Raw genomic sequence first — 72,089 nt, forward strand, 5'->3', positions numbered from 1 at the left:
CGTAGGGTAATAATGCCTAACTGGACATGTCGGAGCTGACGGTTCGTCATCGCGACGAGCAGAACGAGAAATCGGCCACGCGACAACATTCCATTGAGTGAGACTGACGATTTTTTTGCCAACTGAAAAATTGCTGCCCTAATAAAACCGTAGGGCAACATGAAAAACCGAGATAGGCTTTTGTAGGGACCTCTCTCATGGCCCCGTAGGTTCAAACAAATCATTCGCAGGTACCATGGATTCCGAGTTAGGGCCCGTCAAAGTTTGACAATTTTGAGCACTTAGGGCGCTCAAGGGACGACGCCGGTAGGGTATGACCCCGAGCGTTCGATCGAGTGGGGGGGCAAAATAGGAGCATGCGTAGGGTAATAATGCCTAACTAGACATGTCGGAGCTGACGGTTCGTCATTGCGACGAGCTAAACGAGAAATCGACCATGCGACAACATTCCATTGAGTGAGACTGACGATTTTTTTGCCAACCGAAAAATTGCTGCCCTAATAAAACCATAGGGAAACTTGAAATACCGAGACAAGCTTTTGTAGGGACCCCACTTGTGGCCCCGTAGGTTTAAACAGATTGTTCATAGGTGCCACGGATTCCGAGTTAGGGCCCGTCAAAGTTTGACAATTTTGAGCACTTAAGGCGCTCAAGGGACGACGCCGGTAGGGTATGACCCCGAGCGTTCGATCGAGTGGGGGGGGAAAATAGGAGCATGCGTAAGGTATTGTTGATTAAATGAATTGTATTGTTCATTGAATGAATTGTATTGTATTGTTGATTAAATGAATTTTATTGTTCATTAAATAAATTGTATTGTATTGTTCATTAAATGAATTATATTGTTCATTATAAAAACAACACTTACGATGAAATGAAATGAATTGTATTGTTCATTAAATAGCCATTATTAGCCATTGTTAATTATTGGAATGAAGATTAAAGATTTCCATGATAACACCACACACAGATGAGCAACAATTTATATGATCGAATATCAACTTCTGTATATATAAAAATGTCGAATGATTACAAATGTATGTCCATATACAAATATGGCATAAACGCCAACTGAAACAAAATGTATGTCTAAATATGTGAATGTATGTCCATGTACAAAATATACATGCCAACTATACATGTAAGCATCCCAAAACTATCTATAACATCCTAAGTTGCTGATGGATCATCAAAATCGATCCTCTTTGCCACACTGCTCGGCTCTGAAGGATCCTGCACAAGAAAAACAAACCACGATTAATATTAGTTATATTATATAATTCACATTAAAAAAGTTAACATAAAAATGAACTATTTAATTGAACTATTCATGTTTACCTCATCTCCACGTTTTCTCTTCAGCTTTGTAGGACTCTTGATGTATGTCTTTGGTAGAGGAGGTATGTTTTGAATATTTTGATACACAACCTACATATGTTCAGAAACACGAGATTGATACAAGTTAGCATATAATTGTCACTGATAATAACAAATTATATCTACTAATCAAATAATAAAATAAACACACATCTACTCGAGGCATCTCTTCTTCTTCTTTAGGTATACTGGGTGTAGTCATCAAGGATGTGAAGCCAAGAGTTCTCTGTATATATACACAACAAGTATATGAAATTATAAATCTATGTCTAGACATGTATAATCACTATAAGTTATTTAAACTATTCATTCAATCATATTTGCATTCAATTACCTTTCCCTTGTCTCCAATTGCACTACCAGATCCTAGATCACACTGCACCGCACTCGTGCTGCTTGTCCCCTACAAGAGTAAAATAAGATATACATGCAAGTTACTACGTAATCTAATTAATACAAATATAAATGATGAGCATGTATGTACAATAAAATACAAACGACTAGGTGCAATAATATATGTACCGTCAAGCTATCGAGGCCAAATGAAATGACCGACAAGGTGCTCTCCTGAATCTGTCTCAACTCATCCTCGGTCATCAACTATTAGATAGACCATGTAAATAAAAATTAGTACTTAATATTATCTAATTTATAAATATTTAATTAACATATAACATGAACTGTGAAAACACAAATCTTACCAATACATCATCAATGTATGATGACGGTGCCTCCTCGCCTCTAGCATGTGAGGACTCCCCAGGGTATCCTCTAGTCTGTGTAATAACCTCTAGTGCATCACGCATCTCATGCACCTCGTAATCTGCACTGCCCACAACAGGATCAACGGGTTGTCCAACTGGACCCAAGCATACATGCCCACACATGACACAACTATGGGGCATACATATGTGTGGAGCTGAGGATGACATGTCACCGACACCGGATGCACCACTTCCATCAAGAGTAGGCTGAGCTACTGACGCAGCCTGAGAAACCAAAAGGCTACTCAAAGAGTGAATAGCCGATATGGTTTGTGAAGCCGCCTCACAAATGATATCAGGATGCTGAACTGCGGTTGGGGGATCAACAAGAGGAGGGGGGACATATGGGCCTTGGACTACTCTGACTGCCCCAGGTCTATTTTGGGGCATACCTAAACCTACACCCTGGAAAGGTTGGATGTCAAAGTAGTTCACATGTTTGTGTAAAACAAACTCAACATACAATTTTTTTATGAAATAGAAGGGGATATCAAGATTGTTGTTGGGTGGTTTGTCGAAAACCATCCACCAACAATCCCAAAAGTTTTTCACAATCCCATCATTTGTGCACCATTTGATAGAAAGTTTTGTTTTTTTGGGATCTACGGGCTGACCAGTACGGGGATTGACAAACAATGAGGCGATTTCGGCTTTGGATATCTCAAGATCATTGATATCCTTATATGACAAGCCATCTGCATATTTTTCCTTCATAGAATCTCGCCACAAAAGGGCGGCATCGTGCTCCTCAGTCATGGTTTCCATACTTTTTACGATCGATGTGAGAGGATCAAACAATGGGTTTAGACGAGGGATCCTACAATATACTTCTGCAATCCCCCTCAATTCATTCAAATTTTGTGCAATCAAATCTTGAATTGAGGGGGAGTTTGGCAAATGAGGGTTTGGTTGTTGCAGTTGTGGTTGGTCAGTGTTTTCATTGTTATCCCCCATTTTTAACCTAATTGAATGTAAACAGTTAAATTTAGTTAACAAATTTAAACAATTAGGTATTTGATTTTAAAAAAACCCAGTTTTCATGAAAAAAACCATATTTTCAATGAAAAATCAAATAAACATTCACAAAAAATACAAAAAATGAATGAAAATGATTCAAAACGACAAAATTCTTACCTCTAAATCTATTTTTTAGCAATTTTTTTGTCAAAACATCGAATATCGGATGGAGCGGATATCGGATTTTGACGAATTCGCGTGACCCATGAGTTAAAAATGACTCATGGGATTGTCACTGTCGAAATATAAAAGTCTCAAAAAATCGGATATCCGATTTCAACACTTAAATTATTTTTAAATAACATATATAATATAATAATATATTATATAATATAATAATATATTATATAATACGTATTGTATTATATTATATATATTATAATATATAATATAATATAATATTATATTATATTATATATAATATTATATTATATAATACGTATTATATTATATTATATTATATTATATTATATTATAATATATAATATAATACATTATATAATATATAATATAATACAATATTATATAATATATAATATAATACAATATTATATTATATATAATATAATATAATATTGTATTATATAATACGTAACATATAATATATTTTTTAAATTAAAATTACAAATAAAAATCGGATATCGGATATCCGATTTTATCCGATATCCGATTTGCATAGGTAATTACCAGGCTAAGGTGTACTAACACCCAGGCCAAGCAAAAAGTCAACACGGATTTTTGCGTTTTTAGGTGAGTGAGGAAGGCTATTTCACATCGCCACTTTTTGGCCCCCCTTGATCCTGCACTAACCCATGTAGGTGTTTGTTCTATTAGCATAACAACTAGCAATTGCACCTTGGTGTGCTGAAGAGGTGTAGAAAGTCAATTAGGAAAAAATGGTCTATTTTTTTCATAAATCTGTGTAATACATGAGTTCAATTTGTAAGCCATTTTGAAAGTGTTGTTTGTGCAAAAAGGTCTCAATAGAGAATTGATAGCTTCAAATCAACTATGCATCCACTTACAAGGATCCAGTCATAACTAAAACATAATCTTTATGTTAGAAAGATAATCATGTTTCATTACCAAGAGACTCATGTTTGCAATAGGGTGAGAGGGGGAGAGAGGTAGAGATATGGATAGAAATGAGAGATAAAGTATGGAAACGTGAGAGGGAGGGGTAAAGAGATAGATATATAGATAGAGATTGTAAGGTCCTCCATAATTACAAATAAACATAATACACAAAACAAGCATAATTTAATGATACATGTTCAGTATACAAGATCTGGGTCACAATATTTACTTAGAAACATGAATAATTATTACAATGAGCCATTAACAAGGCTGAATATAAGGTAACATAATTGTTTATAATAGACCATAAGGTCGAGTACGTATGAACAAAACATGAAGACTTTCTTGACAAAACTCTTGGAATCTATCTCCTTAAAGTACACCACGAGAAAAAACATTGTTGAAGTGCATTTCCACCCTACCACAAAGTTTTTACACTTTCCCATAATCTCATATAGATATTAACCCATTTTTGTTCCCCTTGGGCATATAGATTCTATACCATTTTAGCCCCTAAAGCTAGGTTCATAATGGCTAAACTGTCTTATGTCAATCGCCCCAACCTCCTTTGGTAAACATATGTTATCATTAGAGGATATTTATGCTAATCAACCACACCACTCCAAAATAATCTTCCCCTTATTTGGATAAGGATATCCTCAATTGAATTTAGGATTTCCATACATGACATAGAATATATTGGAATTGTTGACAAGACTGATTTAAGTATCAATATTCGCCCCACTGGTGTGGGTTATTTTCCCTTCCAAGTTCCCATCCTATTCTTAAAATTGTTAATCATTGTTTCCCAATAATATTTTTTGTTTACTCCAACAAATAGCTCGACATCCATAAAAAATATCCTTAGGAGTTTAGCAACACATAGTCCTAAAATGCTAGCAATATCCCTTTATAAACTAGCTTGTGTGTTGAGGAAAAAAATTGTTGATTTCCTCCAATTAATATTATGCCCTAAAGCATTACAATATGAATTCAATAAGGAATGAATCACCATGACCTACCTTCTACAAACCTGCCCTAATAGAATTGCATCTTCCGTAAATTGTTGATGAGTAACTATCTCAATACTAGGGCCATCTCCATACTAAGTCATTTCCCTTCTATTCTGAGATTACTTATGCTTCTTACTAAAGCTTCAACTATTATAATAAAAATAAAAGGTGAGATTGAGCCACCTTGTCATAAACCCTGGTAGCAGAAAAGAATCATTATAGGGCATCGTTTACTAGGACTAAGAATTTGGGGGTGGATACACATCTCTTTACCTATTGGATCTAATCAACCCCAAAACCCAACTTCCTCAAAACCTCCAGAAGGAATTGATGATCAACCATATCATATGCTTTCAAGATATCTAGTTTTATTATCATGCTCGTATTCCTAACCTTTCTTATCATATGGATGACTTTGTGAGCTACTTATAATACCTTTCACAATCGATCTTCTAATAGAAAAACCACTTTATTTAGTTGAAAAGACTTTCGACAATACCTCTTTCAATCTATTTGCCATGATTTTGGTGACAATCTTATATAGTATATTACAAAGAGATGTTTGTCTAAAATCATTCATCACCTAGGCATTTTTTGTTTTTGGAATTAAAGCTAAGAAAGTTCATTGTTTAGAGAACGAAAAATTGTAGTTTTCTTTCTAGATTCCTCCACAGCCCTATAAAGATCCTTCCCCAAAATATCCCAATATTTAAAAAAAACCTGCTGAAAATCGCCTAGGCTAGGGTGTCGAGGTTAAGCTGAAATGTGGCTTTCTGCACTTCATCCAAAGACTTTTTTAAACAACTTGATGTTGTGTTCTCAGCTATTCATTGAAGGAATGTAACTCAACATCTTCTCCATCTCATCTCTATTGTCTACGGTATCCCTATTCAATGATGTTTAAAAAAAGTTGACTGCTTCTTTGTTTACTTCATCTATCATTTGGGCCATCCCCCCATCCTTCATAATCTCCAAAACCCTATCCATGCTTCTATTTGCAACTAAATTCTTATGAAAAAATATGTATTTAAGTCCCCTTGTTGGAACCAAACTTCCTTGGACTTCTATTGCTAGTAACATTCTTCCCTAGCAAGTACTACTACCAGTACCATCTCTTATCATCTGATTTTCTATTTCAAAATCATTTGTACTCATACCTTTCTTGATCACTTATTCATTTAGCTTGGTTAGCTCCTTTTTCAATTTTCTCTTTTTTCTCAAAAATATTTTTAAAGTGAGTTTTATTCCATTCCTTCAATCTGTTATTTACATAACTTATCTTTTTTGCTCAATTGAAATAACCTAGAGTGATTACCTACATTGATTTCATTCCACCAATCCTCTAAGAGGTCCTTCGAATTTGCATCTCTCAACCACATATTTTCAAACTTAAAAAGGAATCTTTTCGGTGGTTTTTGAGGTATAATTGTAGTTGCACTAGGTAGTGGTTTAAACCCATGAAGGATAATATGATAGCATCATGGGCCACGGTTTGATTATACCATTCACCAACTAACAAAAAATGATCCAATCTTTTAGCTATGACTGTAAATCCTTTCCTTCTCTTCATCCAAGTATAGTTGCCATTCTTCGACTGAATGTCTCTCAACTAGTTCTTCTCTATAAAGCCCTAAAAAATCAAGTTGAACCAAGTATAACTGCATCATTCTTCCCTATTTTTCTGCATAACTCACTATGGCATTGAATTCACTAGCCATGACCACTCTTTCTCCTTTGAGGTTTTGAAGAGTATCCAAGATTTGAGTCCACACAAATCTTTTGTTGATTGTAGAAACATGCCCATAAACATTGAAGATGAAGAAACACTCATTTCCTTGTAGGATCTTCATTTTCACTAGCTACTAATTTTGACCGTCTCTGGCCAATTCCCCTACAAATTTAACAGTGTTCCATAACACTCCCAATCCTCTTGATGCACCATTCTCTCTAACAAAGACACCACTCCATTGTCTCCAATTCTTCATTGTTTTATCACTTTCCTCCCAGCTCCATTTTGTTTCTTTTAGTAACATAATATTTCCTTTAGCTTGGTCAATTTGGTGCTTGACCATATGCCACTCATTAGGGATTCCAATTTACTACCCTCATTTCTCTTTGAGAAGGATAATCTCTTTCTTGGATCTTAAAATCCTTCAACCCTTTACATTTGTTGCTATCTCAAGTTTTTCCTTGTTAGTTTTCAAACCCTGCTTCTTCTTCAACTGAGTTTTCTATATTGCCATTTGGAAGATTAAAGCCCTTGTTTAGGAGCTCTACCAGTTCCTTATCTTTGTCATCGCCTAACTTCTCACCCATATCTAAAATTTTGGCGCTTGCTAAGATATCCCCCCCTTGTGCTAATTTTGGTTCATTATTCTCCTTCTCCCCCTAATTTAGTTTCCGGTCATGCCCCATCAAATGAAAACTATAGAGGAACCCAACTTCGATTGTGCCCTCTAGCAAGTCTCCACTATTCTAGTTGTTCACTGGCTCTACACACCTATTATTGTCCCCAACTATTCCATGTGTAGCAACACTCACCTCCTCCTTGCTCTGATTAGGTCCCATCCTCTCCTTTTTTCACTCCCTCAATTTGGACTGGCTGACAGTGTTGGAGGTATTCCCTATTTTAGTTTTGCATCTCTTCCTATCCTAAGAGAGTGACACCTCCTAACCCTTCCCTCTGATCTCTTTGGAGCTTTTTGGTATCCAACATTATCATTTACCATGTCCTTTGGAGACACATTTGGAACACAAAATCAAACCATCTTCCCTTTCAATTTTTTGTCTCGATACCTCAAACTTAGATTGTAGTTCTACCTCATTCGGGAGTGAAGGGTAGGGCATAATTTTTACATAGATCCTTGTATGGGGCCCAAAGTGATTATCCATTAATTTGTCATTCATTTTAACAAAAGAGCCCAATTTTCCTCCAATCTCTTACAATAATTATTCTCCCCAATATTTCGAAGGTAGGTTGTAAAGCTGGATCCACACTAGGGTCACCTTAATCTCGTGTTTCCAAGGATCAAAGTTGGGCATACAATATTTCATGAAAATCCTAGTTCCATCCATCTTGTATGGGCCATGGTTCAAAATCCTCCATTTTATCAAATTCAGAGGGCATTCTACTAAAAATAACTAATTGGGTAGTGACTTCAATAGGATCGAAGATCCAAAATTCTTTTGGCACCATATACTCACTTTATTAAAAAACCTACATTCCTTAATTGCAACAACATTTTCTACCACATTATCTTCTAGTAATAAAGAGATACATTTACCTAGGGTTTTAGGGTTACCTTTGTTTACAATTCCCATTGTCTCAGGGGTTGAATCTATACATTTTTTATTCTTGCTCTTTCTTAAATGCTCTTTATTGCTTCTATCCTCCTTGCAGCTGCCTCATTGTTGATCAATATCTCTCCACCTGCTCTGGTTGTTAATTTTTTTTTACTCTATTACCATTGTTGACCATACTCATTATTGGCCTTTCCATTATACCTTCCCATGTTCCTTCTTCTAAAAAAAATTGTGATCCAGGGGACTTCTCTTGGGCAATCTTGCCATCTCCCTTCTTCCTCCTTGAATCATCCCTGGTTCGCCTCTTGAAAATATCCTCTTTGTTATTTTGAAAGCCGTATTGCTTGTGTCATGAGCCAAACCATTCCCAATCATGATTGCCCCTAACTTGCCTTGGAGGATTCAACGCTCTCCCTTCATTTTGACCGGATCTTTGATACATTTGAGCCTTTGGCTATGATAGATCCTCATCCACCTGGTCTGTCCATCACCCTTCTCTCCCACCTACATGAGCCATTTTTTAAAAATGTTTTAATTTTTTATCATAAAACATATTTTTTAATTAATATATGTGTATGCATGCAATTGAGATTAATGCCTTTGGCATAATAACATTCTTTGAATGATTAAACTCTTCAAATTTTTATTCCTAGCTTCAATGACAATTATTGTTGTATCTTAAAGTAACTCTTTGAGCTTTCAAGGTTAATTTAAATTTTTCTTTTTTGTAAATAGAAAAAAAAATGTTACTTTTCATTATAATGAAATGATAATTAAGAGGACAAATTTATATAGTTTTAGAAGATTGAATGAGGTTGAATGAGATTTGTTCATACATTAGAAGTTAAGAAGGAAATGTTGATTACTCAATTAAATTTATGAGAAAAATTGCTATTTTGACGATGATGTTAGCTCATGAGAAGATAATTTTAAATTTATTAATTTATTTAATAAGGAGATTGCTTCAAGAAATGAGAGGATAATGATTAGATTTATTTGTTTATTTGATGGATAACTAAGTCATATTAATTTAATAGATAAAAATATTTAGTATGAAGATTGAAAGATAAAGCTCATGTCCTTATCCATTGCAATCCACTTCTAATTATTATAATAATATAAGATGATAACAATAATTAAATAAAAATGAGTATAAGACAAGATAATAAGATGATAATATTATAATGAAAATATAATAATATATCAACAAAACTAATAGTGATAATGATAATATAATAACAAAAATATAATATCATAATAATAAAAAATATAATAATATAATAATAAAAAAAATGATATTAATATAATACTAAAAATGTTGGTATGAATGTTGTAATACTTAGTTTGTGGTGTCGTTTTTCTGTCATGAAGGTTCAAACCTGCTAGATATACCCTCTTAAATATAGTAATGAATAATATATTTTTTAATATTTCAACTGTAAAAAAGTATTTGGAACGTTAATTGCGAAATTTATGGGGGTGATTTAAAAGTCGATCCAATTGTGTAATTTCTTCTGCTTGTCTCCGCATTTTGCTGCGAAAATACGAAAGGGTTTTAGATCGCGAATTGTTGTGAAAAAAACCCTACCGCTTTAATAGAAGGGTTTTAGCTCTTATAAGTGTTTTTATTACTCTTTATAGTTTGCTTGTATTGAAATTGCAATGGCGAGGGATAGCTGCCTGGCTAGAGTGGCAACTGGTGCTGCAGTTGGAGGTGCTGTGGGTGGCGCTATCGGTAATTAAATAATTTTTTACTGCACACTTATTTTCATTATTGTTACACGGGGATTTTCTGTTAATGGATAGAATTTGTATACTATTGGAATTTGATATAGAACCCTAAGATGCTGATAGAAAATCGTTTGTGCATCAAAAACTTATTTTTTTAATATTCTGTGTGGACACCGAATCTGTTTTCAAATTAAACAAGCGTTTTATTTCTTGTTTAACCTGCGGCATTCTGTCGAAGGCAAACAGAAATATATTACATCTGTAAACATTAAACAGACCCTTTTTTGATTAAAACACCTACGGCTTTTATTTTATTCGTGCAATGTTTTTTTAGTGCTCTACTTCTCAAATGAAGCAGGTTAATATTGACTGATTTTATCTCTAAGATTGTTAATCGTCAGGTGGGGCGCAGGGTGAGGGACAATTCCATCTCTATCTCCTACCTTAATCAAATAATGATGTCTACATTTATTGGCCATAAGTTTTGCATGAAAATTTTCTTTACTATTTTTATAGCTTTGAAGCTTCAGGATATTTGTTTGAAAAATATTCTGTCATTTTTCTTGCTCTCTTCCTGATTCCATAGCTTGAACGCAATTTACATTTTTTGAATACGTACTTTTTAACGAAAATGGGTACCATGGTATATACGTCTATATATGTGTCTAAATGTATTGTGTATGTGCATGCATACATGTATACACCTATCCATTGTAGCAGGAGCATGCAAATGTTTATGTGGGTAGATATGTATGTATTACTATATTAACATGAAGTCTTCTAAATTGGAAAAGAAAACTTTTTCTATCTCTAACTTTTATCAAATTATATGCATACATGTATTTATATGTAATATGCATGTTCTATGTTTATGCGTATATGTGTAAGTTTATACAGGTATATGTTATATAATTCTATATGCATGTGCATATAGGTATGTAGATGTGTATACACATGCGTGTATATGTGTTTCTGTCAGCAGAAAATATTCAAATTGAAAAATACCACATTTTTTAATCACATCCTTAATCAAATTATATTACCCCTTAATTTTTTCAATGCTTCTTATAATTTGGGATATATACTTGATAACTATTCTACACATTGTTTCTTGTCCTATTTCTGATTTCTTCTGTGGGTACATAATCTATGTTTTGTTTGAGCATGTATTTATTGGGGCAATGCTGATATAAAAATAGGGGTGACTTGAAATCTTCAAGGCAAAATCTGCAATATAACATCTCTGTGAGTGCCCCATGAAGGGCCGACTAGTTTTCACGAAGTTAAAGGTAGCAATCAATATGTAATGGCATGTGCCATATAGTGAGTGACTCATTGGCATCCCTGACAGAGGTGGCGAAAGTCGTGGTTCTTTGATTGAACTAGTATATTTTCCTAAATCCAAGCTAAAGTATCACCCTGACGTGATCTTATTTGTCGCACTTATATATCCCTACTTCATACCTTTTGCCAACAAAACACTGAATACTGAACTCTTGTGGGCTGAAGCACGATTCACTCTTCAAGTTTGACATCTATGACCATAATTTTAACAATCTCATTCTTGCTTAAACCAAAACAACCTTTGACATCAATGGCAACATTTTCAACGAGGGACTGGACTATGCAAAGACTTTTGTTCCAATGACCAGATACATTTCCACTAGAACAATTATGTCTTTAGTTGCAATCATGGGCTGGAACATACATCAAGGATGTTAAGATGCCTTTTCTTAATAGTCTCATTGAAGAAGTGTATGTAGAGCAATCTCAAGGCTTTGAAATGAATGGGAAGGAATCCTGTGTTTGTAGGCTTTAGAAAGCCTTGTACAGACTCAAACACGCACCCAAGCCATGGTATTGTAGGATATATGAAAATCTGCTAAGTATGGACTTCAACGAAAGTGAAGTGATTCTAATCCTTATCTTCTGCAAACTCTAGCTTGCTAGTTTAAACCTTGGTTGCCAGTTTGTACTGCTCACAAACTCTAGTTCAGTTTTTTGCCTTGGTTTGATAAACCGTAGGTTGTGGGTTTAATCGCAGAAAAAATGACAGAGAATTTGTTGTTGCCCTTTGGTAAAAACTTGCATAAAATCTTGGCCATGAGCTTCACAAATTGTTGGTTGAGATTTTAACTTTGCCAAGGCTGCAATTTTTACATTAAAAAAGTGAGGCAAACTTTACAGCAAAATCCCTTTTGTGATTTTTTAAAAATTTGTGCATTGCCATTTCTATGTGTTGTCCCCTCCTCCCAGGTGTAACTTAATATCTTTTTATTGAATTAAAAAAAGTGTGTATAATCACTAAAATGATAATAATATATAAGAATAAAAAGTGTGTATAATCACTAAAATGATAATATAATAATATATAAGAATAATATTAATAATTGTAGTGTAATAAAATATTGCACATGTGGGCCAACTTGGTCCTAATTTTAAATAATAATAATAATTTTTGCAACTGTGGGCCGATTTATTTCTTTTCCAGCTTTTATAAACAAGTATAAAAGTGGGTGATTTTACAAACAAGTACAAAGTGGGTGATTTCATAAACAAGTATAAAAGTGGGTGAATTTGCTGGATCTGATCATCATCTTTTTGGAAGAAATTTTGAAGAGCAATTCACAATTCGCACTTTGGCACTGCTTGGGACAAAACCCTCAAAGTGGTGGCAATTGGTAGGATGAAACTCCTGCCATTGTTGTGTTTTTTCTGTGAAAAATCCAATCAGGTTTAGCATTTGGGGGTGACATTCACAAATTATTTCTCCATTTACAGGTGGCATTGCTATATAGAAGGGAAGTTTAGAGCTTCATCAGATTAGTACTCGTTCTCACCTCCCTTTGTGGCTTCTGGTTTGTTGAGCGGCCAACGACACCCTAAAGTGACATCACCAGCAACAAGTTAGATTTGGGGTGGTTTGTCTTTGCAAACCTGTAGATTACTTGCAGACGTGCCCTAGACCTCAACCTTTCTAATCTGGGATTTCCAAACTCTTAAAAGGAGTAACCATCTAAGGAACTAAGCACTGTCAGAGATTTTTATAGGTCTGGGTGAGTAAGTTTCTAGTATTCTGTTGCAGATCCAACATCAAAAACCCAACCTTTGAGACAACATCAGGTAGATAAGGAGTCATTATTACTCACAATTGCAAATCTGAAGTTTTCTGCGAATGGAGGCATTTTACCAGCTAGGCAATTATGGTTTTGAGGGCTGGCATGCGTCAAACCTTTGATCAAGCATTGCCTCCTTCAGTGTGATCTCCACCCTAAGCAAGCACATTCAATCCCTTGTTTACACTCAGCTAGGCGATTGAGGACAATAGAAAATATTTCAGATCTGGGACTCTATATAAGGTATCAACCAGTGACCAGCCAGCAAACCCAACATTGTTTAATGCTCGGCTTGGAGACTGTTCATACATCTCATCACATTTTTTAAAGTACTGTAAGGGTTTCCAGACTTAGTCTAGTTTTGGATCTACAAAGCAATAAATTGTTGTAATTTTGATATTCCGTTGATAATAATAAAACAGTTTAAGTAGCTCTCATTTATTTATCTGAGTTACCTTTATAATTGGTCAAAGTTGCAGTCTAGCTGTGTGAAACTCAGTGGAATAATATCGGTCAGTTGTAATTTGCTGTGTGGAAAGTTCAAAGAAGTTTGGATAGTGTCACATTAATAGGACATTACATAGCAAGGCAACCACTATGCCAAAAGCTTGGATTGATGGTGAATGGCACCCAACAGCATTAAAAGTGGGGTTTTCATCCCACTAGAGTGCCAACACAGACCAGCCATCTCGTGGACACATGGTTGTTGGCCTGACCATCTAGTTCATTTAGACACTCGCCAATGCGATGAATGAATGTTTGTTGGGGTTTAGCCAACATCTTGGATTTTCGTTCAGCAGGGACATTACATGCCCACCATGCTCTGCAAGGCTTGACCTCAATACCTCGGCTTTGATACCAAGCAAGGCAGCCACTACCCCAAAAGCTCAGACTGATGGTGAATGTTGCTCACTGGCATTAAGAGTGGGGTTTTCGTCCCACCAGAGTGCCAACACAAGCTAGCCCCCTTGTGGACATGTGGTTGTTGGCCCCACTATCTGGTTTGGGTACACACCATCTAATACGACGAAGGAACATTCGCTGGGGTTTTTGTCGAGCAGGGACATAAAAAAAATTGCAACTCCACAAAATTAGACACTATTTTATTAAAATATAATCCACAATTTTCTTAAAAAAAATCTTGTGAATTCTTCAATCAAGAAACCTCAAAACTCTTTCTCTAGACTACATGATTTTATCCTTCAATCCTTTTGGCTTTGATAATACAAAGAATTTTCAAAATTCTTGGTGCTTATGTCTTGTATAAATCACACAATAAGGAGAACTTCAAAATGTGGAAACATACACAGATGATTACACCTTCAACTATGTTTTCCATTCTTTCGAAAAACTTACACCTCCACAACTAATACAACTCATAGCTACATGTACTATGCTATTCTGGTATTTAACAACTTTAGTTTCTCAACCATTCGAAAAACTTATGAATCCGTACATTCTTGTATCTTTATACTAATTTAGTTAAAAACCTAATCATTTGTAAACTAGCCTTGGTTAATAAAACCATCCATTTCATTTATAATGATGAGATGGAAGATGTATCTAAATCACTGATGCTTATTTACAATTTATTAGACTTATTCAGCTAAATAAAAGATTTTCATTTTTAGTCCTTAAAGTGAAATGTAAAATAGACTAACTCAAATTACTTGAATCTTTCCACAGGATCACATTGGATCTCTGTGGAAGTTCCTATTGAAGCTAAAAGCTCAACATAGAGAAATAGCAAAAGAAGGTATAAGAGTTATAATAGGGTAGAATAAACTACACATTGTAGATTTAAAAAAAGATACACCTCTGAACTTCCTTGGAATCCAAAGTTATGGTTCTCAAAAGTTCTTCCACAAAAATGCTAAATTGTTGTTTGAAAAATTGCAAAATAATGTGCTTCAACAAACGAATTTACTATAGAAGACAACCATTATATTGTAGCAAGAGATAGAAATATATGGTGAGATTACATGGGAAAATGCAACTATATATAAGTACAGGCACCTATTTTGTCACAACTTGACTACATTATACTTTATCCTATTTCAACTGTTAATTAAATAAATATTGTTTATGTATTTAATCAATTCATCCATTATCCTTATCCCTTACCTTAATAAAAAATTATATCTATTTAATTATGTCTGACTTTTTTTTTCCTATTTCACAAGGATTACATAGATACAAATAGTTTATTTAATTCTCCTTTTCTACTACAAATGTAAAATAGTTAGTTAAACCAAATCAATTAACTAATTAACCCTTGTCTATAGCTAAATGCGATTAACTTAATTAATCACTCCCTAAGTCTAATTATCTGAAAAAATTACATCAAAATCTTGACTATTCATTTGATAAAGAATATCTTCATCCTCTCTTTAACCCATTGGACTCACAAAATGTTTAAGTAATATGTCTCCATCTCCCTTCTCCATGTGATCTTCACACTTGTGAGGAGACATATGTCAAATTTCCTCTTCCCAATGTCTCCTCACACCGTGAGAGGACATTTGTACCTCTCTTTTCAGGTGTCTTTGGTCTCTCTTACCCATGCATCCTTTCACACGTGTGAGAGGATTCATCCTCAACCATTGGATTTGGCCAAGCCAATCTTAGCTCTTAATTTTCTTTCAATCCTCTCATCTCCCAAATCCATAAATCTAATAATGCCACTTGCCATTTTTTTATCAACCCTAATTTTCTTGAATCGTCCACCATTGATTTCTAAATCAAATCCTAGTCCTTAATTTTCCATATTCAACATATATAAATCCAAGCTCTTGTAAACTATTTTCATCAGCAATCTCATCCTAAAGTCATACTGTTGGTTATTCAAGCAACCCACATTCCTTCATTACTCATTTACTCCATCTAAATCATATTTCTTAATTATTGATTACTTCTTATCATGATTTCTTCCCAGGACTTCATTAGAACTACATACAGATGGTCCCTTCTAAAGTCTATGATGAACACAATCCCATGTAATCTTCATGGACGAGTTACTACTAAATTGCAAAATCTAAAACCATTCGGCAAAGAAATAGCAAATTTGTTGAGTATAAGTTGCAAAACCCTTATGTGAAAAAAACCCAGCAAACAATAGCACAATTCAAACTACATTCACAGTAAGAATATCACAATGAAATAAGAATCAAGCTTGTGCTATTGAGGTCTGTCAACATTTAGAAGCTTTAGGTACAACTACAAACACAACCACCAATTTCTTGGATCAATTTGAGCAGCGATTACTTACTCCAAAATTTGTTATACATTCTCTAAATTCATCATTGGATTTACAGCCAAAATCCAATATTCACTTGTGCAGCTTGAGCACCCAAATTCATAAATTAAAGGAGGGTAAAACAAAAGTCACCTCTCAAGAATAACACACTTTAAAGGTAAACTTGAATTGCACGTTAAAGCAAACTTGCAATGCAAACAATCTCAATTCCAAAATCAAGGAATTAAATTATTGGATAATTCCATTAACTACCTAGTGAAGTTTGCTCAAATTTAGCAATCCCAAGTGAGTTACAATGTTTACAAGGTTTGCAAAGTGTACAAGCACATATAACCTAACATTTAGGGGAAATTCTAATCTAGGAAGTCACTTTGGCAACACAAAAAAAAGAGGTGGTGAGGTTTGCCACAGTCTTATTGATTACTTTTTATCATGATTTCCTCTCATGGCTTTACTGTAATCCCATATGGGTGGTCCCCACTTCTACCATACGCAACAATATAGCTTTTCAACTTCAAACCTTCCTTTGAGGCCCACAAACCTGCTCTCTTCTGCCAGCATCTGCAGCTTTGACAATCGAGTGCCTTTGACAGGTTTTGGTGTGGAGCTTGTGAATGGTGTGGGTCAGGTTCTAATTAAAGGTAGAAATTAGCAATACTGTTCTCAGAATTGCTGCATCCAGAAATGGGATTTGGATACACTTTTGGGCTTACCTCAATCACTAATTGTTGCAATTTCTCATACAAAGTATCGTTTAGATGAAGTTATGTCTGTGATACCATATGAGAGCAATATATTTCGGCAAGAGTTACAAACAGGCAGTGAAATTAGATGAGAAAATGCAGCTATATATAGGCTATAACTAATACAAACAAAAACCTAATAACAAATTACTATCCATTGACTAATTTAGGCATAAAAAATTGCCAATAGCTATGTCTGAATGTTTATTATCTAATACATTTTGTACCTCTCCAAATTAGTTTTCTGATGAGTCCAATGACATTGAGAATTCCTCCTTACAACCAAGACCAGGCCAAAACCAGGAAGCATTTCCAGACCAAGTGTTTGATTGTGAGGGCAAACAACAAATAATTTTCACCTAAAAGCTGTAAGGAATACAGAGTTGTAGTAGAAGAAACAAATATTTGAAATTATGAGATATACCTTTCTCCTAAAAGTCAGCCTGAGCTAGAAAAATGAATTCCTGGTATAAATAAGGGTTGAACTAAGTGTCATGAGGAAACAGACTTGGGAACAAATATTGAAGCAAAATTTCATATAGACATCTTGCTCTTTCTTTTGGTAAAATTTCAAACCAAATAATAATCTTTGATTTTGGCACTATTCCAAAGACCGCCCAAAAAGGCCATACATAATAATCAAAATTTTCACTTACAGAAAAGGGATAGTTCTCTCAATTCTACGGTTTTGCAAAGTCCTTTTCAACTCAGTAATGCAACAAAGACTTCTAGAAATTGTTTTCAATGCAAAAAATAATACACTAAGAAAGGAAGAAAATTTTAGAAAGGTAATGAATAGTTTACCCACTACAAACACAGGCTGATCTACTCCTCCACAAAGTCCAAAGTATGTTGGAGGAGGGTTCTCTTTGGCAAAAAGAAACCAATGCTCTACCGTTAATTGTTGGGTTAGAGCACATTAGAAAGCATCTACGAGATAGTTAAAAACTAGGAAGCAAAGTTGGCCAATGGTAACATGCAGGATTTGACTATGTTGAATTCAACAATTGAATTCACCCAAGGAACTTGTGAACCCATAAAATCCACCGTAGAACAGGTGTTGATGATTCATTTTATGGCAACAGCAATTGTAAGAACTAAGAAACTTAAAATGCTTTTAAGGTGTTGATTTGAACTTACCTCTAGTTCAGCTACCTGAAATGAATTTAATGAATTACTCATATCTAGGCTGTATAAAAATTATACAGCAACAATATGTAATTCATGTATGCTTAAATATTTCTCTGCATCACAGTTGTAGCAAAGTACTCTATTGAAAAGTAAGTTCGGTTATTTTTCGGCTGTACATGTCAGAGATTCATTCTTTCTAGATATAGAGTAGCTCAATGTTGACCACTGTCTCTCTAACCTGTGTTGACCTTATACTGAAAGTTCAGCATGAAGAAAGTTCTACATTCTTTAAGAATCTGGTTGAGATTATACATGCTGTTATTTCTTGTTATATATATGCTGCATTTTCTTAGCTTGAATGTAATTCTCCTTTTCTAATCTCTCACATTTAGGTTTTCTACGAACATAGATGCTATTGTCTACATACATTTCCAATTAAACTTGGGTTCTGGCTGTGTTTTGTAGTGGAAGAAATTTAAATGACGAGGTTAATGGATTTTTGTCTACAGGTACTGTCTATGGGACATTTGAGGCATTCAAATACAAGGTACTGTTCTATGCTATAGTTCTACTTGATGAAGCTTATAATATAATGAAGATCTTTGCTTGTTTTACATGCCTCATAAAACATCTTTTGTCTTTTCTAAAAATTTGAAAATGGAATTAGCTCATAAGATGAATGAATAAACTTTTAGAAAGAAGTGATTTTCTAAGTAAGCATTTATTTTTTTGCAAATTTTCAAGAGGCAAAGTAGGTACAGGTTGGGGTCAAGGGGCGGAGCACCCATCGCCAAGCCCAAACTAAAAACTACGAGACCACAATTTATCACTTTAAACTAAACTTCAGGAGTCCTCCAAATGCTTAAAAGACATGAGCATCGAATGATAAGCACATGGTTATACTGAGAGGGTGGGGAGGGGGGGTGAATCAGTATAACAATATTCTTTTTTAACCTTCCAAAACTTATTTAATTTATTTAAGATTTTATTTTAAAGTAGCACATATGAGAAATCAATGAGCTACGCAACACCAACAACAAAGTTTACGTGGAAACCCTTGTGGGAGAAAATCACGACAAAATTTTTGCTTCTATTAATTTACTTGTTACAAATTTTGTAGGCACCAACCTACTAGAGGCACCATCCCTCATTCACTTTGTGAGCATCAACTCACCAGAGGCACCAACCCCTCATTCACTTAGAGGCACTAACTTGTCACTCAAATTGTCTTCACAAATTTGCTATATCTCTCTTCTTCAATCTGCAATAATTCCTTGCTTAAATCTGATATAAACTGATCATAATCTGCCAGTAAAATGATCACAATCTCCTCATGTAAATCTGCTATAAACTCCTTATATTCTTCTCATCAAATCTGTAATTTATCTTCTCATTAATAGCTTCTCTCAAATCTGGTGTATATGCTTGATTGTTCATTCACTCACAACACACACTCTTCTCATTCATTTCAAATCTTTATATATATCTTCTAAGACATGCATTTTCCTTCTAAAAAGACATACCTTTTCAACAAATAGATACAAAAAAACCAGTCAACTCTCTTCAATTTGTTTTTTAATAATTCATACCTCTTTGACAAATATTTTATTTAACAAAAACATCTCTTAATCACCCCTCTTTCACTTTATTAATTATGTCTTTACATCAGCCAGCATAGTCACATCTCTTAATCATTAATAAAAAAAATGCACCTCTTGGAAACCGCTTGGTTATTTTCTTATGAAGTCGTGCCACTTGGAAATCTTAAGATAACTGATAACTGATGTTTAAACAATTAATTAGACATTTGACAATTGTCAGCTAGACATTTTAAGTCACTTTCTATATGATTGGCATCATCAATTAGACGTCATATTAATATAGATGGCTGTCATATGAATCGGCTTTGTAGATGCTGTTATGAAGTGCTTTTGTTCAAAGCAGATTGATCGCCACCTTCTTCAAGTCACTCAATCATGGATGATATTTGCCCAGCATCATGGATGATACAAATGCTTATGGATCACTGCATACATAGATCATCAGTGACAACATTTCAACAAAGCCATAGAGCAATAATTAGGCCCGAACTATGTTTGCTGGTTTTTGTTTCAATGGATTGTATTTTTAGTGTCAATTCTACTTGATGTAGCTTATAATATTAAGAGGAGCTTTTCTTGTTTGACATACCTTCTATATCTTCTTTGGTCTTTCAAAAATATTTTAAAATTGAATTAGCTTATAAGATGAATAAATAAACTTTTAGAAAAAACAATGAAAACGTTTTTTTAAGTAAAACATTTATTTTGCTGCAAATTTTTAAGAGGCAAAGTAGATGTGGGTCTTTTTCAAGAGGCAGACCAAGACCACATAAAGACCTTCATGGGGCATGCCATTGTTCATAATTTTATTGGAGATAGCTTTGATGTGGATGACTATACCAAGTAGAAACTTGAGTGGGGGAGAACATTTGAATGTGCTTGTGCTTTTGTTAGGGGAGATTTTAACCAGGCTCCAAGAGTTTTCCAAACCTATCAAAAAACGTGAGTGTCAAAGCCATAGAGCAGTAATTAGGCGCTAACCATGTTTGTTGCCAATTTGTTTCTACTTTTTTTTTTCACTGGATTGCATTGTATTAAGGGTACCCAGCCGCAAAAAAACTACACATCGAGAACACCTAAAAAAGAAATGCTTGGCTATACAATTAATTACAATTTTCCATGTCATACAATCGAAGATTTACATGACATATTAACTGCCCTCTAACAGATTTATTTTCATTCTGTACTTTTGTCCAGCCTTTTATTGCCTTCTCTCCTTCTAAGGAATAGGAAGACTCCGAATAAGATGGATTAATAATTGCTAATAAGGACTCTACTAGATTTGCTTCTAAACTCCATTCCTTATTGGAATAAATTTTTAATTACCTAAATACTTAATCAATCATCAATCAGGTCCCTTTTTACTTTATTACATTTAAGCTAAATTTGTTAGTGCTTTTCTATACTTAGGTCATGTTGTCTCATAGCATAGGACGAGGACACTTGTCATGATCAAGCTTTATTCTTTTGTATATCGTAATCAATCCAAATTTCATAATTTAGTTTCATTTCAATGTCAGATGTTTTTTTGGACTAATCAATCTCCCAAGGTTGCATAACACAATCATGGCTTTTTCACTCTAGATGTGATAGGCATTTTGGTCATAGGTGATTCCTAGGAGCTATGGGTTTCACCATCAACTCCATCATGGTATCAAAGTATTAAATCTGTGACTTCCTATTTATTTTTTGAGGGATCTGACCTTGAGGGAAAAATTGGCTCAATTTGGAGCAAAAAGAGCATCACCATTGAGTTTAGAATGACCAAAAATTCTAAAATTGCCTTGTTCTAGTACTCAAATTCGAGAAGTTGAGGTTTTGGCAAAATTTTTTTAGGGCATTAAATTTTGGGCACACAAATCCATAGGATTGTAGAAATCTGTACATTGTCGTATTAGGTCACCATTAATTTTGTGTGAATTCCTGCTTAGGAATTTTGTGGATGACATCAGTAAAAATTGACAAGTAGATTTTAGTAGTGGTGTCTTTTAGACAAATTCAACGATTTTTTTTTTAAATGGTGAAATTAATTTTCTTGTGGCTCATATGATTTTGTCGTAGGGAATTGCATGCACCTGCATGTGGCAAAGGTGATGTCAACATTGTTTTGGCATGTTTAAATTTTCTATCGCCATTTTAATTTTATCGGTTAAAATTTCATTAGCAGTGTGAGTTTTTAGGCCTTGGTCATATAGTTGACTAGGTGCCTTCATTTTTAAATGCCTTATGTTATTTTTATCCACAAAATAGGTGGCACCTACACATTCCACTGCCTAGTTTGCGTCTTCTCACCTTTGTTTTGGAAGTTGCCACCACGCACTCATCATTTTGCAACGCTTCCAGAAGTTTGTTGTGTCACTCAATATTGACAATTTTTTTTTCGAGTGGTGAAATTTATTTTTCTTGTGGGTCATATGATTTTGTAGTAGGGAATTGTGTGCACTTGCATGTGGCAAAGGTGATGTCAACATTTTTTGGCATTTTTATAACCATTTAAATTTTATTTGGTAAAAATCTCATGAGTGGTGTAGGTGTTTAGGCCTCGGTCATATTGTTGACCATGCCTTTGTTTTTTAACCCCTTGTGTTTTCATTATTTACAAAATAGGTGGCACCTACACATTACACCGCCCTGTTGGTGTCATTGCCTTTGTTTGGGAAGTCTCTATCAAGCACTCATTGTCTTGCAACGCTTCTAGAATTTGTTGGGTCACCCTTTCTTGGGCGCCACCTTTGTCCGACCCAATTCTTTGTTAGGGTTTTGGCAGATCCGGAGCAAATACAAATTAACAATTATATGTAGATTCGGATACACAAAAGATGAAGAATCATACACAACACCAAATAACATAGAGGTTTAACGTGGTTCACCCAAGATGGGCTACATCCACGAAACATAGCCGTCCAATCTTTTCTTATTATCCAATAAAACACTACAACACCATTGCAATGCCTTTTACATTCCAGTTGCTTATAATGTGCAATTTTTAGGGCAACCTACAAAGTCGGCTTTTTAGGGTTTTTTCAAATATTGGTTTTTCAATAGAAAAACGCCAAATTTTTTTGAACCTTGGCAAGGATACATAACGAGTGTACAGTACTTGCATGATCAATCACCACATACCAACATTCTTGCCTCTTAGTAGCCTTGTTGTCATTGCGAACAGTTAGTCGTTTCCATTTTCTCCATCCAGTCATCGTTAAGGCGAGTAGCATCATCAGCTGGCCATTGACTTGATGCCCATTGACAAGCATAGAGCCACTTGAACCCCTCAATCATGTCTAAGAGGGGCTTTTTTTCCTTTTTGCCATAATTGAGCATATAGTATTGGATATTTAAAAACAAGATATCGTTGGAAAGTAGGTTCTACGTACTTTTCAGTGTTGTAGGTCTCACAATAAGATTTTGTTGTTGGTACATTTTATCGCTTGTCAAAGTTAGATCATCATTTTTGGCTCTTGAGCTCAACTTTTTGCTTTTATTTCCAATTTTTACAATTCTTGCGACGTTGGAAAGGTATATGAGAGCTCTTCAAATCAATACATGCACTTTTTCCATATCTGTCCTAGGTACATTTTATTCAATTTTTTGTGATTTCACATTTTGTTCAATTACTATGAGGTCTTGGCATTTGGAAATGATATGTTTCCATGAAATGACTTCATTTGATTAGCTTTACATGCATTGAGGCTATTGGTTTTTGATTTAATCATTTTAGGATAATTATTTGTTCATCCTTTTGTGGTCATCTTGGAAAAGGATAATTGTGAGTCTTGACAAAATGGCATCCTGACACATCTCGGGTGGCTTAATATTTTGCTATATCTTTATGGACTCATACTTGAACTAGACACACAAGGGAGTAGATTGGCTTGAGGTAACATCATTGACCATTTTGTAGGTATGATTTGTTCTTGTGCTGATCATGACAGTATGTTTGTTGTATCCCCACACACTTTGGACTAGACTTTGGGAGATCCACGAAGACCCTCATATCTCTCCATTCCTAGAGATCTTGCTATAGATTGTCTCATTCCCTTGATGATGTAGATTCCATATCTTTTGATGATGATACTTTAGAGGTTCTTGAATATTTTTAAGTCTTGCATGTTTGGATGGTTAAAAGCCTTGTCTTCTTGTTCCTACTCATATCGAGACCCAAGCTCCATCTTCTGTTGTTCATGATTAGATTAGTATTGTCTTCCAGAAACAACTACTTGGGATTCATATCTAGTAGGCATATCATCCTTGTTTGGGGAATCTTATATTACAGATTTTGAGGACATTCAACTCCTCTTTCATGATAGTCACATTATTGTTGTCAGCCCATAATCATTGTCTTTGGAGCTTGTTCTTCTACATCAATTTTCACAAGATTTTGGATTGACATCATCTCATTCTGCCATGTGGACATTTGAGAAATTTTCAGACGTACACATCATTTGGATTTGTCTTACCTATTCATCCGGCTTATGGGAATGGTCCAATCACCAATGGATCTATTTCTTGCTAAGGGGATAATGTTGTTTGTAGGCAGTGGATCATGTTTTATCTTCAGACTTTCATCATTTGCACAATAGCTACTTCTTTATGAGGGATTCATATCCTCATTTTCTCTCTCCTATTGGGGGACATCCATTGTACTTATGTGAAAGACGTAGCCCTTGTGGGGTCACATCTAGTCGTTTCCTTGTTTCACTAGTGCACATTTATTTCATTTTTTTCTCCTTTGGAGAGGAGCTTTTTCCCATGAGTTTTTTTCCTTTTCTCTAGTTATGAGAGATTCATTTGTTTGTGCATGGGTACCTCATTAGGCATTGTTGTTGAAACCCATCCATGCATCCGTATTCACATTCATCATTAGGTTTTTAGCTTCTCTCAAAGTTGTACTTATGGGGGGGTGGTGTTGGAGTAAATAGGTAATCACCTAATTATTTGGTCAATCATTAATTAGGTCCCCTTTTATTTTGTTACACTTAAGCTAAACTTAGGAGTGCTTTTCCATATTTAGGTCATGTTGTCTCATAAAATAGGATGAGGACAATTGTCATGATCTAACTTAATCGTCACCTAGGGGTTGCTTCTTACTTTTATAACCATTCAATTATACATTGTATTCAATCTAAATTTCATAGTTTAGATGTTTGTCTTGATCAATCGATCTCACAAGGTTGCATAGCACACAATCATGGCTTTTTCTCTCTAGATGTGATAGCGTTTTGGGCTTCACCGTTGATTCCATCATCCTCTTCCTTTTGTAGCTTTATAGACAACACAAATGTAGAAAAACAACTTGAAGGTTGTATGGGTTCCTTAGTTTCTAATAGATGCATGATATTACTATAAGATGATTTTGCCTGCAATCCCTTTGAAATGGCTGAATTTACTAATTGTTTTTGGTTCTCATTCTTCATTTCATTCTCAAATGAGATTTGTAGCTGAGACAAAAGGGAACAAATTATATGTGAGTAGGAGGTGAGGAGGGAGGCACATTTGACACTTGGTTAGACAAATTCGCTTCTGTGTTATATCCAGTTGCTTCCTTAGCCGAACTTGTATCCCTCATATTTCTAGAAGAACTTTCACCAACCTTACAAAAAATGGAAGTAATGTGTCAATTGCTATGAGGTTGTGTTGATGTGTTTTTTATGCACATTGCAACACAAAAATAAAATACCAAGGTATCTTATCCTCTCTTGAACAAATTCTCTCAAATGCTATGCTTTGCGAACAAATGAGACTACTCCAAGGTTCCGAAATGTTAGGTCTTGACGTGTGGATAAGTTCAATGGTCTAATGTCATTTTACTGGAATCACAAAGGGGACTTACGTTGAATGCATGAATGCTTGAATGCTGTTGGAACTTGATCATCTGATATTGCAATCTTGTGATGCTTTCTTTCCTAAACTAACTTGAATTGAAAAAAAAGACAAAAGGAGAGAGTTTAGGAAGCTAGTCTAATCCTTGGAATGTAAGAAGTAGTGAATGACTTGGTGAGACTCTATTAGACTTTGCTTTGACATCAATGAACAACTTCACAAAGCTAGTGCAATCTTCTAAGGTAAATATATGACGTTCAAATTACCACCAACAACATAGACACCATCAAGGCAACACATATCAATGTGTGAATTGCAATTGAAGTTAAGCTTGAATAAGGATTCCAGTTGACCACGCAAGGCAAGTTTACAATCAGCAAATTGCTAGTAGTATGGATATGTGAATTTCTCCATTAATCATCCAGAAAATCTTTCATTCAATTAACCAACATTAAAACAAATGAGAAGTAGAGACCATGCAACATGTTGAATCAACATACATAATTCACCATAACTTCAATGAAATACAATATGTCTCTTGCAACAAGATCTTGGCAACAATCTTTGCTTTCTCTCCTAATCTGCTTCTACTTCAACTTCTAATTCCTAACTGCCTTAGCAACTAATCTTCTACTCTTCTAACATTAACCTTTTCAAATGAGAGCACTGAGCCTCAAATAGAGGTTTCATTACAATGAACGGCTCAAATTGATTCACAATCAATGGCCAAGATCAAAAGATAGAAACCATAATTAGGGTTTGTTATGACCACCATTATATGGGCCAATGAGAGATGAGGATAGGTAAGATAAATAATATTTGATGTAGTGCTACGTGTCACTTGTCCCATCCTTGAATGAATGCTGACTTGGTACCCCTTTGATTGAACGAATGGTGATTTGAATGCCACCTCAGCTTGCCTTGTAGACTTAATCAATTTGCCTTGAACATTCTTCATGATTTTTAAAATTCCTTGTGATACATTGCATTTCATCCTTATGTCAGGGAATTCCCCTTGAACTATTTGTTCTTTGACTTTGAGATCCCATGATGTAGTTCCTACTTCATAATGTGGAATCTCTCATGCTCATGTCTTGGATTTGTTTTCCTCTCATTTGTTCACCATCATGGTGAAGTTTTCTTCATGTTTGAGCTAGTCTTCATCTTTGCTTTCTAAAATCCTTGTCTTGAAATCCTCTTGGAGCTGATCCTTCATCATTTGTTGCTTTGAAGTGTTGAGCCCTTGGTATCCTTGCCTTAGGCAATCCTCTTCTTCAACCTTGCATTATCTGTTAAAATAGATAGCATTGGTCGGATGAACCAAATGACTAATTGGCCTTACGGCCTTAGATATTTGTCTTGTCCGTAAATCTATCCTTATTATTCTGATCACATATAGATATACATTTATCTATGTAATCAATTATTTATTGGTTAATCTTATGGTTGATATTATAATCTTATTGGTTAATCTTATGGTTAATCTTGTGTTACTAATCATTCATAATATTAATTATATTATATTATTTCATTAATTACTTTACCGATTCGTTGCAAGTGATAGCATGTATTTATCGGTTTGGTTGACCGATTAGATTGCTAAGAAACTGACGATATGTTCGTGGGTTATGCGTTGGTTTATATTGCCGACGTGACTCCACATAGGAGTCACGACTCCTTGAGGAATCATGTCGGTCCACAAGGACTTGTGACTCCTTTGTGGACCACCATCAGTTATAAATTCAATGCTGTCGATGGATGTAAGGATAACGATAACAACAGGTAGAAGATTGATATTCAGTCACAGGTGGAAAAGAGAGGCTGCCGTGGGAGTGACAAATACTTGTGTATGAATTACTTCACTCTATACATTGTAATCTGCAGTTGATGTAATAAGCAAGAGCAATTAATATTGTGGCGATAACATTCAACAGTCTTTATCATTGCACATACAGCAGTTGACATATTTGTTCATTATTATTATATTATAATTTAAAAATTACCTATATATAAATCTGATCCACTTTAACATTATGAAGTTCTGATCATCGTGTTTTCATTCCAATCCACCTGTAATTAGACCTGCAAAAGAGACAAATATTAAATCAAACACCTCTGGGATAAAACTTGTTTCAACCTTGGTGGGAAATTGATCCTTGTAGGGACTAATTCAGTCCTTGAGATTTATCACTGTCTTCATCATCATTTTCTCATGATGGAAATTCGAAGGTCATAGGGACTCCTTGCTCTTAGCAAATTTCACTTCATTTTGATGCCTTACCCTTGGAGTGGAGATTCGATCTCCATAGGGACTCCTCATTTCTCATGACTTATGCTCTTCCTTTGTAATTTTGCCCTCAAGTCCGACCCTCATTGGGAATCATTGTCCTTGAAAATTTTGTGTTGATTTGATCACCATGTGATGGAGTGGAAATTCGAACCTCATCAGGACACTTCAGTCTTGCATCTTTTCCTTTGGTGGAAATTCCATGGTCATCAAGACTCTTATGTTTTTGACTTGCAAACTTTCTCCTTTGAGTGGAAAATCGAACTTCATCAAGATGCTCCCTTGTTCTTCACTTTTGTCCTCATTCCCGATGGGTAAGTTGATTGTTATTCTTGAGTGGAAAATCGAACTTCATAGGGATTTGTTGCTCCCAACTTTTGTCCTAGCTTGTGATAGGTAATTTGAACAATTAATTTTCCAGAATTAACTTAGGTTCCAATTTTTAAATGGTTTCGAGACTTATTGGCTTAAAATCAGAAAATTGAAGCTATGAAACACAATTCTGGAAAAAGCAAATGATTGGATCAAAATCTGGAAATTTGGCCTTAAGGAAATCTGATTTTCAGACTTAAGAAAGGTCTGATTTTAGTTTGTAAGTCTGAAAATGCCCTCTCAACTCAAAAAATTGATTAATGTTTCAACCCAGTTCGCTATACAAGTCTGATTTCTGAGTATAAAGGTCTGAAACATAGCTTGGAAATCGTATTTAATTAGCCGGAAGTCATCCCTTAAATGGTGAGATTCATATTGTAGTTGCAATCTGTGTTTGCTGTGGCTGGAAATGATATGTTTTCAGCTTGAAGTGGTAGCTGGCAATGGTGTTCTCAGCCAGAAATAACACCTTTAATAATGCTGCAAATACCTCCAATGGTGGCACTATCAATGCCTACGCAAAAATCGCACCTCTTCCTCCTTAGGCGATCTTCAATCCTCTTTAACAATTTTAACATCCTTTTGCATTTTGACATGCCACCCTCTCATAAGCAAAGGCAAACACTAGGAAATTATTGCTAAACCAAGACAACCTAAGCAAAATATCTACCCTAAAAAGCGAAAAAGTGGGGGTCCCCATTTGCGATTAGGCGATGTGTGAAAACGTCACAACAGGTTACTTGCTTTACTATTTTAGGTTTCACCATTGTGCAATCTGCTGCACTATGCCCCTATTTGAATTTTTTTTTTGCAGTTGAATGGAATGTTTTCATAATATATAACATGTTTCCGGATCAAATTCTCCACTTTTAGCCATTTCTCACATGGAAGGCCTTTTGAAATGTCTAATTTTACTTGAAGTTTTGCAAAAGTGGAGTAGATCGGATTATTTGTATTTGGGTCCAATTCCAAGAATTTCTTTGACATGTTTCCAATCCCCTAAAATAGGCATTTACCCAATTTGTAGAGGGAGAAAACGAGCATAATCCAAATCGGCATTAGGAATAAAATACTTTGCCGATTATTTTTTGGGAGATATATTTTCCTGATAAAATTAAATGCTAGAAAGCAATGTTTAAATTGTAAAACACTCTTATCTCAAAACTAGGACACATTGTCTAAAATACAAAATCAATGCTTTGGTTTTTCACATAGCAATGCAAAAAAACCTTGAGCACCTGCGAAGATATTTAGATTACTTCTTAACTTTTCTGCCCTGCTTCCTATAAAAATATTTAGATTATGTCTTAACTTTTCTACCTAGCTTCCTATAAACCATGAGTGCATGTCGGCTAATCCTTTCTAGAAAACATGAAATCTGCATATTAAACTTTGTTTTTTGAATTTTTCTTCTTCAAAAGGACTTCACAACCTATAAATAATATAGGTTGCTCCCTTAAACATGGGACATTGCTCTTTTCGCTTGCCAACGATTCAATCTTTGCATAAATCTTCTCTGAATTTTCTCCATCTTTTCTTTTGTCTTGACATCCAAAATGAACATGCATAGATAACCCTACCATGTCTTGAATCCTATCTGTAGAGGGCTGCTTTCTAGGAGTGACCAGGTCCGTAGGTGCTTGAGGACTTGACATTAGTGGGGCCCTTTCCATCTCCATTATTTGTAGATTGTCCCCATCAGCAAATACTTTTCCTACATCATCCTCACTATTTGCTACCAAAGGAATCTTCTTTCCCTCACCCAGTATGTGTCTTAGGGTTTTAAGCTGCCTGAATGGCACAATTTACAAGGAATAGATGATGATATTGCATTCAATGCATTCGCATGTCCACTTGTCGATGAGTTAGGCTCAATGAATCTGGACATGCTGACTTGTCATTATCTGATTGGTGGAGGCGAGTAGGTGCCACCTCAGCTTGCATACCTTAATCCTTCATCACGAAGAAGTCCTTGCATTTCTAGCTATATCTCTTGATACTCAACATCATCTAGCTTTTGACTGATTGTGATGGTTGATATTCTCAAATTGCATCATCTTGATCATCATTCTCTATATCTTCTGAAACTATCTGCTTGCAATTTCCTTGTTGTAGAGTTCCTCTTGTTGTAAAGTATTCTTTGTCTTCTACCTTGAATATCTTGATGTTGTCTCGCCATCCTCCTTCCTTGGATATGCTTGTCCTTTATTTCTCTTGCATTAGATATCCTTCATCATAGAGCAATCCACTTCCTTGCATAACTCAGAGCTTAACCTCTTCATTCCACTGCATCCACTTTCATCATCTTCCTTGCAATCACATGAAAAAAGAGAATATATTTTAGATCATGATTGATGAATGAAATCTCACGTAAATAAAATGCAAGAAGATTAAGAGTTCAAGGTCTTGGGTTCTTAATTTATATTGAAGAAATTTAAAAGAAAAATTTATGATAATCCAACAACATCAACAATTCCTAGGAAATTGTCTCATAAACCCTTTGAATTCATTCTATCTGAGACGAATTCATTTCTCCTCTGCTCTGATCTGATTTTGAACTGCTGTAATTTCACTCCCTTAAACTGCTGGAATCATTCTGATATGAATTAAGTTCACTTGGAATTGCTTGACATTAGTGTGAAAATGATCCTTGCTCCTTCTCTATTTGGCTTGAATGTGATCTCCTTCACAAAAATCACACCTTTTGCTTCTGATTTACCTTAGAAGTCTGATTCTTTTGACAATGAAATCGAACCCCTGTTCCTGAATTCGCTGTTCTACTTTGTGAATTGTTTGGACTGGATTGAATTTGAATTGTGAGGAAATGTTTCTTTGGATCATTCTTTTATACGCACTCCAAGTATCCTAGCAAAGGTTGGCTATGATTGTAGGCAAATTAATTTAAATTTGTAACTTCACCTCCATTTTTTTTTTGGATTTCATATTCAAGGCCTCTTGACTTATCTGAAGCACTTGCACCTTTTCTCTTTAAAGGAGTTAATGTTTTAAGTTGGCCTCCCTTACAATTCACCACACGTTTCACCTTGTTTTGAAGTCTTTCATTCATTTCAGCCACCTTACATGTTTTGAAGAGGTTTTTAGATGTAAGTCGACCTTATCTATACACGCACCTTGGCGGAATTTCATCATTGTCCTGCATTTTTCAAAGTGGAAATCAGGATGTCATCTGCAATTAAGGTCAGAATTTCTTGGAGTTCATGTATTACAAGGCAGGGATTAACCTTGCTCATGCATTTTGTAGTGGTTTTGAAGGGATCTCATGCATTGCAAGTTGGAAGTAGGGGGGCTTCTTGCATTCTAATTCAGGAATTGAGGTTGTCTATGCATTGCCTTTTGGAGTTTTGATGTGAGCATGCATTACAGGGCGGAGTTTCGATTTTTGAGATGGAACTGCTTTGGGAATTCTTTTTAGGTATTCATTACCTCCCTTTGTGCATACCTAAATATTTGGAATTGTATCTGGTGTTTAGAAAATTTCTTTTGGCTTTTCATTTCATTACCGAATTATGAAGTACATTTTTGAGATTTGGGTTGCTTTATTTTAAGATCTTTTTTGGTATCTTTCTTGGACATATGCAGTTTTTGATTTGTTATTCAAGGTGCAGTGGCTTTTCCTTGAAGACATCAGTATAATTTCTCTTATTCACTGATTGTGAGTTAATTATTGCTTGGGAATCAATTGGACTGGAGATGTATGTGATCTGTCGTTCAGTGTTTCACCTAATTTTAGCATCAATTTGTGAACCATGAAAGCTGGTGTCTTTCTTTAAATTAGAACCCAATTTGTTCTTCTGGTAGGAAATGAAGGTCAAGAGTTTTAGTTATGTGAAAAAATATGCTCTGGCATTGTGGTTCATGTCAAAGGTAGTCAACAGTATGCTATTCACATTGGTCCTTGAAATGTAGGGTGCTGGCATTTGCAGGTGATGGAATGAATTTTTCAGTCATTATGCAATTGTGATTTTTTTGTGCTGTGGTATTTCATTTAATAATATTAACAGAGATGCTTGTTCTGTAACACTGATTATCATCCTTAAAACTTTGGCCTATTGTGCAACTGTAAGCATCTTGAATCCTTTATTTACTGCAGATTCCTGGAGCCATGAAGATTAGGTATATCGGGAAGACAACTCTTGGCTGTGCTGCAATTTTTGGCCTTTTTCTAGGATCTGGGAGTCTCCTACATTGTGGTAAATCATATTAAATGGTGAGTTCTTTCATAAGACTTCATGAATTTAAACATCCTCAATCTGATAGTAGCCTGGAACAGATGCTTAATACTAGAGCTTGCTAGGATTATTGTCTAGATCAGGTCAAGCCTACCAAAGATGCATCTTTGTATAAAATAATCATAGATTTGGTAGCATCATAAATAGGATACATTCTTATCAAGCGAGCTGGGTGGGTCTTGGTATTGTAGAAGTGTTTTCTGAGATTACAGAGACTTGAACACAGTGTGGTTGTAGTAAAATATCTATCTAGTCTGAACTTTTTATTTATGAATGGTTCTATTGATGTTATCCCATATACTTATTAGATATAATCCTAGATAGACATCAGTAACTGGATACAGTAAATTGCTTCCTGGAACCTGAGGATGAATTCAGAGATGTGCCTAAGACATCAATGAATGATGAAATCTGTATTTGGATCTTACCCAAGACATCACTAAAGAACAATGGAGCCATGCCTTGTTGGAAGCCTACTTGTTTATTTGACTTTGGATTATCCAACTGTTTTATTGTCCATTTTAATAATTTCCTAATGGCTACGGAGACTATATTCTCTGATCTGTTACCGGAGAAGAAACCAGTTTTCCAGTTTCCCCTGCTATTATATAGTAAGTTATATAGTAATTTGAAATCTACTTCTACAGTCAGTTCGGGCTAGTTAGAGCTCTTTCCTTGTATTTGTTGATTTCCAAAGGAATTATTTTTCAATGTGAACTCAGTAGCCAGGACACCTTCTGCATGCAGATCAACACTCATGAAGGACTTGCAAGATGCTTCTTGAAGCATTTAATCATAAGATTGCATTGATGGGGCTTGTAATGCATTCAAAAAATTTCAATTGTCTTTTGTGTGATTTTAAGTTGGGTTTTTTCAAGTTGCTATGGCTATTAGAATATTTAATTATATTGTAGTTAGTCATCTTTAGTTATTCTATGAATGGTTATTTAGTTCATTTAATTTTTTAGTTCGTTTAGTTTAACTATTGCTTCTTTTATTAGAAGGCATAGTTAGTTTTTTAGATTTTAGATTTTTAGCTTTTTAAATGTATTTAGCTTTTTTAGCTTCAGTTAAACGGTTTGTTCTATTTAGAACACCGTCTTGTAATTCTCTTTATATACGTTGTGTATTCATGAATAAATTCATTCAGTTATTTTTCATGGTATTAGAGCAGGGATAAAGTTTTGGAGATTTTATAATTCTAATATTTCGAAGTTTATTTTTTCTGGGCATTTTCTGCAGATTTTCGTGATTTTTTTTGGCATCTGATTCCAGGGTTTGTTTTTTGATCAGCGCTTGTATTATACCCGTGTTTGGTTTTTATAGGTTTTGGTGTGAGGCAGTTTGTGGGTGGATTGTATGTTTGTTTTCCCTAAATGACAGATGTGTTTTATTTTCTTGGTGGCAATTTTTTTTTGCGCGCGATTTTTGCGTGTGCTAGTTTGTGGCTGTTTTTGTTGCAATTTCTAGGAAAATCGTGTCATATTTCTCCTCTCGCGTGCGTCTGGGTGTCTTCTTTGTTTGCGTTTGTTTTTTTCGTAGTGACAACACCATTTTCTGTGTGGCGCACTGAATATTCAAGATTTTTTTTGGAATTTTTGCAATCTATTTGCACGTTTTGTGGTTTTTTGGTGAACACGACGACGGATTCCTTTGGTGTGAAGGATTTCACATTTTTTTTGTTGCTTCCAAACCTGCAGATTTTGCTCTCTGCCCGTGGCTAGGGTTTGTGGTGATGCTGGCTAGTTTTTTTTTTGACATTAGTTTATGCAGATTTTATTCTGTTTTTTTCAGAAAAATCAGAGGTACTTTTTTTGCTATTATTTTTGGGGATCTGTGCCTGAATTTTTTAATTCAACAAATCTTGAAATATGAGCATTGGGATTTGTGCCCTGAATATTGTGCCAAGGTTTTAAACGTCTCTATATTTGTGTAAGTTGTTTTTGTTATGATTTGTTAATCAGATTCTTTTGTTTTGTTTTTTTGTGCCTTCACAAAGTTGACCTCGGTATTCGTGATGGCCTCTTTGACCAACATCATGTTGGAGCACAGTCAGAATTTCAACGGCCTCAACTACAACACCTAGAAACAACGCATGATGATCATTTTTGAGTATCGTTGCCTTGATCAACTTGTTCTGGGCACGATTACTCGTCTTGCAGTGGTGGGTACAAACCAAGACAAACATGATCGAAATCAGGAGGTTGTCCTGCTCATCGAGTTATCTGTCACAGATGATCAACTCCCTCAGGTGTCGAAAGGGAAAATAGCTAAAGAGATTTCGGATCTCTTAAAGGGTCTTCATGAAATATTCGACAAGAGCTGAGCTTTCTTTATGAAGAATATGTTGTTTTCTATCATGATGGATGAGAAGACATCTCTCTAGGCACATCTTACGAAGATCAAGGACATCTGTGACCAGTTGGAGGCTATTGGTTGAACCATGGAGGAAGAGGATATGGTAGTGATTACGTTGAAAAGCTTGCCTCGATCCTACGAGCATTTCATTGATACGCTCAATATCTCTCTTCTATTAGTGTTGATTTGAAGTTTCCTACAAGCTTCTGCAACAGGATAGATGGACGCAACAATTTGGATGTAGCGCTAGTTCGTCCTCCACTAAACAGGTATTCACAGTCAAGGCCTTAGATAAGAACAAGGGTAAAGCTCAATCCTTCCAATAGAAAGGACAAGGTCAACCTCAATAGTCGTCAAAGAAGAAAAGTGTACAGCGTAACTACTGTCATCAATTTGGCCATTTGAAGAAAGATTGTAGGAAATTGTTGGCATCTGTGCAATCCAAACAAGGAGGGACTCAACAGAAGGCCCATTCGGCCACACATTCTGATAAGAAAGAATCTGCCTTCTATGCGTTCATGGCCCAACACCTGTTTGATGATGTGAAATCATTAGCCTGGTATATTGACTCTGGCGCCTCTTGGCATCTCACACATCATCGAGATTGGTTTGCAGAGTACACACCTTTCATTGATTCAGTGATCTTTGGAGGAGGCGAAGAGTATACTGTTGTAAAAAAGGGCAATGTTCAGATTTCATCTGGTGGGAGAGATTTGATATTTCTCAATGTATACTTTGTCCCAAGCTTGGAGCTCAATTTGCTGTCAATTAGTCAGATTATGCATCATTCTCCACAGTTGGAGGTCGTCTTCGATTTGCACAAGTGTAACATTGTTGACAGGGAGATTCAGACTACAGTTGCTATTGGCATTGAGGATCATGATCTTTATAGACTTATTGATTTTGGTGATTCTCAGGAGCACGCCTTGGCATCTAGGAGTACTTCCATCAGCAATCTTTGGCATCAACGGTATGGGCACCTGGATGTTCACTATCTCTCTCAGTTGGTTCGGGAGGGTCTAGTTGTTGTATCACCTGAGATTCAAACTTAGAATCATGGAGTTTGCGAAGCTTGTCAGGGTGGAAAGCAGCACAGAACTCTGTTTTAGATGTAGACGCTTGGAGGGCATCCAAGGTCTTGCAGTTGGTTCATGCAGATATTTGTGGTCCCATACACACTCCATCAATCATTGGATGCAGGTATTTTCTACTATTTGTTGATGATTTCAGTAGACAAATGTGGGTGTATTTTCTTAAGCAGAAATCAGAGGTGTTCAACATGTTTCAAAAGTTTAAGGCCCTAGTGGAAAAAGAGTCTGGCTGTTAGATAGTCACTCTTTGGTTCGACAATGGAGGGGAATTTTGTTCTACAGATTTCTCCAACTCCTGTGCATCACATGGTATTAAGCATCAACTTACCACACCTTACACCCCTCAGCAGAATGGTGTTGTTGAGCACAGGAACCGTACAGTCACTAAGATGGTTTGGTCTATGTTGGATCATAGAAATGTTCCAAAGAAATTTTGGGCCGAAACGGCTTTCATTGTAGTCTACCTTCTGAATCGATCCCCCACACAGGCCGTTAAGAAGATGACTCCAAAGGAAGCTTGGTCTGGGAGGAAGCCCAAAATCAGTCATCTGAAAGTTTTTGGCTTTGCAGCTTATGTTTGGATTCCAGATGCCAAGCGTACCAAACTGGATTCCAAGAGTCAAAAATTGATGTTTATAGGCTACAGTGATAACCATAAGGCTTATCGACTGATTGATGTAGACACTGATCGTCTCATATTCAGTTGAGATGTGGTATTTGATGAAGAATGAGGGACTTTTCAGACTTCTCTTGTTTTGAGCACTGGGGATCAGCCTTCAAAGGCTATAGATATGGGTGTTCGACTTCCCTTAGCTCCACCTGATGGGAGGGATTTAGATGACTCTACAGTTGTGGGGTCTCCCAGGCATGACATTGCGCCACTCGCCTTTCCTTAGGAACAACAAGATCAACATCTTGATGAGCTTGCTCCAGTTGTTCCAGCTGATGTTGTTCCTCCTGTAGCAAATGTTGGTACTTCTACTCTCCAGGCTAAGTGGTGGGTCAAGACCATTGGTGATCTTCGTGATGATGAATTGATTGAGGGTAGATCAGCAAGAGGCAAGAGCAAGTAGAACACAGTTAATTTTGCTCTTATGGAAAACATTCATAGTATTTATGAGCCTTAGAATTATTTAGAGGCTAAAGGTGTACCTGAGTGGGAATAGGCTATGGTAGTTGAGCACCATAGTCTTTTGAAGAACAACACTTGGGTGCCGTCCAATCTTCCACTAGGGAAGAAGCCCATTGGCTGCAAATGGGTGTATAAAGTCAAGTATAAAAAGCTGATGGAACCCTTGATAAGTAAGGGTTTTCACAAAAGGAGGGCATTGACTATGAAGAGACCTGTGCTCCCACAACCAAGATGAGTACCATTTGGCTTGTCCTTGCTCTTTCAGCTTAGTTTGGATGGAAATTCCATCAAATGGATGTTAAGAGTGCTTTATTCAATGGTGATTTGTAGCCTCCAGGTTTCAAGGTTGTCAGTAAATAACACCAAGTATGCAGACTGGTAAAAGCATTGTATGGCCTCAAACAGGCTCCTCGTGCAAGGTACATAAAAATTGATAATTACTTGCTTGATCAAGGATTTCAAAGGAGTCCTTTCGATCCCAATTGGTATGTCAAGCATGCTAGTGGTGATATTCTTCTTCTTGTCATCTATGTCGATGATCTGGTCATTACTGGTAGTGTAGTACATTTGATCGAGTAGGTCAAACAAAATTTGTTTCAGACTTTTGATATGACACATTTGGAACTTCTCCATTATTGTTTCGGTATAGAGGTTTGGTAGAGTGATAGCCACGTATTCATTTCTCAATCAAAGTATTGAAAGAGCTTGTTGGATAAATTTTGGATGCAAGATTGCAAACCCGCATCTACACCTATGGAGATAGGGCTGAAATTGTTAGCCAAATCAGATTCACCTATAGTGGATGAGTCTTCATTTAGGCGACTAGTGGGCAACCTCATCTTTCTCATTGCCACTAGACTTGACATCAATTATGTTGTGAGCTATATTTCTCGCTTAATGTCAGCCCCAAAAGCTAAACATTCGGTTGCATCAAATCATGTAATTAGATATGTGAAGGGCACTCTTGATTTTGGCATTCTATACAACAGAAGCAAAGACCCTAGGCTCGTTGGTTTTACAGATTCAGATTGGGCAGGTTGTGTAGATGATAGAAAGCCAACTTCTGGGTATGTTTTTCAGCTTGGGCATAGGTGCAGTCACATGGACCATCAAGAAGTAGCAGGCAATAGCTCTTTCCTTGACTGAAGCATAATATCGGGGAACTGTTAGGGCAGCTTGTGAGGCAATTTGGCTATGAAGGATGCTTGCGGACATGCAAATGTCTCAACTAGGACCTACTCCCTTGTTTTGTGATAATCAAAGGGTTCTGAAATTAGCCAAAAATTCAGTCTTCCATGAGTAGACCAAGCATGGAGCTTCATTGTCATTTCATCCGCAAGCATGTTGGAGGTGGGTCAATGATATTGCAGTACATTCCAACAGAAGCTCATACTACATATATCCTCACCAAGTCTTTGAGCCAGACAAAGTTTGTCAAATTTAGGGGTCAACTTGGTGTAGTAGATAGAATGGCCATTAAGGGAGGGTATTAGAATATTTAATTATATTTTAGTCAGTTAATGGTCATTTAGTTCGTTTAGTTTAACTATTGCTTCTTTTATTAGAAGGCATAGTTAGTTTTTTAGCTTCAGTTAAATAGTTTGTTCTTTTTATAACACCGTCTTGTAATTCTCTTTATGTACATTGTATATTCATGAATAAATTCATTCAATTATTTTTCATTGGCTTCAGATGGGGAACATGGCTTTCTCCTGTTTGAGAAATGAAATGATTACATTCTTAATCAAGTCACCATATAGAGCCTATTACCAAAACCATGTAGAGCTCATGGTGCTATTTGAAGCAAATAAAATATGCTTTTATCATATATAGATACGAAAAATGTGAAATCACAATTAAAGTATTGTTTAATTATCAAATTGAATACTCAATGCTAGTAGATTTCCACAATCCACGAGATTGTATATGTGCTGCTTCTGGATTAGATTGTGTGACTGTCTTTTGGTCACAATCTAATCCAGATTCTGCACATATACAGATTGAATACTGTTTGCAACTAAAATAAAAATACTAAGGAGTTTTAAATAACCATTTATATTGTTCACCTCAATTCTGAGGTTGTGAAACTTCTTTGATCATTATTTAAATTCAGGTATGTAATTGAAATTGGAAATCAGAAAATTTAATCTAATTCTCAATATTAATAGTTCACCCAGAGGATGATGATGCATGCAAATACCAATTTTGATGGTATCACTAAAACATCATTTTTCTTTCCTGAAGTTAATTCTTATATTGAATCTTGAACTGGTAGGAGTTTGGTCTCAGCATTTCATCCGATGCCTTTCCAGGATATGTTGAATGCAAGCGTCTTGACTCTTGACACTTAACTCAATAGGATCTATCATAACAATTGTCATAGCAAATCTAATTTTCTACGATTCTTCATGAAGCAATTTAAAATTATACATCTATAATTTGGACTAAATAATTTACAAATGCAATGTGGACACAAATTGGAAAATTAGACATGCAATCTATATGTTCATTTACCTATGTGAAGTTTTTACATGACCTCCAAAAGATAAAATCGTAATTATATCTGTATGCAAGCACCAGGAACTAACTTCTTACTAGACTCTTGGGTTGAAGAAAATTGAATAGTCTGTAAGTTCTAAGATGATGCTTCTTTTGTAAGTATATGTCTTGACCTACTCTAGCCTCTATTTTGGCTAGTCAAGAGGGATTGTGCCTGTAGTCTTTGCAGGATAAGGGGCAACATTGGAACTAAAAAGTGTTAACTTGAATGGATAACAAAATAACAGCTGCTTGTGCAACATACACAAACTTTTACAGTGTGTGGGCTGTGCTGTCAAGCCAAGAATTACATGAACAACATTAGAATTCAAAAACTGCCTTGTTTAGAACCCAACATTACTAATTAAGGGTGTATCACTCATCATGATCAAGGGCCGAAATCTTGTGAAGGTCCATTTAGCTATTTCAGACTTGGTCAGGTTGGGAGGTCTACAAAAATTGGGTACCAACTTGCATATGTATGTCACCACTTTCTTATGGCATCTCATCTGATCTACAGAACTAAGTTGCTGGTTTGGGTTTGAGATTTGAGTTCGCAGGTTTGGCCAATTTTTTTTTTTGGGGATTTTGGGTTCGTTAGTAAAAAAACATATAAAAATAAAAAATATATACATATATGCAGTAGTAGTTAAATTCAAAATACACCACTATGCTAAAAGTCAAATAACATAGCAAAATACACCATCATATATTAAAGTTTTAGTTCAAATAACAAAGAAAAACAGTAAATACACCACCATATCAATGTTTTAGTTCAAAAATAATAATGTCAAGCTACAACAATCAGCCATCATTGATCGAATATCATATGGGTCATCAAAAATATCATCATCATCCTCCATATGCCGTGATAGATTATAAGAACCACAAAGTGCCATAGGGAGTGGCACTGGCACTAGCGTTGGCAGCGGTAGTAGCATAGCCAATTTCATGATCTCTACATACCTCATGGTCATCAATGTCATCAACTCCAAGTGCATCAAGGCGGGCAATTGAATCATTCAACTTGGCATGCTTAGGATCAATATCCCATTGCTTCGTCTCCCCTTCTTTGTAGGCATTTTCTTTGTGTGATGAGCTGCAAGTTTGAATGTACAAAGACCAAGTCCTTCACCTTTTTGGAGTTTAGTCTATTGTGCTTTATTGAGTGGATGAAGGAGTATGCGCTCCAATTCCTCTTGGATGAAGATTAACTAGCAACCTATCAAGATTTTGAAATTAGAGAGTTAAAGAGTTATAAATTAAAATTTAAAATATAAGCAAGATAGAAGATTTTTTTTGTAATAATTAAGAACTTGCGATAGAACTTTGATGGCAAGAGGTTGTAGGTGCTGGTATGCTTCTCCACGGAAGTACCATTAACTATGAGCATGAACCTTATTCTTGTCCCAAAAAGCTTCAAGACCACAATCATTTGTGCTCGAAAAACTCATGAGCTCAGCCCTCACCTTGGGCTGTATGTCTTGGTGAAATAGTCTACGAATGGCTGCCTTGTACCCTTGAGCAACTTTGAGATCTCTATATGGGGCAACTCTTGTGTCACTATCTTGAAGGGTTTGCTGACTATAATACTTCAGACAAAATGCAAAGGCAAGGAGATGCAATGGAGTGGTCATTTTGTTCCATTTCTCCACAATGATTTGTTGTATTTGTTTGAATATTTTTTCTTCTAGATCTTTCTCTTTTGCATTTATGACAACTTTCATCTTCTCAATCATCGAGTCGATGCCATCACATACATCACCCAAACACTACCTATCCATCTCAGTGTAACAAATCATGCTCAATATAGGCTCAGTGAACTTCAGGAGGTATTCAACACATTCCCACCAAGAGTCATCTAGTATCATTCTCTTAATGTTTGCTGCCCTTGTAGTGCTAGATTACCCCCATATGCTCCAATTAGGGCTGATTGCCATGCTAGCTAGTGGCAAACGAACCTTCAAAAGTAGTCTCAAGTTCAACACAAGTGTGTTTGAAGCACAACGAGTTTCAGCAACCTAATTCAAAATAAAAATTAGAAAAAATAAAATAAAAGGTTTATTAACATTTTTATTATTTAACTAAATTTAAAATTAACTTACCTTCAACAGCTCCAATCTTGAGAATTGTCTAAATATGCCTTGTGACATATGGTGGTTAGTGATAAACATTTGGATCTCCTAAGCCTCAGCATACACCTCTTTGATCCAATCAACTTTTTTGCCAATTTTTTGCAGCATTAGGTTGAGTGAGTGGACCAAACGAGGTGTCCAAAAAATGTGTTGATACTGCTCGTCAACCAATAACCCAACTGCCCTACAATTTTTTGGCATTGTCTGTTATCAATTGAACAACATTTCGAAGGCCAACTTCCTCAATGGATTGGAAAAGAATATTGGCAATGAATGGACCGTCCTTCATCTGTCCTTCACAACCCACTGCTCTAAAAAACATTGCCCTTTAGGGGACACTACAACAACATTGATCAATGGGCAATTTTTTGAATCTTTCCATCCATTAGATAAGATGGAAACCCTTTTTTCAATCCATGAATCCTCGATGGGTTTTAAGGAGTCCTCTACATGTTTCACCTCTTTTGCCAATAAGGAAGTACACACCTTCTCATAACGTGGGCCCTTGAACCCCATTGGAGCCTCATTAATTGATCTCACCATCCTTTGTCAACAAGGTGAGTGAACAACATTAAATGCCAATCCATTAGCATAGATGCATCTAGCTATGTCTTGCTTGGCAATCTGTCTACCCTCATCGTGAAATGATGTTTCTAACAGACCCTTTGCTCTCTTATGTGACAAAATAGGTTGTTGTTGAGGTATAGACAAGAATGGATGGCCCTTTGTATGCTCAAGATTGAGATATGATGGAGAGGCCATCGCTCCTTTCTTATTCTTACTGTTTACCAAAGGATGAGAAGATTCTTTCCCAATTGCTTCGTTTGCTTTTCTGTGCTCTTCTATATATGCCAATACTTGTGACTCCGCAAGAAGCCCTTTACGTTTTGGCTTTCCTGCACAAGATTTGATGCCTTTTTTAGGGATAAAGCACAAATGTGCTTTCACTTGACTATATGAGCTCTTGTATGGTTTTTTGCAATGACAACAAATCCTTGGCCTGATGGACACTTCCTTGTGGACTAATGAAAGTGAACATCTGCATAAATGTGAATTTTTAGTATTTCTTAATACAACTTTATTCTTGCAAGTTCAAGATTTTCATTGTTTAATAGCGTTCCAACACATGGAACAATCAACAACTCGAGGGTAGTGTTGATGTGTTTTTATGCACTTCATACACAAAATAAAATACTAAGGCATCTTATCCTCTCTTGAACAAAATCCTCTCAAATGCTGAACTAAGTGATCACTTGAGGTGACTCCAAGGTTTCAAATGTTAGGTTTTGACGCGTGGATAAGCTCAATGGTTTGATGTGATATTGCTAGAATCACAAAGGGGACTTATGTTTTGCATGAATTACAACTGAAACATGAACATCAGATGTATCACAAAGGGGACTTACGTTTTGCATGAATTGCTTTTCTCCTAACTTGAACTCAAATGTAATAAGGATAAAAGGAGTAAGGGTTTAGAGAGACTAGTCTATTCCTAGAATGTAAGAAACTATGAATGACGTAGTGAAACTCAACCATGCTTTGTTTCACAATGCAAGTAACAACTAGGCAATGATGGTGTGATCTTCTAAGGAAAGCTAATGATATTCAAATTACTACTAACTATCATCACCACCATCAAAGATATGCATATCAATGGGTGAGTAGCAATCGAAGTTGAACTTATATAAAGAGTTCAGTTGTCAACACAAAGTATTTAGCAATCAGCAAAATACAAGTAGTATGAACATGTAAATTTCATCATTAATCATCCACAATAACTTCCACCCATCCTATCAACATTAAAACAAATGAGAAGTAGAGAGTCGAGACCATGCAAATTGTTGAATCAACACATGAAATTCACCATATCTACAATGAAAATAATATGCTTTTTGCAACAAAGTCTTGACAACAATCTCTTCTTCTCCTACTCTACTCTAGCTATTTGCTAATGATCTACCTGTTAACTATTGTCTATTCACTATTAACCTTTACAAATGAGGGGAGCAAGCCTTATATAGCGCTCTCAATACAATTGAATGGCCAGGATCAAATCCACATCAATGGCCAAGATTGAAAAATAGAAACCCTAATTAGGGTTTCTTACACCCATTACATAACATTTGATGCTTGAACAATGGTAAAATTACATTGAATTGGACACATGTCCATTATTGAATTCCGACCAATGAGTGATGAGGGTAGGTACATCGAACTTTGTGCCTCCACGTGGGAGTTATCTTCCTCGTTGGACGAGTCAAGTGCATTGAATCTTGACACTTTGACTTGGAATGATGTGATTGTGTTGAAGATGACTTGGGGCCACCTTAACTTACTCCTTGTAACTCATCACAAGTGTTTGTGATTGAGCAACATCTCTTGATACTCAACATTTCCAAGCTCCTGATGATGATCATATTGCTCAAGTCGACCTTCTAACCTTGTTTGGTTCTTTTAACTTGTCTTGATCACTTTCACTTATCCTTCTTTATACTTGGGAATTCACCTTTGTGTGTTTAATCTTGAATCCTGCGTTAGACCTGAATTCCCTTCACTTAAGGCCTTCGTCTCGGATTAGTCTCTTGCTGTACTGACAACAATTCTTGGATTTTGAAGGAAATTCAAGATTGTCCAACTTCTTCCTCATTGTGAATGCTTGATCCTCCTTGTATAACCTGATTCTTGCAACCACCTCTTGTATTCTTGAATGCTTTGATGACGGGCAGATCTTTCCTCTTTGAAGGATAAATGTAATCCACCTCCACCTTGTTGTCTTCTTCATATCCACTTTCAGGTTGGTGTTAAGTGTTCGTGTGGCCTAATTTTGAGATGCATTCTCTCTTGATGAAGTGCTGTAGAGAGAGCTTTGGTGAAGTCTTTCCTTCTTTGTTGCAATGTTTCCTTGAAATGCTTGCAGCCTGCTCCTTCACCCTCTTCCTTAGTAATAATACCTGCAAAATAAATGAGGGTTTCATCAAACACATATGATATAGATAGCTTTGACCAAACCCCAATCTAATATGCATCCTAAATGATGGTAAAATGATGATTTGATCTCTGATTTCGATGTCTGATTCTGCTATGTATTAAGGTCCGAGTTTTTTATTTTTCATGTTTTAGGTCTGATCTGCCAAGTTTGTGGATCTTTCTAGGTTGTGGATTTGCTCTGGGCGTAAATTTCCTTGGGGTGTGGATTTTGGCTGGTTGTGGATTTTGGAGGGTCGTGGATTTTCTACAGTCGTGGATTTCTTGAGTAAATGGATAGTCATCGTCATTCAAGCTTGCAAAGTCCAACACTCAGTCAACTAATTCACCTTCATCATTGTTGATCTTCATTCTCCGAGTCAAGGATTGAATGAGTTATTTGTTTCTTCTTCACTTCATGGATCAACCTTGCCATCTGAGGCGTGGATTTTAGCAAGTCATGGATAATCTCAAGTCATGGATTGATTGCTTTCATTCACCTTCAATCATCAGGATTTCTTCATCCAACCTACTTAAAGGCACTTCATCATCACCCATCAAGACATTAGGACCTTGTGACTTACCTTCATCATTGTTTTCCATGATTCCCTAAGTCGTGGATTTTCTTAGGTCATGGATTTTGGTGACTCAAGGACAAATGTCCACTTCAAGTTGATTGCTTCATTGTTGTTGATCATTTCAATGCCTTTGCTTGCAAACTTGGAGGATTCGAAGGCTAAATTCAATTAAGTGCAACCTTTTCTCACCATCACCTCAAGGTCACCACTTCACCCAATGGTTATGGATTCCATCAAGTCGTGGATTCTCTGTAGTCTTGGATTTTGTGGGGTCGTGGAATCATTTTTTGCATTTAAACTTGATCTCCTCTTGATATTGATTTCGCCACTATGAGGGTTTCATCCTTGAATTTCCCTTTGGAAATCCAAGGAAAACTAACTTGTATTCTTTTCATACTTCCCCCGTTCTCAATCCACTTAGGCTTCATTGATTCTTATCTCTTCATCCTGACGTAAGGGTGTCCTGCTCACTTGACTACTTATCTATCCTAAAACTCACCTTGACTTGACCTATCACTTGAGCACTTAGAGCTGAGAAGACTCCAAACCAGTCTAGAGGGGGACCTGACTGCTGTTAGACTGCCTAACTTGATCACATCCTGAAGACAAGGCATTGCATCCCCTCATAAGCAAGAGGTTAAAGATACCAAAATTATTGCCAATCTGGACGACTAAGGTAAAACAACTACACTACCAAGCAAAAAGTGGGGGGTCCCCATTTGCAATGGGGCGATGTGTGAAAACGTCACAACAGGTAGAAGTGGTATCACAGGCCCATATCCGGTTAATGCATCAATTTTTTCTATCAATCTTTTATTTGCACAGCATCTTATGTTGTGATATTTGGTACAAACCTCTGTTTAGTGCAATTCGTACTTATAGTTCCCTTGAGGATGTTTTGATATCTATCCTAGTGGATTACACTTTTGTGTCTATAAAAGTATATTGGACACTGAAATCACAAATCATAACAGAGAACATAAATAATTTGTTGTTAGCTTTAGAGTCAGAAGGGCAACTTTGTGTTTATAGCTGTTGTTTCCCAAATCAGTGTTTTAACAATTAACACAAGAAATATTACTGGCCTATAAGAACACTCTGCAGTAACTAGGGACAGTTCACATGAAAATATTCTTTTGAGTACATGATGTTTCCCTGTTGTTTTATCCTCTCTATTGTTACAAGTTTGCTTCATATACTGTTGCAACTTACTGGTCATAAATATTTGTTAACAGAGATTCCTGCAAGCAGAAAATGAGAAAAGCTGTCGCCTTTCCTTATATAGTATTATAGATTTCTATACATTTTTTATATGGCCAAAAGTAACTTTATATTAGCAAATTGTTCTTAACCTTTGACTTAAGAGCATAACTTTCTCATGACATCTTATATTTGAATGTGTTTTTTACTGTGCAGTGATAGATGTTCGTAGCTTTGTGTGACACATAACTGCAGCTAAAGTCATGGCATTCTATTCTTTGCCTATTTAAATTTATTTGTGTCTCAAGGATTAGAAGTAAATACAAAGGTGGATTTTACTGTATGTTCACCTATAGGCTATTTGAAGAGAATAAGAAATCTTTTGATGTCGTACTGATGCAGTTTTTCTTATTTTGATGGCTGGAGTTTGGCCAGTCATTGTTAGTTCACCTAGAGTTTACATGAAGAGAATAAGGAATCTTTTGATATTATAATGATGTAGTTCTTCTTTATTTTGATGGCTCGAGTTTTGCCGGGCAATGCATCTGAATGTCTGGAACAAAGACTGATGTATTTCATGGGTAATTTAAAGGATTAAGTTACAGATCAGGGGAAGATGCATTTGCCTTTGGTTCTAGCAGTCAAATGAATCTTTTTCTTCCCATGAGATCTTAGCTGGTTGTCTGCTAGTTTTAATTTAAGCATGTATATTGGAAAGGAAAACATGCAGATTACTTCTCGAAGTTCATACATTATTTAGAAATTTGCTTATTAGTAATTGGATCAGTTAAGGTCTTGGATCTGACAACTTGTTTGTAGCTACTATAGCCAGTAAGTAATGTAACCAGTTACATAACTATGGAAAGCCTAGAAATATTTTTAAGAATTCAACTTTTGAACAGGTTTACACACATCAAAATGTTAAGGCGGGCTTCCAAAATGATTTGAGTTGTAATCAGTATCAGTATATACCGTATATTTCTTCAAATCCTTTTAACATGTTTCAAATTTTATTTTTAAACAGAGAGCTAAGAGAATAGTTGCTGAAAGGGCATCAAAATCATTTATTTGTAGAGTTTACCCAAGTTTATTTAGGACACTGTCAGAAATGAGATCAGAAGAAAAGTTACAAGAAGTTGAGTTGTGTAGCCCAGTGTAGGTATGTGCTGAGAGGGAATCTAAATAATTAATTTGTGGAGTCTAATAAATTTATTCAGATCGACACAATAAGTTGAGCTGTGTGGTTATGTGCTGAAAGGGCCTTAAAATCTTTTATTTGTGGAGTCTACATAAACTCTAAAACAGTTGGAGTGCAAAGTGGATATCACAACTTTCTCAATTAGAGATTTAGAATTCCCATCAGAAAATCTCGGTCCAGTTGAAAGGTTTTGATTTGTGGTCCCTACAGAGTCCACTATATTCATCTTCATACCTGACAGGCAACAAAAATCATCCACTTATTTCTCCAGTACACTTCCGACAAAAATGTAGGAAAATTACTGCAGTTGGAAGAGGTAAGTTCCATTGTCCGATGAAGTGTAGAGTTAATAAACAATATTAATTCATTCAGGTCACTGTCAGAAAAGGGATCAGAAGAAAAGACACAAGTTGAGTTGTGTGGGTGCGTCCTACGGTAAAGAATGCTATTGATTGGGGAAGCCTACATAAATTCAGATGTTACTGTAATAATCACACACGGTTGCAAGTGAACTTTTCTAACTACACAATTCGATTACAACTTGAAAACACTAAACTGAAGTTGCCAAAACCACATCATTCGTGAACACAGCACTACTTATGGGAAAACACCATTAAGTAAACACTATATTCTTTTTCCAAATAGCTACTTACAAAGTCATTGCAGTTACAGCTATTAGAAATGCGTGCGACTTATAATAAGATACTTAACATGGATTAACTCAAGCATTTAAGAGAACAAAATATGCTGAACTTTCTAATGCATAACGAGATTTTGAAACTTTCTAGTGCATAACGAGATTTGGTCTAAACCATAATCATTTATTAAATAAAGCATCTAGAATACTAAAATTATACATTTAAGTTTTAATACCAGTAAGTTAAATAATTGGTCCGCCATTGAGCTTGAACATGTGCTTTGTAAGTTTGCAACCATTTTTTTGGTTTTGAGCCATTCGAAATATGCTCAACACTACTATGTATGAGTTGGAAGTGGGGTGACACTAGTTGTTCCGTGTGACCTGCGTATAGATAGATTATTCTTGCTCACACGGTAGAAGCTAGTGGAGTGGGGGAGTGTCAGAATGACATTACTCTCTTTGTATGGAGTGTCATAAAGGTGTGCAACAGTACGTGGGGGAGGTGTGTCGATTTGATCTGTTTGCTAGTTTAAACTTTGTGTTTTGACTTGTCTTGTTTGTTTGATCTTAGTGGTTGCGTTGACGATGATGTTGATCTGTTTGATTACTTTGTTCGTGTCGTGTCTTATTTGTAAAGACTTGAGTCGAGGTGGCATTTTGTTTTGGTTTTTTCAGTGAATTTTAGCAAACAATAAATGATTATCGTTTAGACCAAATGCTGAAATATTACTTTTAAATGAAAGAAATGAACTAACTATATTTATGTATTTTTTAAAGCTAAATAATTTGTGCTAATTGAGTGTCAAATCAAGTAAATAACTAAATGTACCTAAAATATTCTGCTAAATAAGTGCTTGCAAATAAATATGCAAGCTAAGCTTTTGTATTTCTTGTTTTAATGCGATTTGTAAATGATTTTGTGTTTATTTCCATCTTGATTTATATTTGTCTGCTTTGAAAATGATTATGTTGTTCAATACTATTGACAATGTGATATTTTATGTTAAATGAAATTAGATTTACACTTTAATTTATATTGTCTAATACAATAAAATTAACTAACCTATTCTAATCACTAAATTTAAGAAATACTATGTTGAAATGAAATTAAGATTTATATTTTTATATTTCTATTTTTATGTTGATAATCATTTATAAATATTTTTTTTCATAAGATCATTAATATGAGACCAATACAAGTTTGACACAACCATGAGACTAATAACTCCTTTCTAGCAACCACACTAGAAACCATCTATGGAAGATCAAAAGTCACAACTTAGAAATCCATTTATTTAGAAACCACCTCCACTTTAGACAAACTACGGAAGACCAATAGTTTATTAGATGCCTCATTGGGGTTTGAACTTTGGACTCCATATTGAGAACTTAATGCTTTAACCAAATAAGCTCAACCAAACAAGATTTACACTTTTAACATACACTAATCTAATATAGTAAAATTAACTATTCTATCTTAATCACTAAATTTGAGAAATTTTGAAAGAGTTGTAGATTTCGACAAGATGATGAGGTAAACAATGCTTTATTCTATTTCAATATTAAAAAAGTGAATTATTTTAATAATAGTAAAGAATATTGTAGCTTCACTCTTAGTATATGTGCAATTTAAGATGAAAAAAATGTTCATGACATGTGTGTCATTAATGATTCAAGTTTTGTGGTCCCTTTCTCTCCAACTTGGGGTGCTTTGTGCTGATGGAAGAAGCAAAGGGGATAGGAAACTAGATCTAAGGCAAGTGATTGTGAATGTTGTAGATGGTTTGGAAATTTTGAAGCTTAAAAAATGACTATTGGGAGAGTTTAGAGGTTGTGTAGAGCATGGGTGCTTTAAGAATGGCTTGAACATGTCTTGGCAACTATTGGGACTCAATTGTAAAATAAAAAAATAAGTATTAGCTCCCTTGTGTATTAGGCCTCATTTTGCTTATTGCTTATAATTGATTTGAGAAATTTCTAAGTCTCTTGGATTTAGTTATTTTTTATATAGTTTTTGCGAAGTTATAGAGTTTAGTGGACTTTTGGACTACTTTTGATTGCTTAATGTCTTGTCTTGATCATTAGTTTTGCATAGAATCTCTACCAAGTGTATCGGGTCCTTTCCTCTCTTCATTTCCTTCATTCCATTAGTTTGTGGGAACTAGATGGACAATGGAACTTGAGTTCTTTGTCCTAGTTTCTCAACCTCTCATACTTTTTTGTATCTCCATATTTTTCTAGTTTTTAATATTCGATCAAGTTTCATGTGCTTTATGTACTTGGGTTTGTTTGGATTTCTTGTTCCTTTCTTCCTCTTGACCTTTGCTCTTTCTTTACTCTTGATTCTCACTACCCTTTTCTCCTTCCTTGTTTCCTCGTTGCGAACTCACAAACTTCTTCAATCTCCCATATCCATCTCTAAACATTATATTCTCCAATCATTTATTGTGTTCCTTTTAGTTCACTTTTTGTGAAATCCTATTGCACTTCTAAATTTCAAGCTACCTCTAGTTTTAATAACTATTGTTGTTTTTGCAATGATTTCCTTGCATCATTTTATACATTTGTGAAGTTTCAATGGACTTCTAGACTTCCATCCTCATGTCCTGTTCTCACCTCTCATCTAATATTGTCTTTCCATCTTTTCTCACATTGCCTTTAACCTTTTTTTTGCACATTTCACTACTTTTTAGACTTCCATTTTAATGTTTTCTCTTTATCTCGTCTTGTAGCAAGATTGTACATTTCTCCTAGATACTTCATTTTTTGTAATCATCCTTATATAGAGTTTTGATGGACTTTCAAACTTTTATACCCATGTCCATTATTAATCTCTAGTTTTGACATGAAACCCTTCATCTCTTGTTGTACCCTCCCATCTTGCATCAAAGTTTCACATTTCTTCCATATTGCCTCTTGCCACTTGCCAAATCTTTAGAGGATTCCATTATCATGCTTCCTTTCCTCGTCCTCTCTTAATCGCTGATCACATGTGCACTTGATTCCTCATCCAATTTCCTTCTTCGATTCCCCCATCTTATGCTTGTCTCGCTCGTGCATCCGATGTATTGTGACTTGACACCTGCATCCACCAATCATTATATATCACTACATCCATCGTCATCATTTCGTTATCATTTGGTGTATTTAGGTTAATATAGTTTTCTTAAGTCTATTCATCTTTTCCATTAATCATTTCATTATCATTTAGATTCATGTAGATTTTTTAGTTTATGCATCTTTTCCATCCTAATAATTTAATCATCATTTCATTATTATTTGGATTCTTTTCAAGTTAATTTAGATTTGTTAGTGGAAGCATAATTCTTATTTCATCATGTCATTATCCATTTAGTTTCATTTTAAGCCCATTTTAGGATAATGCACACATACCCATAACCATCATCATACATATCTTATTACCATATATCATGAACAATTCTAATCATCAATGACAACCATACACATTCATCACATCATAATTACTAGATAAACATTTAAAAACATGCATAATCAACACCATTATAAACATATAAGCATCCACATCTCACATCACCAATATTAGTAGAATAACCATATAGGCATCATATAGAACATAAACATCCATAATCATCATCAATATATACATACATCATAACCTTCATAAGCATACACAAATCAATCATCACTCATCCATGTATATGCCAACAAAATAACATTGTCCATAGTCCAATATCCATCATATACACAGGCATAATTAAATTACATATCAATACCTTGTTGTCATACACTAATGCCATAAAGCATGATAAAAAATGTGCCCTAGGGTGTAAGAGTTGGTATATAATGCTTTATACCATGCAAGATTGGCCGAAGATTATACACCCAAGATCTAGGCACTCCATGAAAGCATACGAGAGATCATCAATGAAAGAGTAATGCTATTCTATCAAGGATGCAAATGATACAAAATAATTATATGACATGTGTGTGTTAGATTACAAAATAGACCCCTTAGTTATATAGGCCAATGTAGGATTTGTTAGAGTAAAGTAATTAATTAACTTTGCTCTCCTCTTAAGATTTCTCTTTATGCATACATTAGTCATTTAATAATTAATATTTAATTATTAAATGCTCACACCTTAGGGTTAGGTTTTCCTTTTGGTGTTGATCTCCTTTATAAGGATTGATCTCTTGTATTATTCATATTCTTGATTCATTTTTCTCTGATAATACATCTTTTCTCTTTGTCAGAGCCAAAACCCTTGTATTCGTTCTCTCTCTTTCTCTGTGACAGGTTTCTTGCATGCAGGTTTCTTTTGGGTTCTGTGGATTTGTATTTCTCAAATCCTACATGGTATCAGAGCTAGATCTGCTGCAGCTTGTTCAGACTTTTGAAAGATTTTGAGATCCAAGTTTTGGTTGCATCAGATCTGTGTTTGTCTTCTGTTTTTTATTTTGGAATAGGGGTATTTTTTTTTCGGTGCACTTTGAGCCCAAACGGACCTCACCGTTGAGCTCGTAGTGCCCAAAAACCCCTATTTCCATATAAAATTCGTCCGATTTGGACACAGTTGCACCAGGGGGCAAATTTTTTTTGGCCCCAAGGCCGTAAGGCCCTAGGGCACGAAAACCGAGGCGGATTTTCAAAAAAAAAAAAAAAAAAATTAAAAAACGCAATTTTTTTGTTTAAAAAAAGCGCAGCCAGTGTAAAATCACGCAGCCCAGCCGGTGCGCTTTCAGGCGGCCCCCCGCCCGGCCACCGCCGCCGCCGGCGGTATCCTTCGCTGCGCCGCCGGTGCAGCACCCGCCGCCTGCGCGCCGCCAGCCGCCTGCCGCCAGCCTGCGCGCCGCCCGCACCCAGCCAGTGCGCCGCCTGCCACCACAGCGCCGCCCCCGCGCCGCCGCCCCCTGCGCTCGCCCCTGGTCGCTCAGAGGACCAGGGGCTTATTTTTTTTAAGCCCTTGAGGGCTTAAAGGGCCTATTTGGGCTCTTTTGGAGCAGTTTTACTAAATCGGGTATAACTCGGGCATTTTAGCTCGGATTTTTGAATGAAAATAGGCGTTGGAAAGCTGGTTCCGAGCCCGATCTAAAAGATGTAGATCTTTTTTTCTGATTTTTCCGTTTTGTAGTGTTTTTTGCCAGCCGAAGTCAGAACAAGTTTTTTGCACTCCAAGAGCCATATCTTTTGCATACGGACTCCGTTTTTCGAAAGCGAATAGGCGTCGGAAAGGTGGTTCTGTGCTCTTTTCAGATCTATAGTCTATTTCATCAGAAAAATCTTCAGGTGCTCCAAATTTTGTCTCAACCCGTTATTGCTTTCTATCATTTTCTGGCTTTCAGTTTGTACTGGGGATTAGTTTTTTGCATTGTGGGGGGGTGTTTTCTCTTGCTTTCTGTTATTTACATCAGAAAACTAGAATTTACAAACACCAATACAAAACAAAATCAAACCCCCTTCTGCATCTTCTGTCTAGTTCTGAAAGACCACTTAATAATAATTAAAAATTCAGAGCAGTTGAGGCACAGTTTACAGGATGGCAGACAGACCTATTGAATCTCTCACACCGCATAATTACCACACTTGGAAGGGTCGCATGATGACTCTTCTCTAGTCAAAAGGGTTATGGTCATGTTTGGATGAGGTTCAGCCTCAGTTGACACGTCCTTTTGAGATTATGCAGCACAGGAACAATATGGATCAGGCTATGGGATTGATGGCTTTACACATTTCTGACAGTCTTCAGTTTCATCTTGAGGGTTGTCTCACTCCTCGAGCCATTTGGATCAAGTTTGAAGGACTTTTTGGTACTGTTAACGAGTTCAGAGCTTTGCAGCTTGAGGCAGAGTTAACTTCCTTGGTACCTGATTCATTTCCTTCTATTGAGGACTTTCTGATGAAGTTCAAACAACAAAGATCTATCTTGCAGGGTTGTGGTAAGACTAAGACTGATACAGAGTGCATTTTCCTGATTCTCTCCAAGCTTCGGGGTCCATTTCAGATCTTCTCTTCGACCTTCTATTCCACCATGGATGCCTTGGGTGCTCGACATGTCATGCCTTCTTTTGAGGTCTTTTGTGATCGTCTGACTCGTGAGCAAGCTAAGCTTAAGCAGTTGGATTCACTTTCAGGTTCACAGAACCAAGCATTGGTAGCCCAGTCCTCCAAAGGAAAACAGAAGCAGAAACCGAAGCCTAAGAAAGATTCAGAGGCTAGTGAGAATCCCTCCAAGCCACCACCTAAGTCTGATTCAAAACCACAATTCAATTCTAAACAGGGCAAATCTTCAAAGTCTGGTGAGTCTTCCTCCAAGACTAAGAAGAAATCAGGTGATCCTTGCAGTTTTTGTGGCAAGGAAGGACATCCCGTTTCCAGGTGTTGGAAACGTTTAGAGGCTTTGGAGGAAGCCATGCAACAGCATAATATCAGTGCACCACAGCCTCCTTCACAGCCCACAGGGAAAGGTCATGCTCTTTCTGCACGAGCATTGTCCTCAGCGTCCACTTGGATTCTAGATTCTGGTGCCTCTCACCATATGACACACACACAGGATTTGGTCACCGCTCTTGCTCCTACAGGCACTCGACATATTGCAGTTGGTGACTCAGCACAACTTTCTGTTCAGGGTTCAGGTACTGTTTCATTGGATGGTGGTTGTCTTCAGGATGTGCTTTTGGTTCCTGACATTTCGACAAACCTACTATCCGTTTATCAGATTTGCCACTCTGGCTCTGGTAAGACAGTTGAGTTCTCTCCACATGATGTGGTTATTCGAGATCTTCATGATCCTGACTTGGTTGTGGCTACTGGGAGTGTGGATTCTGCATCTCACTTATATAGTTTTGATGGCTTTGAGAGTTCAGACACTGTTGGTTCCTCTCTTATAGCACATGCAGATTTAGTGAGCAGGCTTTGGCATGAGCGTTTTGGTCATGTCAATTACAGATACCTACAGCAGATGAGTACACAGGCACTTGTGATTGGGCTTCCACAGATTTCTTGTACAGATGGTGTATGTCGTGGTTGTGTCCTTGGCAAACATCATCGAGATCCTTTTCCTAAGGGTCGAGCCTCTCGTGCTAGGGCAGCCCTAGAGTTGGTACATAGTGATCTTATGTCCTTTCCGACTCCTTTTTCAGGGGCCCGTTATGTACTCACTTTTATTGATGACTTCTCCAGACGTACATGGGTGTACTTTCTTAAGTACAAGTCTGATGTCTTTGACTCTTTCAGGAAGTTTAAGACATTTGTGGAGAAGCAATCTGGACTTTCTATCAGGAGGATACGCACAGATAATGGGGGGGAGTATGTAAATCAGGCTTTCAGAGATTTTTGCACTGAGCATGGTTTACAGCATCAGTTTACAGTTCCTTATACCCCTCAACAGAATGGTGTTGCTGAGAGAAAGAGCAGAACCTTACGGGAGATGGCAAATTGTATGATACAGTCTCGAGCTATGAGTTCTTCATTTTGGGCTGAGGTAGTCAATTGTGCCAATTATATTCAGAATCAGATGCCCCATAAGGCATTACGACATATGACTCCTGAGGAGGCTTGGACCCATGTCAAGCCTGATGTTTCTACATTCCGAGTTTTTGGTAGTGAGGCTTGGGCATTTATTCCTGATGCTCAGCGGAACGCCATGGAGAGGAAGAGCTGACCACTCATATTTGTTGGCTACTGTGAGGATGTTAAGGCATACAGGTTGTTTGATCCTGATTCTAGAGAGGTCTTGTTTCGGCGGGATGTCCAGTTTGATGAGTGCTATCCTCAGATGGATTCTCCATCACCAGCTTCTCCCTCATTGCCTACTCCTTCCTCTTCATCTCTTGAGGATTACTTATCTCTTGAGGATGATGTAGATCATGATCCACCATCTCCACCACCACCAGTTGCTCCGTCTTTGCCGAAGTGGGCCCGTGATACTGTTGATGCAGCTGGTTCTTTGGCAGGTGATCCTTCAGATACTCGTCGCACTCGTGCTCAGACATCTGGTTCTAGTCTTTTGAGTCATACCCTTTCAGATGATCCTCAAAAGTTTTCAGAGGCGACAGGACACCCAGAGTGGGATAGGGCCATGGATGAGGAGTATTCTTCTTTGATGAAGAATCATACTTGGGATCTTTGTCCTCTTCCTAAGGGAAGAAAGTTGGTTCGGTGCAAGTGGGTGTATCGTACCAAGTATGCTGCAGATGGTTCTATTGATAAGTATAAGGCCCGTCTTGTTGCGAAGGGGTTTTCTCAGGTAGAGGGTATTGACTACTCTGAGACCTTTGCTCCTGTCGCCAAGATGAATTCTATACGCCTGGTACTTTCACTTGCAGCTTCACAGGGATGGACAGTGTTTCAGATGGATGTGAAGAGTGCCTTCTTGCATGGAGACCTACATGAGGAGATCTATATGGAGCAGCCTCAGGGTTTTGTGCAGGACACTTCTTTGGTTTGCAGACTTCGACGTTCATTGTATGGTCTCAAACAAGCCCCCAGGGCTTGGTATGAGAAGATGGACTCCTTCTTGCTTTCCTCGCACTTCACACGCTGTCATTCCGATCACACAGTCTATATTCAGCGTCAGGAGGGTGATCTTTTGATTCTAGTGCTATATGTAGATGATCTCATCATTACAGGTAGCTCATCCTCCATGATTCAGAGTGTTCAGAGAGCTTTGATGGAGCAGTTTGAGATGACCGATCTTGGTCTCTTGCACTTCTTTTTGGGTCTACAGGTTATTCAGTCTTCGGATGGGATTTCCATTTTTCAGGAGAAGTATGCTCTTGATATGCTTCAGCGATTTGGCATGCTTGATTGCAAGTCTGCCCCCACTCCATTTCAGTCAGGTGTTGTTTTGTCTTCCACTTGCTCTACTCCTTCAGTAGACCCCACTTTATACAGGCAGTTGGTTGGCAGTCTGTTGTACCTGACACATTCTCGTCCTGATCTTTCCTTTGCGGTTGGCCTTGTCTCTCGGTTCTCCCATGATCCTCATGAAAGCCATTGGCAAGCAGCCAAACGTATTTTGAGATATATTCGGGGCACCACACATTATGGCATTCACTACTCTTCAGGATCCCCTCACATCATTGGCTTCACTGACTCCGATTGGGCTGGTGATGTCAATGATCGGAAGTCTACTTCTGGCTTCATTTTTTGCCTTGGTTCTGGTCCTATCACATGGTCTTGCAAGAAGCAATCTGCTATTGCATTATCATCTACAGAGGCTGAGTACCGTGCAGCAGTGTTAGCTAGTCAGGAGGTTTTATGGCTTCGGCAGTCGATGACAGAGTTTGGGTTTCCTCCAGATTGTCCCACTATTCTTTGGTGTGACAACCAGAGTGCCATTCACATTTCTCGCAACCCAGTGGAGCATCAGCGGACAAAGCATATTGAAATCCACATGCACTTCATCAGACAGTTGATTCAGGATGGTTCTCTCATCTTGGAGTATATTCCTACAGAGGAGCAGGTTGCAGACATCTTCACTAAACCTTTGGCATCTCCGCGCTATCTTCAGTTGCGCTCAATGCTTGGGGTGAAGGAAGTTGTCCTTGGGGGGTCTCAGTGAGGCCTTCCTTCCTTCATGTTTTCTTTTCAGCATGATTCTTTATCTCTTTTTGGAGAGGAGTTTTTTCCCACTGGGTTTTCTCCTTTACTCCGCTTTATAGAGATTTTCTTGTATTCGGGTACCTCATCAGGCCTTGTTGCCGGGACCCTCTTTTGCATTGTAGTTCCTTTGCTTTCTTCTGCATTGTTTGTAGCTGCATTGTAGCTCATCTTAAGGGGGGGTGTTAGAGTAAAGTAATTAATTAACTTTGCTCTCCTCTTAAGATTTCTCTTTATGCATACATTAGTCATTTAATAATTAATATTTAATTATTAAATGCTCACACCTTAGGGTTAGGTTTTCCTTTTGGTGTTGATCTCCTTTATAAGGATTGATCTCTTGTATTATTCATATTCTTGATTCATTTTTCTCTGATAATACATCTTTTCTCTTTGTCAGAGCCAAAACCCTTGTATTCGTTCTCTCTCTTTCTCTGTGACAGGTTTCTTGCATGCAGGTTTCTTTTGGGTTCTGTGGATTTGTATTTCTCAAATCCTACAGGATTTTGCCAAGATCAAGGGCACAATGAAAAGCATAAAAAGAGAGACAATAGAATGACAAGAACAAACTGTATTCTCATCAATATGCAAATGATCAACTGGATTAACCAATACAATGAATATAGGCCTGCTTATATAGGCAAGGCCATATGGATGTACGAGCACACAATTATGACATGTGGCTCAATGAGAAACAAGGGTAGGTAAGAAATACTAGGGGTAGGTAGGAGAAATAATATAATATTTCACAAGAGGTGGATGACCCACCGAATGTGGAGTGTAACAACAAAATAAGACCACAAAAGGTGGAATTTCTCCTACAAGCTCTATCCCTATGTGCACACTTCCCTAAGTGTCTCAAATCCAAACTACGAAGAGATGCATTATCCTAAGTTAACTTAAGTAAAGTGTAATAATATCCAAAATGAATATTTATTTACACCAACACCCCCCCTTAAGTGCAACTTAGGGGAATGAAGACTCAAGTCAACAATGCAAGATGGGTCCCGACTAATAGGCCATGATAGGTACCCATGTACAATATGCTAATGCAAGCAAAACTATGCAATGCAATCTCTCACAAACAGAGAAAGGGAGAAAACCCAGTGGGAAAAAATTCCCCCCCAAAAGAGAGATGAATGTACAGAAGACTCTCAAAGAAGAAGGACAAAACCTCAAAGAGGAAAAAGTCCCCCCCATAAGAGAGGAAGGAGAAGTCAGCTGACCCCCCCTAATGACACATCCCGCACCCCCAAGAGAGCTCGCAACTGTTGGAACTTACTCTCGGTGAAATGTTTGGTGAATATGTCAGCAACCTGCTCTGCTGTAGGACAATACCGCAAATCAATGACTTGCTCCTGAATGAGCTCTCGGATATAGTGCATATGAATCTCGATGTGTTTGGTCCGCTGGTGCTGGACCGGGTTCTTCGAGATTGCAATAGCACTTTGATTGTCGCAATGTAGAACTGTTGGCTGTGGAGTGGTGAATCCAAACTCTGTGAGAATCTGCTGGAGCCAAATGGTCTCAGTCGCTGCATTAACAACGCCTTGATACTCAGCCTCAGTCGAAGAGAGAGCAATAGCATGTTGCTTCTTGCTCTGCCAACAAATGGGGCCCGAACCAAGGTGAAAACTGTAACCGGAAGTAGACTTACGATCATCAAGATCGCCAGCCCAATCGGAGTCTGTGTAACCAACCAAGCGAAGTCCTGTGCCTACTGCATAGTGAATCCCATAGTGATGTGTACCCTGGATGTAATGAAGGATGCGTTTGGCGGCTTTCCAATGAAGTTCATGTGGTTCCTGCATGAAGCGGGAAACCATGCCAACTGCAAATGAAATATTAGGGCGTGTATGGGTCAAGTAGATGAGACTACCCACAAGCTGACGATACAAAGTGGCATCAACTGGTGGAGAAGAACACTGAGCCTCAAGCTTGACTCCTGAAAGAAAGGGAGTCGGGGCAGGCTTACAATCAACCATATGAAAGCGTGCAAGTAGATCAAGAGCATACTTGGGCTGCGATAGTGTAATCCCGGAAGGTGACTGTGAAATCTCTATCTCGAGAAAGTAGTGCAAAAGACCCAAGTCAGTCATAGCAAATCTGTCATGCAAAGCAGATTTGACCCTGCTAATGATGGATGTAGTACTCCCTGTAATGATCAAGTCATCAACATAGAGCACAAGTATCAAGTGAGAGTCATCCTATCGCAAAATGTAGACATTCGGATCAGAATGACACCTGGTGAACCCTGCAGAGAGAAGAAAGGAATCCATCTTGGCGTACCAAGCCCTGGGGGCCTGCTTAAGGCCATAGAGAGATTTCCTTAGTCTGCAAACCAAGGAAGTATCCTGGATGAAACCCTGTGGCTGCTCCATATAAATCTCCTCATCAAGACCACCATGAAGAAAAGCACTCTTCACATCCATCTGATGTACAACCCAACCATGAGCTACAACAATAGCAAGAGTCAAACGAATGGAGTTCATCTTGGCTACGGGTGCAAAGGTCTCAGTATAGTCAACACCTGCAACCCGAGAGAAACCTTTCGCAACAAGCCGAGCCTTATATTTATCCACACTACCATCCGCTGCAAACTTGGTTCGATAGATCCACTTACATCGAACCTTCTTTCTCCCCTTAGGGAGATGGACTAAATCCCATGTGTTGTTCCTCATCAAGGAACTATACTCTTCCTCCATAGCTTGGTCCCACTTAGGAACCCCCGATGCTTCCCTAAATGTCTGTGGATCGGAAGCGGTAGCAATGAATGCATGTGGTAGATCCTGATGCTGTGATCGAGTTCTCCGTGTATTTGAAGGATCCCCAACAAGAGAACCCGCGGACTCAAGTGTCTGTCGAGCCCAACGAGGTCTAGGTGGAGGTGGAGAACGAGGCTCCGCAACTGCAAGTGGACCCTGCGGAGGTGTAACCCTGCGAGTTGGAGTTGTAGGAGTCTCATCATCTGAATCACTAACATCACTATCCACAATGGAGGAAGGTGGAGGAGGTAGAGAGGCTAAGCTAGGAGAGCTTTCCTCAAAGTGAACACTCCTCTCAATGAACACCTCATGTGTCTCAAGATCCATCAATCTATGTGCCTTAACACCCTCAGGATATCTAGCAAATATGCAAGGCCGACTTTGAGGTTCCAATGCCTTGCGTTTCTGCAGAGGTATGCGAGCCCATGCTGGACACCCAAAGACTCTGAAATGTCTCACAATCGGTTTCCTACCAGCCCAAGCCTCAAAAGGAGTAATACCTTGCAAAGCTTTGTGAGGAACCCGATTCTGGATGTGTGTGGCACAACTGATAGCCTCTGCCCAAAAGGCAGGATCAAGAGAACGTGCATGTATCATACAACTAGCCATTTCTTTGAGAGTTCTATTCTTGTGTTCTGCAACTCCGTTCTGCTGTGGAGTGTATGCAACAGAATGTTGAAGATCAATCCCCTCAAATGTACAAAAATCCTCAAGTCTTTTGTTCACATATTCCCTTCCATTATTTGTACGAAGAATTTTGACCACTTTCCTTGATTGCTTCTCCACACGAGTCTTGAAGTCCTGAAATTTGTCAAATACTTCACTCTTATGAATAAGGAAGTAGACCCAAGTGAAGCGGGAGTAGTCATCAATGAAGGTGAGGACATAGCGGGCCTTGCTAAATGAAGGTGTTGGAAATGGACCTGCTACATCGCTGTGAACAAGTTGAAGAACTTCCAAAGCTCTCCAAGCTTTCCCCTTATCAAACTTCTCTTCGGGATGCTTGCCCATGGAACAACCTGAACATACACCATCTGAAAAACTGATTCGAGGTAGACCTGTGACCATGTCTTTAGTGCTGAGCTGCTGAAGATAGCGGTAGTTGAGGTGACCAAACCGCTCATGCCATAGCTTACTTTCTGAATTTGAATGAGTAAGCAAGGCCCTAGAAGGTGAACTTGGCACAAAGTGGGAGAATGAATAAAGCCTTGAGTTGTCATTGACTTGTCCCACTGCTACCAAGGCATCATCATCAAGTTCCTTTACCACAACTGAATCTGGTGTAAACTCAACCTTTTTCCCATTTCCATAGTGAGTGATTTGGTAGATAGAGAGAAGGTTGGTAGACAAGTTAGGAACATAGAGAACATTCTCAAATGTTCCATCATCCATGTCAACTGAACCTTTCCCTTCAACGTCTACTTGTGTATCATCTCCTATGTAAATGTGAGGTACTTTAGATGGCTCCAATGAAGAAAACTGCTCCTTTGTAGAACCCATGTGATATGAAGCACCCGAGTCAAGTATCCATTGTTGTGAATAACCTATTGTAGCCACAAATGCTTGCCCTTTTCCCTTAGATTGTGAGGAAGAGGAAGGAGATGAATCCTTCTTTGTGTAGGCGGATGGCAAGTTGATGTTGTTTTTCTTAAGAAGATTAGTTAACTCATCAACTTGCTTTGCGTGGCATCGATGCTCATCATGACCATACTTCTTGCAATATGCACATGTTGGTTTATCCTTCTTAGGTGGTGTCCCCTTCTTGGAAGAGGATGAAAAATTGCCTTGTGATGGAGAGGATGATTGTCCTTTTTCCTGGTGTGGCTTAGACTTGGATTGCTTCTTGTTGTTGTTAGAATCTTTGCCTTGACTTCCTTGATTCCCTTGATTAGCTACCAAAGCCTTGGACTTTGAAGACTTGAGAAGCCCCATGTTCAACAACTTAGATTGTTCCAATATCAACATTTCTATGAAAGCATCAAATGAAGGCGTAACATAGGAACTCCCCACTGTCAAACGATGAGTTTGGAAGCTAGACACAAATGCTGCATATTCTGGTGCAAGCTTGTCCAACAAGTTGAATATCAATTGAGCATCCTTTTTGTCAATTCCACAATCCTTAAGCTTTGCTCTTAGCTCATTTGCTTTGGTGACATAATCTTGGATTGTATCAAAACTCTTGGGATCCAAGTTGGTGAGCTCATTGTCAATTTTGTAACCTCTGATTTCATCAACTTGGCCATACAATTTCTGAAACATATCCCAAGCATCTTTGATTGTAGTACACTTTTCAATATGAAAGATGAGGTCATTTGATACATACTTGCGGAAAGTTCCAAGAGCCATGCAATTCTTAGTGAGCCATTCTAATTGAGCATTAGGATTAGCCTTAGGATCAGGTGGTGCTGCTATTGTTCCATCTATGTAATGCGTGAGACCATTTTCCATTAATTTACTCCATACTTTAATTTTTCATGATGCATAATTATGTGGAGTTAAAGGTGGAAATTTATGAGGACTCATTGCAACAAAAATGAAAGAGCACAAAGAGAGGCACAATCACACAAGACACCCCCCCAAATTCACTCAATCAAAGAACCCCCCCAAAAGTGATGATTTGACACTTTATAATTAGTGCGTATACAATGGGCCACTTGCCAAAAATGGCAAAGTGGGCTTCTGATTACAATTTTACAACTACCTCAATAAGGCCAAAAGAGACTCAAACTAATAATGCAAGAGATCTAAACTAAGATCCAAACACTTTACAAGTACCTAATAGGCCAAATAAGACCAATATCTGAAAGTACAACTTCCACTCAAAATCTCTGAAATATGATCATAGATTATGAAAGTAGACGAAAAAACATGCACTTTAAAAAAAAATGACACCTGAAAAGGAGGTCGTATGAGCTCAAACGAGGCCTTTGAAGTTGCAGAATTGAGGATTGGACAGGTACAGCTGAGAGAATCCAAAAATTCTGAAAAACTTGTGCACCAAAATCAGAAAATAACCACACCACTACGAAGATCACGAAATTTTAGCCCATTTCAAAAAAAATTGCACCAAAAAAGGAGCAAAAATGAGCAAGATATGGCCTTTCAAAGTTGAACTGCAAAACTGAAAAGCTCAATGAAGAGGGGGTCAAAAAATTTCAAAAGTCTGTTGATGTGGCGCTGACATCATCAAATGACGGGCTTAAATTTGATGCCCGTCTGGATGTCACAAAAAAGTCATCTCCCTGTGTGGCATATGTACCGTACGAACTACTGACGTGGCGTGGTGACTGGGCAGCTGATGTGGCGGTGACTGGGCAGCTAACTGGGCTGCTGATGTGTCGGTGACTGGGCACACAGGCGGGGCTGTGTGAGCGCCGCGTGGTGGGGTCCCGAAGACCGTGTGGTGGAAGGTACAGGGCCGCTTGAGGTCGGTTGCCGGCGGCGAGGTTGCTGCCGGAGGTCGGGTGCCGGTGGTAGACTGGAGGCGCGGTGATGGAGCTGGGCAGCCGGCGGTGTGCGGAGTGGGGCGACCGACGGTGTGGACCGGCAGTAGCGGCGACTGAGGGGTACCGGCGGGAGGTGCACGGCGGCGGCGGGAGGCTCCGGAGGAGTACGGGGCGACAACGCCGGTACGGCCCTGCAACCTGCAACCTGTAGGGTACTGCGGGGTCACGGGGGTGGGGGTCTGTGAACCCCCCAATTTTTTTTTTTTTTTTTTTCCAAAAAATTATTAAAAAAAATTTCGAAATCCGTACAATAATAGTCAAAATGGGAAAAAAAATTTTCTCACCAAAATAGGTCGACTTTATAGTCGAAATTCATGGAAATGGCCTCTCGGATTCAACCGTGATGTCCAAATCACTGTATGATGCCCCCAAAAAATGAAGATCTCCAAATCCGAAAATTGAAGCCTCCAAAATGTCTCCAAAAAACTAATCAATGAAGCCCTATAAGCTCTGATACCATGTAGGATTTTGCCAAGATCAAGGGCACAATGAAAAGCATAAAAAGAGAGACAATAGAATGACAAGAACAAACTGTATTCTCATCAATATGCAAATGATCAACTGGATTAACCAATACAATGAATATAGGCCTGCTTATATAGGCAAGGCCATATGGATGTACGAGCACACAATTATGACATGTGGCTCAATGAGAAACAAGGGTAGGTAAAAAATACTAGAGGTAGGTAGGAGAAATAATATAATATTTCACAAGAGGTGGATGACCCACCGAATGTGGAGTGTAACAACAAAATAAGACCACAAAAGGTGGAATTTCTCCTACAAGCTCTATCCCTATGTGCACACTTCCCTAAGTGTCTCAAATCCAAACTACGAAGAGATGCATTATCCTAAGTTAACTTAAGTAAAGTGTAATAATATCCAAAATGAATATTTATTTACACCAACAGCCAAGGTGAACATAGGATGCCATAAGATTATGACATGTGTCTTAATCTTATGACATCAGACTTAAAGTGATAATTTATCATCAACTAAAAATGAAAAAGTGATAACTATGCGGTAAAAATGGTATCCTATGTGTTCCCTATGCAAACTTAAGTAATATGTGTGATTAGGACCTTGGTGTCGAACTTGCTAGGTAGAAAATTGGGTGCAATACCTTATTCACACCAACACCCCCCGTAAATGTAACTTAGGGAGAATGTGTTGGCATTATGTGAACCAGTATGAGGACATAATGACATTGTATGTTGTCATTGATGTCAATATGCTGAAGAGGTGAGAACCGGCATATGAGAGAACCGGTATAACACTGTGAACCGGCATGTGTGCCTAAGTGAAGCGGTGTGCTTGTTCAAAGGTGAACTGGCATATGGTTATGGGAACCGACACATGGAAGCGTTGTATGACTACCAGTTGGTAGTCTCAACTTTAGGGTTTCTAGTTGAAGTGCTTCAAGCCTGTGTGGCTCAACCGGTGACTTTGTGTGATGAGTTAGCATGATAGCAAAGAACAGATCGTGTTGCCATGTAAGCCTTGTGTGCGTGAAGGATCTTGCATAAAGAAGATTGTTCCCATCTACCTTGGGAATGTGCAAAGTTTGTAAAACGGTGATAACGTGTGATGGGTTATCGGCCGCCATGAAATAGGTGGAAAACAAACGATGGAGATTAATGCAGTGTGCTCAACGGTCAGGATTGAACCGTTTGAATTCCTTAACCTAATAGGTTTAGGGTTTATGCTACCGACCTAACTGTTTTCTATAAGGTTGATGTTGTGACTCTTTCTAGGGTTGTTGGCAAAAGTTGTGTGTGAGTATCCAAGAGAAGGGATACGTGATTCTTGCCAGACCAAAAGGAGAGAAGTGATACCTGCAGAGTGTAAGTGCAGAAGGTGAAGAGGAGCTTAAGCGGATCTGCATTGGCATTGCGTGTTGTTACCACATCATTGTAATACCTGTTGATCTCTAATCACCTCAACAGTTGGAAAATCCCTTAACAGGGTAGCCTTAACCGGCTTACTGTAAATCCTTTAACAGGGTAACTCAAAGCTACTGAGTTCGAAGTCCTTTAGCTATTGAGTTCTTGAAATCCTCTAACAAGGTAACCTTTAACAGGGTTTAACCCTTAATCGGGTATTGTAGCCATCCCTTAACCAGGTGATCTCTAATAGGATCGGTTCCTAGCAAAACCTATTGTAATGTCTCTAACCGGACAAGGCTCCTAATAGAGCGGACTTCTAAAGAGTTCAAAACAGCTTGTGGGTATTCATCCCCACCGTGGTTTTTCCCAGTTGGGTTTCCACGTGAAAAATATGTGTGTCATGTGTGATGCTTTTATCTTGTGATGCTTTGATATTGTCTGTCAAGCATATGATGGTTCTATGTTTTATGCCTGTCAATAAAACATGTTGAACTAGCTGTTATTATGATCTGATGATAGATTACCTGTTTATGCATAAGGGTGAAATGGTAGTGTAGTCTCGAGTTGAGTGAAAAGCTAAGTGAGTAACCGGTTAATGCTTGTCTCAGACATTCTTAGCTTTACTGGTTGCACTCTGTTTCAAACCAGTGTCACTGTCTGCCAGTCATTTGAAGTGTCTGTTGTCAAACCGGTTTAGGACTATATTTTTGTCTATACTGATTCACCCCCCGCTCTCAGTACCGGTTTGGTACTATTCTCTCATCATTGAGTTATCAAAATGTACACAAGTATAAACAATGCAAGATGCAATGCAATCTCTCACAAATGGAGAAAAGGAGAAAATTGTGTGGGGCAAAACTCCCCAAAGAAGAGATGAAAAAATATTCTTAATGAATAATGAGAGGAGAAGAAGAGAGACCGTGCAAGCCCCCCTCATTGTAGAGTCTCCTACAATGATGGTAGATGCATGAAATTGAATGATGAAGATGATCTAATATTGTTAAACAACATTCCTCTCCTTAGGAGGAAATTAAACCAAGATGGTATGCAAGATGCCTTCCCATTCTTGACATGAATAAGAGGAAAAAATATTGAAATGTGATGTCTTTATGATGTTGAAATCTAATGAAATTAACATTCCAAAATCTCCTAGAAAATGATGCTGAACATTGTCCAAGGACAAGGATGCGTCTTTTGAAGACAAAGACACTAGCTCCAAATGTTGTTCATACGTATGCACAATCATGTCAAACCACAAGGGATGATCATGTAGAGAATGAACAAGAGGGTTAGAGTGCTCCCTCACAACAACTAAAGAAGGAACATCTCCATAAAAGAAAAGGTGAATGTGATTAATGGTGTCTCCCAAATCTAAAACGTAGGACTTTACAAACGAACTTGCAATGTCTGTGAGGTCATCATCCCACGAAATCATCTTTGGATGACAATGTGTATTTTGTTGCACTGAATCACAAGGAGCCAAAACTATAGCAACACAAGCATCATTAGAAGTAATAGTCAGTGAAGGGGATGTAGTCTCAACACACCTTTAGAACCTCAAAAGATGAAAGCACTCTAAGATGCAAATGACCATACTGTATATCCTCAAAAGTATCCACACTAGATGTCTTAGTGTGTACATCATCCAGATGAACAATATGAGCAAAATGTGAGGTGTAGACTTGAGATTGGTGGTCAACCTCCATAATTGCAACAATATCTTTGCTATGTAAATTCAAAATGATGATAATATCTGGTGTGAAATCAACACCTTCCCGTTTCACCATGTGTGATATGATAGATAGAGAGGATATGTTGAACACACTCGGATGCTGAGAGGGGGGGTGAATCAACATTAACTAAAACTTAACCATTCATTAACCTTTAAACCTTTAAATTAGATCTGCAAAATTAAAGAACAAAAACAAAACATACACCACATAAGAACACCAAGATTTTTACGTGGAAAACCCAAGGAGGGAAAATGAAAGTTATTACAGTGATTGTTTTAGGCTCACTACCAAGGAAGCTCATTTCTCCCTGAATGGACTTATAGGCAAAGACACACTACCCTAGGGCAAGATATAATGGACTTGCAAAATGAAGATCACTTCTCTGGGCAAGGTACAATGAGATTACAATAAGAAACATATTGTGAACTATTGTGCAAGAAGCATCTGACAAATGCTGATAATGCAATCCTCTTTGTAGCCCAAATATTCTGTTACATAGATTTTGCACAGTTCACAATCCTTTGATATATCATTTAACTATTTCACACATCACAACATTGCAACTCTCACCTATTCACAAATGATTAAGTGGACTCAATAGGTCTTATCAAATGGAACGTTTGACTTAGAATAGGTCATCTCCAAACATGTCTCATCCACAAAATTAGGTTGCAAATCAATCCAAGACTTGATGTAGCTCCAAATACGCGATAACACATCATAGAATAGGTTCATTTCGACCGTATATGAAGGTGTTGGTTGACAGATTTGTCTCTCTAATATAACTTAAGTATGACTCATAATTGCCCAAAATGAGAGACAAACAAGAACTAACGGTTGGAGAAATCACTATTGAATTAACAAATTTCCTTTGAATTTTAGAGGTAAACTCCCTCTTGTAATGTAATTTAATTATTTTTTGAGTTGTTCTTTTTACCAGAAAGCAAAAAAGGTATCTAACTTTTAACCAGAAAGCTCTAAGGAAGGAATAAAGAATTTGACAAAAACATAATCAAATAGAATACAATGATTTTACCCTAAGATATTAAGATTGTTAAAGATAAAATATCACTGCTTCATTCATGTAAAGCTAAATTTGTACAATAATGAATACATGCAAATTTTAGTTTTCATCGAACTAATAAAAGAAACATAACCCATGTGCACATTATTTCAACATAAGAAGAATAATGCAATTCACCAATCATAACTCAAAGTTCACGATCCATGAAATGCATCTAGATTCCTCTTTAATAAATATCTATAAAAAAAGGTCTAGAGGTAAGCGAAAGAAAAAGTCTCTTTAACTCAACTTCCTATCTGACTTAAATAGTCCATAATTCGTAACCATCTTTTTTTAAAATAACGGTCTTTGAAAGTGACCTCTTCAAGAAAGGAACTGAACAATTACTCAAAAATAAAAACAAAAACAACTTATAAGAGCTTGATTTTATCACCTTAAACTAGCCATGGGTCTGGAGGGAAAAACTTAGTAATTAACGGGAGGGAGATGGTTCCTTTATGCTAAGATTGCTAATTGGAGCTAGGCATCATGTATTTTAGCCTTTTCCTCTCCTTCCAACACAAAGGTAACCCTTAGATATTCTGCATAGCTCCTTTTACATGCCCAAGCCAGGGTAGTCAATCCAAAACGAATGTCCTCCTGTGAGTATTGAACCAATATCGGGTCGGGCTGGAGTACATGATTGACGCTTTCTACTGGGAGAACCAACTTGTATCGCATCAACTTGGGTATGCGCTAGGTTAATTTGCCTCAGGTGCGGGATTTCTACTTGCAACAATTTCTCTCTGTAGAAGTTGGTTGTGAACTTCGGCTCGCCTCTCCTCTTGCTCCAAAAAGGAAGTTATCCTTCTATATTCAATGTAATTGGCCTTTTCCCTCCACACAAATTGGTTCAATTGAGCAACAATGTCTTCCTACTCTATTTGAATCCAATTTAAATCAGATTGGGCTATGAGAAGTTGATCTTCATGAGGAAGAACCATACTGCCTCAAGGCGGGGGAATAATCCATATCGAATGTTGGCCTGAGAGATCGTGAAATGAAAATAATTGAAATTCTAGAGTTCCTACTTCCCCAACAAACATGATAGTCTACCAACTTATCGTTTTTCTGACTAATTCCTAAAGAAACTATGAACTCCAAAATTTGCCACCTTTCACTTATGTACAATGTCAATAGCTCATTAAATTTTGACAGTGAGAAATAAGATCACTGTTCTTCAAAAAACGCGGGAACAACTTTACATGCTTCAACCACCTAATCTATCATTAAGGAGATGTACCCCCATATCTTTGAGCACATTACATCTAAAAAAAAAAAGTTCCACGTCGTCAAGCGGCTACAACAGTTTTCGATCCTTTGTATGAAGATCAAAAAATTACAAACCAAGGCATCGCCTACTTGGGTGATAAGACATATTTAATGCAGTCAGGTGATTGACAAATTTTAGAACTGTCTCAGGCCATAGGCACAAAGAAGTGAGCTTTCGAGGGTAGTCGGTCAATTGAGACTTTTTAAAACTTTAGAACCAATTTTAGGGTTCAAGATTGCTTTGATTGTCTGACTTTAAAGACCTCGACACTATTTATGATTGATGCTATTTCCAAAACGACAATTCAAGAAATCAATGATTTTCAGCACTTTAGGACCATGAAAATTAAACTTTGAACTCCATGACTTACCCGAGAAATTGTGAAAATTGGTAAAGGGGCTAAGCCAATAGTTGGTTTTGACAAAGACGATTGAAAGTTCAAAACCAGGGGTAACAACATGCTTTGAATGGGGCCAAAGATTGAGGAAGGATGTAGAGAAACCATAATGCTTGGCCAGAAGCCTTATTCCAAAGGGCAACATAGTGACACCAAAAAACCAAGAACAAAAGGGACGCAAAAGAAGGAATTGACTTGAGAAACAAGATACAAACCAAAAGGAATAGACACAACAAAATTTTGTGTTAAGGTGGTAGGAGGCTCCTACCTTAAAACATGTACTAGATGAATTATGCAAACCCATCGATTGATGGATGAAAATAAATTCCATGGTGGAATAATAGGTGACAACCATGGAATATTTGTGGGTTCATTTTAGTCTTGAGGTCTCTAACGTATGTAGTTTCCCAGGCTGAGTCAATTTTTCCAAACAACCATTGCTCATAAAAAATATTTGAATTTGAAAATAATTTAGCCTCTTTTTTATGTTACTGATTACCACTTTTTGAATGAACTAGAGCATTAAAACTTCAAGCCTTTTGATACATCTTTGATGGTCGGATTCTCCAACAAGGTTATTAGAGTAATAAGAATCTTCATCTAAAATTTCAGGTATATCAACAAGATCACCATGAAGCAAGCCTCTTTCTTGGATCTTCCTCGACTGACCATCATCAATTACTTGATTCTTCCTTGGTACTTGATATCCTTATGATCTTACTCTCCTTTGATCATGTATATGGCCTCAAACATCATGAGGATCTTCACAAGCTTTTCCCTTTCTTGTGCGTGCATGTTCTGAAAAATATTTATGACTAGAGTCATGGCTAGGAAGCTCGTGTTTAAGGGGGGAAGGGTCTTTTAATCAATCATTCTTATTAAACCTTTCACCCAGAGAAGGAATATTCTTGTCTTTATCACTACTTGTAGATTCAATCCCCCTTAATGCTTGAAAGGAAGAGGGTGAACCATGTCGGGAATAACTTGTGAATTGTTATGGGAATTTTCTAAGAAATCATCTTGTATAGGTTGGACCTCAATAGAAAATTTGTTACTTCCATATGGGTAAGTGTTTGGAAGGATCTCTACACACATGAATGTATCCCTAGGGTTTGAAAAACCACATTCTAAAAGCACAGGGTAAAATTTTGCCTCAATAACTCTTTCTTCTTTTGCACTAAGGAAACCATC

At 37.2% G+C, this 72,089-nt stretch overlaps 1 protein-coding gene and 1 long non-coding RNA gene across 2 annotated transcripts; one reads left to right on the forward strand and one right to left on the reverse strand.

The window, feature by feature from the left end:
* Positions 1-1,709: 1,709 nt before the first annotated feature.
* On the reverse strand, positions 1,710-2,142 carry LOC131874812 (uncharacterized). The gene is made up of 3 exons (XR_009372172.1): positions 2,079-2,142; positions 1,900-1,977; positions 1,710-1,780 (listed from the first exon to the last, which is right to left on the reverse strand). It is a non-coding gene; the product is annotated as an uncharacterized LOC131874812 (long non-coding RNA).
* A 7,747-nt stretch (positions 2,143-9,889) lies between these two features.
* LOC131027468 (uncharacterized) lies at positions 9,890-47,463 on the forward strand. Its single transcript, XM_057957546.2, has 4 exons — positions 9,890-10,286; positions 19,038-19,075; positions 32,720-32,836; positions 47,071-47,463. Exons 1-3 carry the CDS (start codon positions 10,214-10,216, stop codon positions 32,831-32,833), a joined length of 225 nt encoding a protein of 74 aa, XP_057813529.1. The 5' UTR covers positions 9,890-10,213; the 3' UTR covers positions 32,834-32,836; positions 47,071-47,463.
* Positions 47,464-72,089: the final 24,626 nt, after the last annotated feature.

This window comes from Cryptomeria japonica, chromosome 4 (genome assembly GCF_030272615.1).
Source record: "Cryptomeria japonica chromosome 4, Sugi_1.0, whole genome shotgun sequence".
NCBI classification, from domain to species: domain Eukaryota; kingdom Viridiplantae; phylum Streptophyta; class Pinopsida; order Cupressales; family Cupressaceae; genus Cryptomeria; species Cryptomeria japonica.

Bases quoted from the DNA above. Each gene is read 5' to 3' on its own strand.
- LOC131027468 (XM_057957546.2), top strand. From the start codon at position 10,214: ATGGCGAGGGATAGCTGCCTGGCTAGAGTGGCAACTGGTGCTGCAGTT. The intron at 10,287-19,037 runs GTAATTAAATAA...TTTTGTCTACAG, and splicing joins TGCTGTGGGTGGCGCTATCG to GTACTGTCTATGGGACATTT. The intron at 19,076-32,719 runs GTACTGTTCTAT...TATTTACTGCAG, and splicing joins TTGAGGCATTCAAATACAAG to ATTCCTGGAGCCATGAAGAT.